Raw genomic sequence first — 68,236 nt, 5'->3', positions numbered from 1 at the left:
GAGTTAGCTTGGCTCCTTAAGAGGGTTAAGGCTTTGAGCGTAAAGGCAAAGCGTATATGTAATCCACTTTATGTAAAGAAATTTGTTTCTAGTCAATTCTCTAATGAAATTGAATTAGAATCAATGCCTTTCCTTTGCATTCATTCATCTGCATTGCATTTTTATCATATGCATTAAAGTTTCAAAAAAATAATATAAAATAGCTCTAATTAATGACAGTTACCCTGGAATCAACGAAGATCTGTCAACTAGATATCATTACGGTACTCACCGGAAAACCAAAGAATGGATCAAAGGCTAGAGAAATTAGAGCAATTGCAAGAACAGATGCAAGCTCAGATGCAAGAAAAACTAGCCAAACTGCAGCAAGATATGGAAGCATCCAAAGAGAATTATTGAATCAATTAAAACAGTTAACGGCTGGGGGGCACGATAAGGGGAAGAGCCCCACGGTAAATTCTGGGGATGATCACGAAGACCCTCCTACCTCCAGGTTTACCCAACTAATGTCTAGACGCAACCAGGGGTGACCCACAGAGGGTACCTGTCACCATTAGATCCCAATACCAAGTTGGTGCCCCAGCGTCAATGAACTTCCCAACAGGTTCGGGTTCTAATCCCGGGGATAATCTTATTAATCCCGTGGTTCCGGATCTTGACGACGCAGTAGAAATAGAGAAGACAAGAGTAGGCCTGCCAAAATAATTAGAAGATCGTTGTAAATGGTTAGAAGAGAAGTTTCAAGCCATAGAAAATGTCGATTATCGAGGAATGGACGCTAAAGATTTGAGCCTGGTACCTGATCTGGTGCTCCCTCCTAAATTTAAAATGCCGGAGTTTAAGAAGTACAACGGGACCAGTTGCCCCGAAGCCCATATCACTATGTTCTCTAGAAGAATGACCAGATACATCAACAATGACCCATTGTTGATTCATTGCTTCCAGGACAGTTTGATTGGGTCAGCGGCTAGATGGTACAACCAATTAAGTCGGGCCAACATTCATTCATGGAAAGATTTGGCGCAAGCCTTTATGAAGCAGTATAGACACGTGATGGATATAGCGCCCGATCGAATTGTATTGCAAAACATGGAAAAGAAGCCTAATGAGAGTTTCCGGTAATATGCTCAGAGATGGAGGGAAGTGGCTGCACAAGTTCAACCACCACTTTTAGAGAAATAGATAACTATGCTTTTTATCAATACTCTAAAGGCTCCATTTCTCGGCCACATGTTAGACAGTGCCACTAAAAGCTTTTCAGACATAGTGATGTCTGGAGAAATGATAGAGAATGCCATAAGATGCGGCAAGATAGAAGCAGGAGAAAGTACTAAAAGGTCAGCTCCAAGGAAGAAGAAGTACGAGATAAACAATACAAGCATGTTTAACAAGGACCATTCTAAAACAATCACGGTGGGACAAGCCAGAGTAGTAACCACTAATCGGTAAGGTTCTTCGAAATAGGAATCTAATCCAAGGCCAAATGTAAAGAGACTTCAATTCACACCCATCCCAGTGACGTATAGGGAATTGTACCAGAACTTATTCGATGCACATGTGGTATCTCCATATTACCTGAAACCAATGCAACCCCCATACCCTAAGTGGTATGACGTAAACGCCCAATGCGAGTATCACGCGGGGACCAAGGGGCATTCAATTGAAAACTGCACTGCATTCAAGAAGTTAGTTGAAAAACTTATCAATTTGGGGATCGTAAAGATTGGTAACTCATCAGGACCAAATGTAGCAGAGAATCCGTTACCCAATCATGATAATAAAGGGGTGAATGCGATAATTGAGTATGGAGGAAGGAGAGTCAAAGCCAACATAACAGAGATAAAGTCCCCCCTTGAATGGGTTTGGAAACAAATGATGAAAAGAGGTCTCATCAAGCAAGGTTCAATAGAAAGGCTTGAAGGAGCAAGGAAGTTTGTGTGTTCCATGCAGAAGAAAGCCATGACATCCAAGAATGCACCGAGTTCAGAATCATAGTGCAAAACTTAATGGATAACAAAGAGTTGGAGTTTTATGAAGAGATTAAGGGATTAGAAGAAGGAGAGGTTTATGCTGCAGAAGAAGGATCTACGGGGAAAGCCCAAAAGGCTAATCACCCGGTGGTGATTATTGCAAACCAATGAGCAGAGAATCTGGAATACAAATAGCACCAAAGTCATAATCCAAAAACCTGTATCCTTTCCCTACAAGGATAGCAAAAAGGTTCCTTGGAATTACGACTGCAATGTAACAATCCCAGGAGAAGAGAGCTTGGTAAATGCTTCAGAAGAGGATGAAGGATTCTATACACGAAGTGGAAAATGCTATGATCCGGCAAACGCAAGAGTGGAATCTAGAAAAGGAAAAGCCTTAGCAGTTGAATTGGGAAAAGCAAAAGCAGATAAAATTGAGACGCGTGTCAATCAGCCGGTAACTGAAAATGAGGCTAAAGAATTTCTAAAATTCTTAAAACATAGTGAGTACAGCGTGGTAGAAAAATTATATAAGCAACCGGCTCGTATCTCGATGCTTGAATTGCTTCTAAGTTCAGAGGTACATCGTAATGCGTTGATTAAGGTGCTAAATGAAACTTATGTCGCTAGCGATATCTCAGTGAATAAGTTGGACCGTTTGGTTAACAATATCAGTGCCGACAATTTCATTTTCTTTAATGATGATGAAATACTGCCAGGGGGAAGAGGAGCCACCAAAGTATTACATATCACTGCTCGTTGCGGGGAGTATACGTTAGCGGGAGTGCTAATTGATAATGGATCAGCCTTGAATGTTTTACCCCTATCTACCTTAAATAGGTTACCGGTGGATAGTTCCCACATGAAATCATGCCAGAATATAGTGAGAGCATTTGATGGTACCGAAAAGAAGGTGATGGGAAGAATAGAAATACCTCTCTTGATTGGCCCGAATACATACCAAGTGGATTTCTTAGTGATGGACATCAAACCTTCGTATAATTGCTTGCTGGGGAGACCATGGATTCATTCAGCAGGGGCGGTGCCTTCATCATTGCACCAGAAGTTTAAATTAGTGACAGAAGGCTGGTTAATTACGATCGACGCTGAGGAAGACATCATTGTATTGGTAACCAGTGACGTATCATATTTGGGAACAAATGATGAGGCGCTCGAATGTTCCTTTTGATCCTTAAAATTCGTAAATGCGACCTCTGTTATTGAGGGAAAGAGGATCCCAATGCCCAGTGTGTCTAGAGCCACGAAGATGGGATTACAAATGACAATTGGGAAAGGAGCTGTGCTTGGAAGAGGACTGGGAAGAAGCCTTCAAGGAAGAATAGAGACACCAGTAGTGAAGGACAAACAGGACCGCTTTGGTTTAGGATTTAAACCAAATGCTAAGCAAAGAAGGAAAGAGTTAGAGAAAAGACAAGAGAGGAGGAAAGCGCGTTTGAACGGAGAAGAAGTTGATTGGGAACCTATAGCTTTCCCCCACATATCTAGGACCTTCGTATCGGGAGGAACCATGTATTCTGGACTGAGGACTCCGAGAAGGAAGACCACAGAGGAAATGTTAGGAAACCTGAACATCAATGCCATATTTGAAGATGAATCTGAAGAAGGAAGTACCTCAGGCATCTATCTCTTTGAACCTGGGAGTGTTTTAAACAATTGGACTGCAGAAGAAATGCCTGAAGTTTTTAGAGCTTTGCCAGAGTAATATTCAAAACATACTAATTGTTCTAAGCCTAGAGAAATGAAAACCTTTTGTGAACTAAAATAGACTTATATTTGAACATTGTGACTTCAATGAAATAAATCTTCGCATTTTCTTTTTGAGTATATATTCTTTTAAAATTCTTTTCATTCTTTCGTATGAATAGTCATCTTGAATGCTTATATTCCAAATCATTCTTTCATTCATGGCCATACTAAATAAGAATCCTTAAATTCATACATTCCCTGTACATTCTTTGGTACTTATAACAGGTTCCAAGATATCGATGACATGAGTGACTCTACTATGAACTTAGAGAACCCTTTTGAACGAGATATGTGTTTAGAGGAATCTCAAGATTTTGAAGATAACATAGATTGCAACCTGTCTCCGGACTTGTTGAGGATGGTAGAGCAGGAAGGGAAACAAATCTTACCTCACAAAGAGACTATAGAGACGGTGATCTTGGAAGAAGGAAAGGTGGTGAAGATTGGCACATGCATAGCTGAAGAAGTAAAACAAGACCTCATTGAATTGCTTCGAGAGTTTAAAGATGTCTTCGCATGGTCGTATCAGGACATGCCTGGCTTAAATACGGATATTGTAGTTCACCATCTTCCTATAAAAGAAGATTACAAGCCGGTTCAGCAAAAATTACGAAGAATGAGGCCTGATGTTGTATTGAAAATAAAAGAGGAGGTGCAAAAGCAATTCGATGCTGGATTCCTGCAAGTGGTCAAATATTATGAGTGGGTAGCCAATATTGTACCTGTCCCTAAGAAAGATGGGAAGGTACGAATGTGTGTAGATTATAGAGATTTAAATAAGGCTAGCCCAAAAGATAACTTTCCCTTGCCGCATATCGACGCCTTGGTAGACAACACGGCAGGCCATTCACTATTTTCTTTTATGGATGGTTTCTCTGGATATAACAAAATTAAGATGCACCCCGAAGATATGAAGAAAACTACATTCATAACCTTATGAGGGACTTTTTGTTATAAAGTGATGCCATTTGGGTTGAAAAATGCAGGGGCAACGTATCAGAGGGCCATGGTAACACTGTTCCATGATATGATGCACAAGGAGTTAGAAGTCTATGTTGATGACATGATTGCAAAATCTAAAACAGAAAAGGAACATGTGCAGGTCCTTAAAAAATTATTTATGCGGTTGAAAAAATTTCAGCTAAAACTAAATCCAACAAAATGCACATTTGGGGTCAGATCAGGAAAATTGCTTGGGTTCGTGGTCAGTGAGAGAGGAATTGAGATTGACCCTGACAAAGTAAGAGCAATACAAGAATTATCCCCACCACGTACTCAAAAGGAGGTTCGAGGTTTTCTAGGAAAGCTGAACTATATCGCTTGGTTCATCTCATAGCTAACCGAGAAATGCGACCCCATATTTCGCCTCCTCAAGAAACATAATCCAGGTGTATGGGATGATGAATGTCAAAAAACTTTTGAAAATGTCGAACATTACTTATCCAATGCCCCAGTGCTAATACCACCCTGCCCAAACAAACCGCTCATACTATATTTGGCAGTATTTGAAAATTCCATGGGATGCGTGCTTGGTCAACATGATGAATCAGGATGAAAGGAAAGAGCAATCTACTATCTCAGTAAGAAGTTCACCGAATGCGAAGCAAGATATTCGCCAATTGAGAAATTATGTTGTGCCTTAATCTGGACAACTCGGAGACTGAGACAGTACATGTTGTACCATACGACCTGGTTAATCTCCAAATTGGACCCTCTGAAGTACTTGATGGAGTCAACCGCTTTGAATGGAAGAATGACCCGATGGCAAATTCTTCTATCTGAATTTGACATAGTTTATGTAAACCAGAAGGCGGTCAAAGGGAGCGCAATAGCGGAATTCCTAGCAAGTAGAGCTTTGGAAGATTATGAGCCATTGAACTTCGATTTCCCAAATGAGGATTTGATGTATGTTGCGACTGTAGAAAGAGATTTCCAAGAAGGTGGTCCTTGGAAGTTGAGTTTTGACGGAGCTTCAAATGCTATAGGCAACGAAATTGGGGCAGTACTCGTATCTCCTAGTGGAGATTATTATCCTTTCACTAGCAAATTGGACTTTGATTACACAAATAACATGACTGAGTATGAAGCTTGCGTTATGGGCATCCGGGCAGCCATAGAGCGGAAAATTAAAGTGCTAGAGGTATACGGGGACTCTGCATTAGTAATTTACCAGCTCAAAGGGGAATGGGAAACAAGAGACCCGAAGTTAGTCCGCTATTGAAAATTGGTTCTAAAATTGATTGAGGAATTCGATAGTGTTACCTTTAGCTATCTCCCTCGAGATGAGAACCAAATGGCAGATGCTTTGGCCACTTTAGCCTCATGTTTAAAGTGAACAAATTAGAGGATATGAAGCCTATCCAGATCAGCATCTATGAGGCTCTAGCCCATTGTTGCAACATTGACAATGAAGAGGAAAAGGATGATCACCCTTGGTACCATGACATATTGCGATATGTGAAAAGTCGTGAGTACCCTGACCATGCGACGGAAAATGATAAGAAGACATTAAGGAGGTTAGCCATTGACTATGTCCTAGATGGGGAAATTTTGTATAAAAGGGAAAAGATCAAGTACTGTTGAGATGTGTGGATGCTGTCGAGGCAAAGGAAATTTTGGAAGAAGTGCATGAAGGTATCTGCGGAACGCATGCCAACGGCTTCACGATGGCCAGACAAATTATGAGATTTGGGTACTATTGGTCTACCATGGAGGGGGATTGCATTAATTATGCCAAAAGGTGCCATAAATGTCAAATTTATAGTGACAAAATGCACGCACCACCTTCACCCCTTCATGTTATGGTTTCTCCATGGCCTTTCTCCATGTGGGGAATGGACGTTATCGGGCCAATATCTCCAAAAGCTTCTAATGGGCATCGTTTTATCTTTGTGGTTATTGATTACTTCACTAAATGGGTGGAGGCTGCTTCGTATGCAAATGTCACGAAGTCGGAAGTTAGCAAGTTTCTGAAAAAAGAGATCATATGTCGATACGGGATGCCTGAAAGGATCATATCTGATAATGCGTTGAACTTAAACAATAACTTAATAGCGGAATTTTGTAGTCAGTTCAAGATCAGACACCACAATTCGTCACCGTACCGTCCAAAAATGAATGGTGCCGTGGAAGCAGCTAACAAAAACATCAAGAAAATTATAGGAAAAATGACTGAAACCTACAAAGATTGGCACGAGAAATTACCTTTTGCTCTCCTGGCATATCGTACTTCTGTTAGGACCTCTACTGGGGCAACACCGTTTTCTTTAGTCTATGGGATGGAAGCAGTTTTACCCATAGAAGTTGAAATTCCTTCCCTCCGAGTATTAGCTGAACTAAAGTTGGATGAGGCTAAATGGATTCAATCTCGATATGACCAGCTAAACTTGGTAGAAGAAAAGAGGTTAAAAGCTATTCGTCATGGTCAGATGTATCAGAAATGAATGATGCGAGCCTATAACAAAAAAGTTCACCCCAGAGAATTTTACGAGGGGGACCTGGTTTTGGAAAAGATTCTTCCTCTACAAAAGGATTTTAGAGGAAAATGGATGCCAAATTGGGAAGGTCCTTATGTGGTAAAAAAAGGCCTTTTCAGGAGGATCTTTAATCTTGAGCGAGATGGATGGTAAAAGCCTGCCAAATCCTGTAAATTCAGACTCAGTCAAGAAATATTTCACTTAAAAAAAAGGGCATTTAAAAAAAAAGGGGAGAGGCCAAGGTGAAAACCCGTAAAGGGCGCCTTGAGACCAAAGGGGATTTGAGTTGAAAACCTGAAAAAGACGGCTCAAATTTTGAAGAAACGTGAGGTGAACGGAACAGCTCAAATTTTGATCAGGGTCTGAAGCATGTGGTGGTCTTACTATACCTGAATCACAAGAAGGAATAGGTGACATCTTGGGGTATCGACAGAATACTGTAGATTCCCTAAACACATATTAAATGGCCTTTAGAAAACTTATGCAGGGAAGCTCGTGCAGCGATATCTAGGGCACCTGTTGTCATCTTTTATTTTGAATCTTGGCAAATTTGTTGTCTTGATTAATGTATTCATTTCAAGCTTTGCTCCCCAATAAAATTTCATTTTGTCTATTGTCTTATTTCATTTTTATCTTAGCAAAATTTGATATCTTGATTAACCCATTTGTTTCGAGATTTGTTCTCAATAACATTTGTTTGTTCGTTGTGATAATCTTTTTCGAAAAAAACATTTAGAATAACTATTAATGAACTGAATGTTCAAGCAAATGGAGTTTTGCATATTACTCTAGAAATTTCTAAATAATGAAGGAACCTAAAACAGGACTGTTGTTTAAAGCACACCAAATTCAAAGTGCCTACAAGGGAAAAGTCTAAGTCAGGACTATCCTTTCAAACTTTGTTGTCCAAACAATGATTGAACAAAATGAGGAGATGTCATGCTGGTGACAAGGCTTCAATGATTACCGAATGATAAGAAGAGGTTCTTCAGAAAAGGAAATTTTGCAATTATACATAAACTTTTGGTACGACGCCCTAGAAATGGTGTAAGTAGCCAAGGAAATTCAGATCCTGTAACTCCTAATTTACAGGAGGAAGAAGATGGTTTTCAATTTTATGTCCCAAATTACGATGGGCTTAACCTTGAAAATCACAATGAGTTGAACTTTGAAGAATACAGTGGGGGCAATCCGACCAAGTAAGAGATGAACATTACCAACCGGAGAAGATAGTATTCGGGCGCGTTGGCAATAAGGACTTATTGAGCAAGGAGCAATAACAACTCAAACATTGAAAGATCATTTTGCATTCATGCATATGCATTTAGCCAGGGTATTTTGATTCATTTTTATCATAACCACTAGGCATAAATAGGTTCATAGAGGTCATGTTCCCCAAAGAACAGATCAATGAGGATGGTAGGTCTTGCTTTCCTGAGTTGACAGAAGCAGATCGAAGTAACCATAGATTGCAATTTAAAAGATCGAAGCTACAACGGCGAATCTTACTTCCAGGCGATGCAGCGGAACAGATTGAAGCTACAACGGCGAGTCTCACTTCCCCATTGCAATTTAAAAGATCGAAGCCACAACGGCGAATCTTACTTCCAAGCGATGCAGCGGAACAGATTGAAGCTACAACGGCGAGTCTCACTTCCCCATTGCAATAAATCGAAGCCACAATGGCGAATCTTACTTCCAGGCGATGCAGCGGAACAGATTGAAGCTACAACAGCGAGTCTCACTTCCCCGACATTGCAATTAAAAGATTGAAGCCATAACGGCGAATCTCATTTCCTTGCGGTGTAGTGGAACAGATTGAAGCTACGATGGCGAATCTCGCTTCCCCAACATTGCAGTCAACTAGATTGAAGCTACAACAGTGAATCTCACATCATTGGCGATACAGTGGAACAGATTGAAGCTACAATGGCGAACCTTGTTTTCCCGGCATTGCAGCCAGAAGATTGAAGCCGCAACGGCGAATCTTATTTCCTCAACGGGACCGGGTAAAAATTGGTCTTTCTTAGTCTTTACTCTGTTATCGTTACATGACAACGAGCAAAGAGGGGCAGCTGTACAAGCCCAATTTTTAAAAACCCGGGCCCAATTACAATACAAAACTCGAATAGCCCAACAACCCAAATTTAGCCCCTAACAGACCTAACCCAGCAAAACCAAGCCCAAATTTACCCATTTACACCCAAACCCGAAGCCCAATAGCCAGGCCCAATTTCCCTAAAAAATATCTAACTAGGGTTTCATTTTCTGAAACCCTAGATGCCGCCAGCTACCCACCCTTCCTCTGACCAGCGCCGCAAGCCACCAACTGCTGCGCCGCACCTACTGCCGCCTACTTCAAATGCCTGCAAAGAGGAAAGAAGGGACAATCATAGCAATGGAAATGATGACACAATCGGTTATAAAAACCCAACAATATGTAATTTCAAGAGGGTTTTTTTTAACAACTTCTGAAACACAAAAAAACAGTTAATAAAAGAAACAAGCAGATTAAAAGCAAGGTGGATTACAGTGCATGTACTCTTTTTATTTTCTGTTTTGCGTTTCTTGTTATTTTCATTTTATTTTATTTTATTTTTTTATTTTACAAATCTTTAAACAAAATAAAAGGGGAAACGGAGAAAGATACCTTACCTGAATCACTCCGCCAGTGTCGTCGCCGGAGTCCTCCTTTGGGTCACCAAAATCGGGCGAGGAAGGCGACGATTTGTTTTTTCGCGACCCCAAAAGCATGACGACTTGGTCTTCTGTCGGTCCACGAAGCAGGGCTTTAAAAAACCCGATGCTTGGGCTTCCGACCACCGCTCACGGCGGGATCGATGGTGGCCCTTTGGCCGAACCGAGACCAAAAAGGGGGGTGGCTGAGTCCTTTTTTTGTTTCTTTGAATTTTTTGTTAAAGAGGCTGAAAGAATGAAATTTTAGAAGAAAAAATTGTTTTAAATGGACAGAACGAAACGATGTCATTTTGTCTGAGTGTTTTAGCGCCAAAACAGCGCCATTTTACACAACCCGAGGTCGACCCGACCCATTACCAGGAGGATCCGCGTGTTTTCAATGGAAGGGCTAATTGCACTTTTAGCCCTTCCACTTTTTGATGATTTCGCAATCAGTTTTTTTATATTTTTAAATTTACCCCGTTAGTTTATTTTGGATTTCAATTTAGCCCTCCATGAAACTACGCCGTTTTAAAGGAGAAGGACAAATTGCCTTTTTAGTCCCTTCCCTTTAATTTATTTGCGATTTGTCCCCAAATGTTGTTTTTTTGTGTTCAATTTAGCCCTCTGTTTATATCTTGGTTATTTTATTATTAAAACTAATAACTTATTATTATTATTATGATTATTATTATTATTATTATTATCTATGTCTTGTTAATTTCAAATTTTACTATATATATATGTGCGCATACATACATATTTATAATATATATATATAAATACTTATATGATATATATATACTTTACACTTCATATATATGTACGCATATGCATATATTTCTCAATTTATACCTATATATACATACTTATGTTTTTTATGCTTTATAATTTATATATATATATACATAGATATGCATATTTGTTTTTTTATATATGTATATACGTTCATATAATTTATAATTTATAATTTAAATATATAGATGCACATACATAAATATTTCTTTTTTATAATCGTATTGTTATCGTTTTTTTATTTGATATTTATTTATTCATTTATTGAAGTGTTCATTATTTTTATGAAATGCTTTAGATTTTTTATTCATTTATTATTTCATGTATTTTGATTTGTTTATTATGTATTTTATTTGTTGCTCATCTTAGTTGTGCTTGTATTATTTTACTTACATTATCATCATTATTCTATTACACCCATTTTTTATTTAGATTCCAAAAAAAAGAAATTTTAAAAATAAGTAATATTCGGTATTTTAGATCTTCGAGAGAATCAAGCCCTAACGCATTGGGTTCCGATTTTCTTTGTTGGATCTAAATAATCGAGATTACTTTTTTTTAAAATGAATAAAAGCTCATTATCGAGAATTCAATATGTCGTGTCCTAACGCATTGGATGTGACACGTTGCTTTTCTCGGGATGAGGATTTTCTTAAAAATAACAAAGGCAATATTCAATGTTTGGAAAGTTGAGACATTGTGCCCTAACGTGTTGGGCTGCAATTTTCTCATCTGACTTGGACAATTGAATACCCCTTTTAAATTTTATCATATGAGTTTTTTTTAGACAAGTAACTTTTTATATAAGTCTCTTAAAACAAAGGATCGTATTTTAAATCTCTTTAAAATTTTCAATTCTCGACATTAAGACATTAAGTAATCAACTAGGTACCAATTTTGGGCGTATCGAGGGTGCTAATCCTTCCTCGTGCGTAACCGACTCCCGTACCCGTTTTTCTGAATTTCGTGGACCAAACTTGTTGTTTTAATAAAACCAAACCGTTTATTAAAAACAACCATTTTTCGAGGTGATCCAATCACACCTCATTAAAAAGGATTTGTGGCGACTCCCGTTTTTTTCGTTTTCGTCAAAACCCAAGTCAACCCCGTTTTCATCCAAAAAAATGGTGTCAACAAGCAAAATATCGCAGATAAAATCTTCCACTGGGCTGTGAATACACAACAAAATATCAAAGATAAAATTTTCTACTAGGCTATAGATGCACAACATATTTGCAGGTAAAAGCTGTCGATTGGTTGTGGATGTACATCATATTTGTAGTTAAAGGATAAATACTGCCATCAGGCTATGGGTGCACAGCAAATTTACAGATAAGCTGCTAATCTTCCTTCGTACATATCGTCCCACCCCATGCAATGAAATATGCCATGCTTTGTAATTGAATAATTCAACACTAGCTGTAAAACATGTATAACGTGTACTCAATTCATCACTAACAGTAGTCATGTTTAACATATACTTAATTCGTTATTAATGGTAGACATGCTTATCATGTTTTTAGTAGAGCGGTAACAATATCAACAATTCATTAGTTTCACTTTAACAGAAAGTATATAATATTCACATTTCATGAGATGTAACAATAACACTTTAAGCATTAAATCACAGAATCCAGAGTTAACACGTAATCAGGGATTTAATTGAGCAAATAAAAACTCTAAAAACAAATCAGAGAATATACAAGGACTAAACTGAACATAACGTAAATTTTTGGGCAAAACTGTAAAATTTTCAAAACAGGGGTCACATGACTATGTGGCCAGGCCATGTGAGATGCTATAAGTCGTGTGGAAGGGTTATATGGTCGTGTGACCAGGCCATGCAACAGGTTGTGACCGTGTGACAAATGTAAAAATAACCTATAGGGGAGACACGACCGTGTAGAAGGGTTTAGGCCATGTGGTTCACAAACTACACTAGGGTTTTTAGGACACATGGCTGTGTGGTAGGCCTTGTGGTACACTCGTGTGGCCTTATTCCTAGACACGTTTTGCCCCGATTCACTTATAAAAGAACACAAACCTTTTATCAGAAGCCTGAACGACGTCTCTCACAATCAAATCTGATTCAATGCACCTAAAATGGGTCCTTCAAATGACATTTATACAAGAATTAATGATTGATTTCAAGATTAATCAAGATTTTATCGAAAGATTTGGCAAGAACCGTAAAAGATTGATTGGATCGAATGAAAGATTAGTTCCAATTAGAAACATTACAAAAATTCGGGATCTAAACTTTGGAATAGATGTACTTGCCATTTCTTGGTAAAGATCAGGGTGCTATTGATGGATATTACGAAATTAGTAGAAAAATGTTTGAACGAAGGTTGATTTGATTCGAGAAGAAAAATAGTCAATAACTCAAAAATAGAAGTATGATATAATTATGAGAGAAAATGAAAGGAAAAAAAGGGAGAAATAAATAGAGGAAAATAGAGGATGAAGAGGAGTTTTACTAAAATTATGAAAAAGATAGATATTCTAGTTAAAATAGGAGTAGGAAGGACTAAATAGCTAGGGTTTGTAAACCTTAGGGGCAGAAAGGGTAATTTACCTAAAATTTAGGCCGAAAACAAGAAGAAAAAAAGAGAGGGAACAATTGTCGATATGGAGTGGCTTGAACTCAAACAAACAAGGGGGAAACTAGTATGTTAACCATTAGACCTAAGACTTATTCCTTATAAAGTTTTTACTTAAAATAATATTTATTTTAATGAGACTTTTATCTTAGGTTGCTAAAAATTAAAAGAAAAAAAATGAGAGAGGTGTGGCGTGAACCTAAGATTTCTAAAGAGTGTACTAGCAACTTGACCATCAAGCTTACTCAATTTCTTGGTTATTAATTTCAATTAACCCCCTATATTTTGGGACATGACATTTTTTTATCATTAAAACGTGGGTTTGACTAACATTATTTAATATTTAATTAGTGTTATTAAATTGGATTGAACCAGCCGATCAAATTGAGAAATAAGGGTCGAATTAATCTCTGAGTGAATCACTTAAAAAAATTAAGACAAAAACCGACACTTGAATTGATTTTATAAATTTTAAATATTTATAAAATTTTAAATTTAATTATTATTGAAACAACTATCAAACTAATTAAATGGAAAATTAATGATTGTATCAACTAAACTATCATTTCAATCATTATTAAAATATTAACTTTAACAAAATGTTGTTGGGTCACTTTCATTAAAGAAAATGAGACTAAGGGTGAGTTTGGATGGACGGTACTTTTACCTGTGGTTAGTGTAAAAATAGCGGTGGCGTTGAGATTAAATACTGTAGCGATATTATAGCGTGAGACAAAAAGTAAGCTAAACGCACCGCACCCCACCGCCCATCCAAACCCACCCTAAGTAATTTAATAGTGTTAGATTATGTATTTAATTATATAATGGTCGGAGAATTGTACTTTTTCTTGGTGTGGTGGTGCCGTTGAGAACTTAAGAAAGCCCCCAATATTTATTTATTAATTTAAGGTAATATTCTTGTATTGTACTTAGACCTGATCATGGGTTGGGTTACTCATTCAGATTCGTTCGAAAAGTAGAAGGGTTTGGACAAAATATAGGCCCGTTTTTTTAAATAGGTTGAGCCTCGAGTAAGATCTTTTAGCATAGGCCCAGCCTAGCTTGACACAAATCAGCTATTTTGCTGTTGTTTCGTTATTATATTTTTACTATTTTGTTGTTACTGGTTGGATATTGTATAACTCTTATTTTATTGTTAATTTTGCTACTATTTTAGAGGCATTTGTTTGCTAAGTTGCAACTATATATCTTAGTGTTTTTAGTGTATTTGATTTATTATATTTTTAATTTATTTTTATATAAAATAATAATAATAATAACTAATATGGGCGAACCAGGTCGAGCTTAGCATTTTTAATTTGGGTTGGGCTTCGATAGAATTTTAGACCCAATTTCAGGCTGAACCCAAGTCTAGAAAACGAACCTAAAATTTTGCATCGACCCGACTCGACCCATGATCATTTCTAATTGTTCTGTACGAGAGTTTGTGTCCAATCTAAATATGTTAACTTTGATTAGAATTCAAAAGTACGAATTGGCGAATTAATCTTTTTTATTATTAAATGAATCAATTTAGTGTTTATACTATTAAAAAGAATCAAATAAGTCTAAATTTGAACAGAGTTAAACATTTTTTTATAACTTTTTATTATAGTTCTATTTCAAGCAAAAGACCTTATTTACAAAACTATAAAAATATTAACTCCAAATTAAAATATAAAGATTGAATCCATAACTTTTGTAAAACAAGGACTAATGGCAGAATTTAACCTTCTTATTTTTATCCTATACTTACACTAAATATAAAACTAACATGATTTTAAACTCTTTTATACATTTTTCTACTATTATTATGTAAAGAAAAGTGGAGAGAAAAAGAGTCTTACTAACCACTTTCCTATCTACTTTATGAAAGAGTACCAAATCGTCCGTAAAAAACAAGTGTGTGATAAATGCCCCAAATCTATCATATGATTTCTCAAAGCCCACCTAAGGAGCCATCCACCCGATTTGCCCCTTTTGTCTGCCCACAATGAAAAACCACATTTTTTTATACAACTTTTAAAATTTTAATCCTCATCCAAACCGTAGGTATTAAATTTGTTTAGTGAAATTTTGTTTTTACTCATTGTGTTATGTGTAAGTTATGAATTTAGTCTATATTTTTCAACTTGATCATTTTTATTCTCTATATTTTTTGAATTTAAAAATTTCAGTCACGACTCGAACAATATCGGTTAAATATATGTATCTTAATATTAAATATGTCTCACTATTACACCCAATACTTATTAATTTTTTTAAAATTTATTTCAAATCTCAGTGTTAAGTCCCTTTTGTAAAATTTAATGTTTTTGACCGTGCGTAATTTAATAAGATGCTCATTTGTGACACTAAATAGTACAATCTTTTCCATTTTATAGCACGTTGCCAATTCTCATATTATCTGTCAAATATGTCACCATTACCTCACCATCATCATTTTATTTGCGGTTTGAAAAACAAATTAGATACTATGGAATATGTAAATTGGTCTTTTTTTTTTATTAAAATTTTTATCTATTTGTATTGTTAAAAATTGACATAGTTGGCGAAATAATCAGGAAGTGACATGTAGTGTGTCACGTGTACCTCATGCTGGTGTATAATGACCAATTTTTAACAGAATGATTAGTTTGTTATTTGATCTAATATACATAAATTAATTTATCTATTTTTAGTAGAAAGAGCAAAATTCAATCTGACTTCTAGTATAAGAGCCTTCTTGATATTTTTACCTTATAATATATCATTCAATTAATTCTATTTATCAAATTAAAAACTTTATTAATTGAATAATGACAATATATATATTATTTTTTAAAAATTGAAAAATTATTAATTTAATTCAAACTAAAATTTTATTTAAATCTAAACTCACAAATTACTCAAAAAAAAACAGTAAAAAGTAATAACTCAAAAATATTATATATAGAGATAGTTTTGTTTTGTATTAAGATTCTTGATAATATCTATCCAATAGTGTAAAAAATTTATTGGTCAATTGTATTCTTTGATGTTAAATTCTAATTCCAAATCTGAAAATCACATGCAAGTAGGTGACAGTGAGTGAAGTGAAATTAGAATATGAGGTTTTTGTCTTAATTGTGATATTTGTTTATCACGTGAAATATGCACTTATAATTAAAATTACATAAGAAATATTTTATAAAGAAAAATCACTCTGACGAGAATAAAAAACCACGAGTAAAGATAATTTTATTAAAACGATAAAAACGAATAGTACAACATATGGAGATAAAACTAAACTCGAAACCCGAAATAAGAACCCTCAAAACATAAACACAAATTATTTGAAAGCTTGTAAAAGCTAATACCTAAATGTGTAATGAGTTATTTTTCTAGGGTGAAAAAATGACATATTTATAAGCTAAATTTGTAGGTCAAATAATATTAAATAACCTACACTAATCAAAGTTTAAATAGTAAACTAAAAACAAAGTTTAATTGGGAAAACAAAAGTCTAAAAATACGAGGCATAACTCCACATAAGCCAAAAATATTTTAGGGTTAGGATTGTGAAAAGAAAATTGATTTAGAATTGTTTTTGAAAAAGGTTATGAAAAATGTTTCGATAGAGTATGATTTTTTAATATCAAGTAAATTATTATTGTTAAAAGGTTTTGTAAAAAAAAATTAAATTTTTTATTTTAGTTTTGATGTTGGAAAGTAAAATATATATTCAAATTCATTAATATCATTATATTTAAAATGTAATTTTTATATAATGTTTGTAAACATTAATTTGAATGTATAAATAAAATTTTAGATAATAAAATCAAATATAAAGATGAAAAAATATTTGGTACACTGTCAATGGAGTTTTTAGACTCTACAAATAGGATTAGGGGTTAACAAATGTCCTATAAAAGTATAGTAAAATATTAAAAAATAATATATTTTTAGAAAATAGACATGTGACAATTTTTTAAGGTTACTTGTGAAATGAAAAAATACACTATCACCAATATACCAAATACGAACTTTATAAACATAACTCTTACAAATTAAAATATATAAAACTATATGTTTTATATAAATTTTTAAAAAATAATTACATAACATTAAAAATAATAAATTTAAACCCCATGTGTTGGTCTGATGGTATGGTGTTCACCACCCCAGATGTTACTTGAGTTTGAGTCGCACTAGTTGCATTATTGTTAAGGCTTTGCTCTTTTCTTATAATTCAAAAAAAAATTACATAACTCAGAACAAAAATAAACAAAAACTTAAAAGAAATCCAAAAGACCAAGCAAGTGATATAAATAACAACTTGAATGAAAGTGTTAGGTACTCTTATTTACTTACAAAATTTGGCCCCATATTCCATGGACCAATAAGCATCCCAATTAATACACTTAATCCCTTTTAACACTTAGGGGATGTTTGGTTGAAGGTAATGGTTATGCCATTACCTGGCTATTACAAGCCTATTCTGCAGGCCTACTTAAACAGATGTTTGGTTCAAGGGAATACCCTATTACGGGTGTATTCTATTACGGGCTTAAGCAGAGATATTTGTTTATTTCTATTCCCTTCCCTCTTCACCGTTTACCCATTCGTTGCCATATGAACCCTATTTTACTCTCACCAAATTCTCATATCAAAAACACTCAAACGACAACCATTTCTTGCTTCCTTCGACTCCGGCATTCCTCCCCTTCATCTAAGGTCAGGTAAACATTTTTCCTTCTACTGTTCCTTTCATTTTCCTGTTTATCTTTTTTTCTTACCCAAGTTGCATCCCGAGTGGGGGCATTAAGTTGGCTTGGGACGAGAGAGAATCGAACAACCAGTCGGCTTGAGAAGGGGATGAGTGGGCCCTTGCTAGCTCAGCGTGTGAGAGGGAGGTGAAATTTTAGACCTGGTCTGAAATAGAAACACTCTGCAAGGAGGTTGAACCGTAAGACGTTACGGTAGTAGGCTAATCCTTGGCTTAAGAAGCTGAAAGGAAAAAGCGGTGTTGGCTTGTCAGAGCAGCAAATGACCCTGGCGGATTAAATTGAGTCAGTACCTCTTCTGGCACTGCTGGCTCGCTCTCACTCTCACCTCCAACCTTTTTCTTTAGAACAGCGTTATTTAATTTTTCTTTCTTAGTCCTAGAAAAGATAAAAATTTTAACCTAAATATGGTATAATTTGATTCTTTCTGAGTTAGTACCTATCTCATAAAACATGTAGACTTTGAGCTTTATTGCCATTGATTGCCTGTTAAAAATTTTGAAAAGAAAATTGAACTGCATTTGAAACCTTACAGTTCATTTTTTTCCAAGCTTAATTAATTAAATTTATGTAAATTGAATTCTTATGAAGTTTTTTACCGCAAGTAAGCAAAAAAATTCTTTCAAAGTTAGTCAACTATTTAAATCATTATATTTGGACTATATAACAGAACAAGCCTATTTCTACAAACTATTACTGTGCTCCTCGGTAAAGCATATGTGCATCTTGAATGTTGTACCTTATTTTGCTAGTGGATGTATATGTGCTTTGGTTTCATGTGGAAATGCAATAAGATGCTTTATTTATTTTTACAGTTTCTGTTGATAGAGGAAAACCATACTCACTTGAATCTTCATTTGATTTGTCATACAAGCCAGAAAGACACCATCAATGGAATCTGTTGATTCTTCTGGTGAAGAAGAGTAAGTTACTCATTACATTTATAGCTTTCTGCTTTATTATTTGGATTTCTTTTAACTAGTATCTCTGCATTTGAAAACTTACTCAGGCTTTGTGCTTTTGCAATTCTTGCTTAGCACAAGCATGAATCTTAGTCCATCTTAATCATTTGATAGTCAATTGTTTGTATGATCTGACTCTGAGGTTGTAGCTAATGTGGGCTGGTTTTTTTAATCATTGCTAACTTGTATTGATAACATTTGCATGAGGATGAACCATCTTACCATATTGACTTCATATATATATTATGCATATATGTGTGCTCAAATCATTGGTGATTGCTTACTACAGTGAGTCAATGATATTATATTTAATTTAAATCTAATTTGATCTAGTATGCTTCGTTCATTTATAATTTCAAAGTTTCAATTTTTTTAATATCGAATTGGCACAATGAAACTCGAATATTTAATATTTAAGTTTGTAGTTGTAACTTTTTACTGGTTTTCTTTGTTATTAGTCTGTCCCTACATTTTGAAGGCAACGATAATTGAGTTTCTATTTTCTAAGGTTGTATAGTAATTCTCCTTAAAAACTAATGAAAGCATGATCATATTTTGTACCTATCTTCATCTGTTTTATGCAATTTAAATTAAGGGTATTTTTCATAATGTTGATAGTTGATTGGACAGAGACATTATAACTTGATCACCAGTCCATCGTAAGATTTTTGTATTTAGTTGCAGGCAATCATTCATTACCCTCATTTTCCACTGGTTTTCATCTATTTTGATTGATTCAAAAGTTGCAAATTTTATCTGGCATTTACATGGTTGCTAAGGACATTTTCTTGGAATGATTAGTTCTTTATCCATTTCTATTCTCATTTTCCAGGTTTCATCTATTTGATTTCTTCAGAAGCTGATAATGTTCATGTTTCTCTTCTGACAACTTTTTTTTTCACTGTTTCTCGATGCCATGTTCAGTTGTAAGTAGTGCATGTTGTATCTTATCATGATTTATTGAATTATTGTGGTTTTGAACTTGTAACATTGTGTTTCTCATTCTTCCTTGTTTGGTTGCTCATAAAATTGAGGGAAAATGGGTATTTAACTGCTTGATAGAACTTGTAACATTGTGTTTCTCATTCTAGTCTAGTCATCTATGCAAGCCTTTTTCTCATTCTAGTTTAGTCATATGCCAGATGAGTATGCTTTAATTGTTCAACCATATGTAATATTATGTGTCATTTTTAGTTTTATTGGTTTCATGTTTTCCATTCAATTTACCTTTGGTTTTTTTGTTTAGTTTATTTTTATTTGGATTTTAGTTGGAACCATTATGTGTTAAATGTGTATCCTTTTGAAATAATGGAATGGTTTGTGTTTTAGCTAAATGAGTGGTTGAAGGTAGCAACAAGAAGGGGAAAAATATCACTCAAGGGTGTGCTAAGGTAGCAACAAGACAATATATACATGTTAAACTACATTTACAATTCGGATTTGATCTTTTTACTTTAAACAAGAACATTTTGGTTATATTTAATTTTCGATATGTTTTTATTTTTGATATGTTTCATTTAAAACTATTTTAATCTTTTAATATATTTTAAACTATTTTTATTTTTGATATCTTTAATTTATGTTATATTTAATTTTGGTCTTCAAATAATGTTTTATACTACTTATATTGTTTGATTAAAAATTATAATTAAACAATGTTTTATATTACTTATATTGTTTGATTAAAAATTATAATTAACACTACAAAAATTATCTCAACAAATGAAACAAAAAAAAAAGTAAAATGCTACAAACAAATCATATTATGGTAAGAATGTAATGTATATGGAGTTTTATATTTTATTTAAATACAAATAATAATCGAATAATTTAAAATACATAATTTTTAAGATATTTAACACACTACATACTTATAATCGAATTGAGTTAATACAAAATAAAGAAATTAAGACCTTATTTTCTTTTCTCATAAAAATTATTAAATTCATATTATTTTTTTCCTTTTACTAATTTTAACTATTCAAACAAAATAATATATATTTTTCTATTCACAATTATTAATTCAAATAAAACATTAGTTAATTACAATGTGAGGATGAATACAAACTTTTTAGAAGGTAAATTAAAGATCGAATATTTTAAAAATTTTCATATAATATATGTATATTTCTGTAGAACTGGAAACTATGTTATTTGGATGTGGATGTTTTAAATGGGTATTTTTAAAAAAAAATTTATTAAACGTCAATTATCAATTAATCAAATCCACAAAAACACATTCTTTTCTTTTCTTTTTTTTTCTTTTTTGGGTGATTGATAAAGAAATGAATTTCAAGTTTTTTACTTGCAAAGATAGTTGTAATTTCTATTTTGTGCTTTGTAAAGATTCTTAATATGTATTGTTTATTTTTCTTTGATAGTGTGTTATTGCTTCCTCTTCTTCTTTGGCTTGTTTGATTTCTTCCTTCACCCACATTTGAGCATCTTGTATTCACTGAATCACTGTAAGTTCTTTGACAATTAAATTCTTTGATTTTATTTTACTATTATTGAAATTAGTATTGGAGAAATGTGACCCTTTTACTACGATTTGAAAATATGTAACACTTTAATATCTTGCAGTAATGACTCGTCTGCCTTTAATAGTACAAAGTGTGAGGCGTAAAAGAATTGGTCTTGCATTGACAATATGGTTGCAAATGTGTACAGTTATGAGTTGGTTCTTAGTTACATTGGGTGCCTTCCATATCCTACATACTTATAGACTAAGGATTAGATCCTATATTTTAGATTTTTATGCAAAACGAGATTATGTGAAAAGACTTGTATATGCTAGTGACGAGACTTGTATTGAATAAGTTAGGATGAATAGAATTACCTTTTTTAAACTATGTGAAATGTTACAAACTTTAGGGGAATTGAAGTCGTCAAGGAACATGTTTGTTGATGAGTAAGTGACAATGTTTTTACATATCATTTCTCATCACCTTAAAAATCGAGTTATCAAGCATCATTTTAATAGGTCCGGGGAAACCGTTAGCAGATTATTTCACAATGTTTTAAACGCTGTCATACGCTTGCAAGATGTGTTATTTAAAAAGGCAGAGCCAATTACAACTAATTCTACAGATCCAAGGTGGAAATGGTTCAAGGTATTGGAGTGAGTTCTATATATAACTTGTACATAATTTAGTTGATTTAGATTTACATATAGTATCCTAACTCAAGGTTTTATACATGTGATGTAGAATTGCTTAGGTGCTTTAGATGGAACTCGCATCAAGATTAGGGTTCGAACAGTTGATAAACCTAGATATCGAACGCGAAAATGTGACATAGCAACAAATATGTTAGGTGTTTGTACACCTGATATGCGTTTTGTTTATGTTCTTCCTGGTTAGGAAGGTTCTGTTGCTGATAGACGAGTTCTTCGAGATGCCATTAGTAGGAGACATGGACTAAAAGTTTCTCATGGTAAAGTGCAAAATTAGAGGACTTTGAATTAATCTTTAAGATCATACTTTTTTGGGAAATTAATCATGACAAATAGTTTTTTTTATAGGTTGTTATTATCTAGTTGATGCTGGATACACAAATTGTGAGGGATTTCTTGCACCTTTTAGAGGACAAAGATATCATTTGAATGAGTGGCGTCACGGTTACCAACCAAGTACTCCGAAAGAATTTTTCAATATGAAACATGCTTCAGCACGTAATGTTATTGAAAGATGCTTTGGGTTATTAAAACTTAGATGGGGAATACTTAGGAGTCCATCATTCTATCCTGTGAGGGTGCACAACAGAATCATTATTGCATGTTGTTTGCTCCATAATTTTATTCGAACCTATATGAGTCTTGATCCTATTGAAGCGGAGTTGGGAGAAGGATTACCTAGTAATGTGATAGATGACGATGAACCGAATATCGTAAACATTCATCCATTGGATGCATGAGCTACTTGGAGGATGGAACTAGCCAACCAAATGTTCGATGAATGGCAAGCATCTAGAAATTAGTTAGGTTTAGGGTAAAAATAGTAAACGTTAATTTGTTTATGTTTTTTCATGTATCTAGTTTATGAAACTTCGGTTATGTTTGAATTATTTTTTGTATTGCACTAGACTTATTGAATTATAATTTATTTTCTTTTGATTCATCATGTGTTATAATTTTATAAAGTGTTGACCTTTTGATTCATAATATTGAACTTAATTTTAATTTATTTTTTTCTTAAGATAGTTATGTCAGGTTTTTCACAATCAAGTGTTTTTTCCTAAAATTCTCGAGGAACCAAAAGGAAATGGGTTCCAAAAGAAGATGCTGCGTTGGTTGCCTGTATGGTCGACTTGCACAATGTTGGAACCTTTAATGTTGATACGGGATTCAAAGTCGATTATTTAAATGAGTTGGAAAAAATGTTAGAAAAAGTTCTACCTAATGCCATGTTGAAGGCTAAACCTAATCTTGAATCGAGGATTAGGACATTGAAAAGGGATTGGTCAATCGTTTATGACATGCTTAGTGGAAAAAACAATAGCAGTTTTGGTTGGGATGATCATAGGCAGCTTGTTGTTGCTGAAGATGCGGTGTGGAACTCATATATAAATGTAAGAATTATTTCAAGTATTTATTATCTTATTTTGACCAAACTTATATCTAATATGAATTCCTCATTTTTTTAAAGTTATAAAGAAGTCGATCAATTCAAACATTGTAGTTTCCCTTATCATGACCAACTTACTACCATTTACGCAAAAGATCGAGCCATTGGGAAAGATGCTTAAACAGCCGCTGATATTTTGAAGAAATAAATGTTGAGGATGTAGCTACTACAAATACTCATGAAGAAAGAAATGATTTCTATGGGTGCGAAGCTGATGTTTCTTTGGATGACATGGATGTTTCAGCTACACAACCGCAACCAACTAGAAACCAAGGTGATTCTACATTTTCAAAGAAGAAAAGAAAGATTTCTGATGCAAGTGATTATATTTCTTCTACTTCATTTCATGATGCTGCCACTTTATTAGCGAAAAACATACGGACCGTTGGCGTTGAAATCAGTAGGAGTATTGCCTCCGAAGTGCTAATTCAACAAAAGTCAGAAATGACCATTCAAGAAAGAGCTCTAACATTATATCCAACATTATGTGAAGTAGAAGGTTTAACTGAAGATGAGCGCTATCGAGCATTGAGCAAAATTTTAGATCATCCAATGCAAATGCTCATTTTCTTTAGTTTACCTTTTTCTGTGCGATTGGAATGGGTCAGAAGATATCTTATTGACCATTAAAAATCATGGTTGTGTTGATGATATTTTGGTAACTTTTTGTATTTGTAATATTTGGATGGTATAATGACATGATAGAATGTCATTACAATGTTGTAACTTTTAGATGTTGTAAAATTTTATAACATATGGATTATGACATATAAACTAATGAAATCATATAACTTTTTGTTAATATATGAATATTATGTTTGGATGTGAAATATAATTCTCAAGTTATTTATTACTTCTAATATTTTATTTTTTATTGTAGAATAATTAAATTATTTAATTCACTTATGATATTTTAGCACATTAAATATGTATTGCAGTTTAAAAATAATAAAGTAGATTATATATTATTTTTATAGTATTATATATTATGATTTTTTAATTCATATAATAATAATTATATTAAGAATTTTATTAAATTATATATTATTTTATTAAATTATATTTAATAATAATTATGTTAAAATATGATTAAATTATTTATTATTTTTATTAAATTATTTTTAATAATAATCTTCTTAAAATTTAATAATAATAACAATAATCATCTACCTAAAAAAAATTCTGCTAAGGGTATTCTAGTCATTTTAGTTTTTTCCTTATGCTATTACAACATCATTCCATTCAACCAAACACAAGAATACTATTACAGTTCTATTCCATTCCATTCAACCAAACAATTGAATTACTGATTACAACTTTATTCCATTACAGCTCTATTCAATTACAACTCTATTTAATTATAGCTTTATTCCATTACAGTGAACCAAACGTACCCTTAATTGGGGTCGAAAATGAGTAGGCAGAAGTCTTGACCACAAAAAAGTATAACAATAAAATTATACTTTGAGTCATCAAAAATTTATTATTATTTTATGTTCTTTTTAAGCATTTTTTCTACTTCACTCCTACACTTCATCAAATTGAAAATTAAGAGTTAAAAAAAATAAAAATAATTATTTAATACATATATGCAAGAGACTTCATTTGTGTTAAAGAACAATACCATAAGTTTTTGAATTTTTTTTCTAAATTTGAAATTTAATTTTTATATTTTATTTATAGGAATTCAGTCTTTTTACTTTTTAAATTTTAAAATTCGAGTCAATTTGTTAATACTGTTAATGTCATTTTATTAAATTCAGGTCTATTACAACGTTATTTTTTTAATTACATGACCTATTAAATGAGTATTTTTCATATTTCAAAATATCGCATCAATAAATTTAATGAAAAATGTTAACAATGTTAACAATTGGACTTGAATTTTAAAATCTGAAAATCCTAAAAATAAAGTACAAAAATTTTAAAAAATAACACATGTCAAATACTTCACTAATCTTATTAGAATTTAAAAAAAAAAAATTAAATATGCCATAAGTCTTTGTACTCTTTCCAAATTTGAATTTAGTCCTTATACTTTTATTTTTAAGAATTTGATCTTTCTACTTTTTAAATTTCAAAATTTAAGTCCAATTGTTAAAGCTGATAATTTTCTGTTAAATTTGTTGTTGGCGTGACAAGTTGAAATAAAAAAGCACTCACTCAATAGCCATATAACTAAAAAATTAATGTTGTAATGAATATGAATTTAACAAAATAATTTTGGCATTGTTAATAATTGAAATTTTAAAATTAAAAAAAAACAGAGAATATGAATTTAACAAAATAATTTTAACAGTTTTAATACTTGAAATTAAATTTTAAAAACCGAAAAAGCAAAGAGATGAATTCTTAAAAATAGTTAATCTTCAAAATAAACAAAGTTCCTAGAAAATGTGAGAAAGAAAAAGAGAGAAGGATGAATTAATTGATAAGCTTACCTTTGCTAAATCGACGTGCCATAAGAACCACAAAACTTAAAAGCATATATATGGTATAATGCTTTGTAATAAGTACATAAACAGCAAAGAACACAAGAGGTTGTTGAAACATTAATGGCGGTGTTTTTTGTTTTTTACTACACAAAGTGGGATCCCTACACATCAAAGACATGCTAGGAAGTGTTGTTGTGTTTGGGTTTCTCCGTCAAGCCACGATGAATCGCCGGCGAAAGTCCATCCACAAGAATTCCATTGACAACCGCCGTTATTCATTAATTCAGGCAATTCTATTTCACCCCAGAAATCATCACTACCGTCTTCGGATGATTCTGGAATTTTCTTCGACGAAGATACTACTAAATGTGCCGCTTTCGCGGCGGCGGCTTGGATGTCACGAGCAGTGGACGTCAAGGGTATGGGTAAATCGTCTACTTCGTCGGGGAAGTTCAGTTGAGCTTTACGTCCTCTCAAACAAAACGCCGCTACGTCGTAAGCTTTAGCGGCCATTTCCGGCACCGGGAATGAGCCTAACCAAATGCGTGACTTCTTGCGGGGCTCTCTAATCTCCGACACCCATTTGCCCCACCGTCGTTTACGAACGCCACGGTATACTGGATGCCGAGTTCCGCCGCCTCCTTTCGTGTCGTGTTTCATGGCGGATTCCGGTGAGGCGGTGGAGGCGTTTAAGTCATCCTCCGTATACGGTGGTTGTTCCATTACGTGAGAACCGTTTTATTGCAAGTGTTGAGACTAGCATTTATATTTGCAATTAAACGTTACAACGGTTGGTTGAAATTACGTAAGTACCCATACAGGTCAATTGTCAAAACAAATAAAGCATCCTATTGTGAGAACATACAAAGCTCACGCGCCACTTGTTTTGTGTTAGGAGGATTGTGATAGCCATTGCTTTTGCCCTACGTTGGAAAATTTTAAAAAATTGAACTTTGATTTTCACCTTATGCAATTAAGGACGGATGCAAAGATGAATCATAAATATTTGAGGGTTAAAATGCAAGCTTATCATTATATTATTTTGTAATTTCATTAATTTCAAAAGAGGCATATTTACCATATTAGGGCCAAAATAACCTTCTTTTCTACCCCTAGCTCTTTAAATAACATTTTACCTTAAACTTAGATATATTTTGATTATCGGCTTGATCGTTATGGTTATTTGTATATATTCATTGTGATTGCATTTGTAACTTCAGAAAATAAATTTGTAAACTAAATTAATAGATTTATTAATCTTTTAAAGGTTAAATTCTAGTTTTTATCTTTCTACGACACTCAAATTTGAGATATAATCTTTATACTTTTAATTTTTTATGATTTTGGTCCGTTTTTGTTTTTATAATTTCATTAGTTAATCTAAATAATTAATATTCGACATGAATTTTTATTTACAAACACTTATTTTAACTCATCATGATAACATGAATATTTTTATGTTGGAAGGTGTGTTAATTCATATTATTATTTTAACTGAAGTAATTAATAATTTTATTAACTAATAATATTATAAAAAATATGATAAATTAAAATAAATGAATTAACTTCTATAAAATTAAAAATTTCACTACTAATATAAAAACAAATTCATAATTTTATTTTTTAACGGAAAAAGTAACTTTATTTTGTTTATTTATTAATTCAGTGTGGGTTTGGATAGACGTTTACCTCTAGTGTAGTGCGCTTAATTTACTTTTTGTCTCACGCTATAGTATCGTTACAATATCTAATTTCACCACTATCGCTATTTTTACAGTAATCACAGGTAAACGCACCGCTTATCCAAATCCACCCTCAAACTATTTTATTTTGAATAAGCGATAGATATTTGACAGAAAAGCACCTACATGTTTTTAGTTAAAGACATCCAAACCAAAGTGTTTTTAAAGCATATCATTCTTACCCAATTTCATCAGTTTATTTCAATTCTAATTAAATAAATTACTAAAATTTTATAAAAATAAAAAAATTAGTTCAACCGACTTTATTTTAATTCGGTTCAATCAATTTCAAGTGATTCACTCAAGAGCCAATTCAAAATAGGTTCAATTATTTATTCGGATTATTATACTATCTGATTTCCAATCCAATCAATAACAATGGTACTGATACTAAAGGATTCATTTTTTTTCTAAGAGGCTTGTAATATCGATTGGTGTCGTTAAGTTGTAATTAAATATGTTATTATTATTATTTCTTTTAAAGCTTCCAACTTAAAACTTTACGTAAGAGATTTCAAATCATTACAACGTCTAGCAAAGGGTAGTGTTTATGGTGATGAACAGTGTTGTCTACTGTCTCCTACCAAGAGTGGTGGAGCATTAAGATTTTGACCTGAAAATGACCAAGTCACCCTTTCACAAAGTGAAAGTGGGATTTTGGAAAAAATAATAATATTATTTTGGCTTTTGCCTTTCGGTAGTGTAAGGTTGGGGATGGTTCACCCATTCACATGGTGCAACCGGTAACACGAGATTTTTGTGACTTAACTTTTCCCTTTTCTTTTTCAAGTGTTTTTCTCTTTTAATTCTTTAATTTGGTAGAGCTTTTATGGGTTATTTTATGTAAATTATGATTCCCTTTCCACAGATAATTTTGAAAACATTAAATTTATTAATTTTCAACAAAGCCAAGACAAATTAACAAAAAGTTAAATAAAAAATTTAAATTTTTATTATAAATATTAACTGAACTCTAATTAAGAAATAAAAATATATTTAAATAATTAATTAGAACCGGAGAAATTCGAGTTGGGTGAAATTTCAATTTAGGATATCAAAATTTTTGAAGCGGTTTAAACAGATATATATTCTAAAAATAGGTGAATATATTTAAGAGGTCCTTTTATTATATAGACTTCATTAAATTAGTCCCTCTGGGTCAATTTATTCTCTATATTATTTAAGAAATCAAATAAGGTTAAATTGGAATAAATTTAACATTTATTGTTTAACAGAATTAATTTTTTAAATTTTTTATTGTTTTATAAATGAAATTTTTTTGTTTGAAATTGAATTGTAATTGAAAAGAAGCTAATTTTTAAGATTTTTTATACAATAAATGATAACTCTATTACCATTTGAATAATAAACAAATTAAGTTCATACATAAGATACTTTTTAACTTCTAAAAAAATTGTGATCAATATTTGATAATTTGACTGCAAAATCGGCCCCCAATGACCAATGAACCACAAAAGCCCCCAAAAATCCAAAAACACAACAAAACCAAGAGAATAAATGAATAATAGAAAGAAAGAAAGAAAGAGAGAGAGAGAGAAGAAAGTAAATAAATAAACAAACAAATTAAATGAGCAGGGATTAAATAGATAAAAGTTCAATTTTTTTATGGTGAGTTTGGATGGACGGTGCATTTATCTATGGTTAGTGTAAAAATAGTAGTGGTTGTGAGATTAAATACTGTAGTGATACTGCAGCGTGAGACAAAAAAATAAACTAAATGCACCATATCGTACCCCACTGCCCATCCAAACTTACACTTAAAGTTTGAATAAAAAAAGTGTTGGAAGAGTCTGTATAGGTAACCGTAAAAATGATGAAATTCACATTTAGTCCTTTTAGAATTAAAATGTTGCATATTAATATAATAGTAAATCTTCATCTTGGCATCCCCATATAATTCAATTTTGCACCCTCCCAATTAAAATTTCTTTCCTGCCCCTTAAAACTTGCCAATCCAATTTTTTTGATTTCTCAATATATCTATCGGAGCGATGCATTCTGTAGGTTAGGGATAGATGCTGGCCATAAGTTTTAAAGTTGTTCCATACTCAGTAACATAGATGCTGGCCATAAGTTTTAAAGTTGTTTCATACTTAGTAACATAAGTTTTAAAGTTGTTCCATACCTAGTAACTATATTTAAATTCAAACACATATCTCATCACTGATTTTAATCTTACTGTTGCAGCGCTCAATTTCACTATTACAGTAACTACTCTCATCACTTTCATTGTTCTTAATCTCATTGGAGTCAATTACACTACTCATCTGAATGAACTCTTAAAATTTAACTCGACTATGGAATACCGATTTAACTATTTTTTTTGTTTGAAATAGACCACAAAATCTATTTAGTTTTCTGCTAAAAAGGTAACATCACATTTGGGAAGCCAAATACCAACAAAATCTTATCTACAAATTCCTATCAATAAACAAACAATTAAAAGATTAGCATTGATGATGGGTTTTACGCATCCTTTCTTTCCCTAATTAATTAATTTGTCTTTACATTTTTTCTATTCTATTGGGAAGTAGGAAGTTATTCACAACTTTCCCCTTTAAATAAATAAAATTTTCCCTTATAATTAGTTGTAAAGTTTTAAACCTCTTAAAATTGGGTGAACCAAACAAGCTATGTCATAGGAAAATATAGGACTTTGCATCAAATAAATTGTGGTGTTTTAGACCATAGAGTTAAATAGGCATTTGCAATAAAGGATGGGGCTCAAAACAGCTGTTTCCCAAAGTTGATTAACATCTTTGATTTTGGGGTCCCCTTCAATTTCCTTCCCTTTTTTGTCCTCTTTGAAGAAATTGTCCTTTATATATATATAATAAAAATTAAATACCATTTATGTGGTAAACTAATTAGGGTTAACTGCTCCAGATATCCTTGAATTATGATCCAGATTTCAAATTGATTTGTGAACATCAAAACATTTTAATTGAATCTTAAAAGTGTCAGTATCATATCAATTAGGTCATTTTGTTAGCAGAGCTGTCAATTTAGGTGTTGGTCACTAGGTCGAATCTAACGTGGATTAAATTATAAACATACGTTTACCTACTGGATGGATACATTCGATGATGGGTCTAATGTATTTTAAAAAGAAAAAGAAACAGCCCTCCTAAATTTCATTAAGATTGTCTTTTTTCTTTTAACATGTTAAATCCAAGTTGTTCATGCAGTAAGTATACATTTGACCTGGATTTACATTTAATGTCTAAATTGGTGGCTAGATTGACAGAAGGACTTAATCAATACATTATTATACATTGAGGATTCTAATAGAATAATTTGAAGTTTAGGAACAAAATTGAAATCTGAGTGATTGTTTTGGGATGTTTCGAGAACTAACCCAAAATTAAATTGGTTAATTCAAAGTTCATTTCTTCATGCATTGAAAGATTTCCCATTTTGGCAAACAAAAGCCAAGAGGCAAGTCCCGTGAATCCAACAACAATGTCACCAAAGTGACTAAAGAAATTATTAGGTTTTGGGTTCATTGTACATATTATGTCAAGAAAAAGGTTACTAAATACCTTAATCGAAAGTTAAAACAATCAATCATGGGTTAAAACACACCCTTTATATATATACACATAAAAAAATTGACAAAGCCTATGTGATTGTGGAATTTACATGTAATAGAGATAAAATCCAACCTAGTGAGAATCCAATCTTTTAAAAAGAGAAACAACCATTTGAATTAAATTCTCGTACCCTTATAGCTAGGAGGCAAAGTGTTTCATTCTATTTACCTATTATATAGACTTGTGAATTGGGAAGTACACATTAGTTTTAGGTCAGGTTGAGTTAGATTAGATTGATTCAAGTTTTATAAATTTCGAGTCGTTTTGAATTTAGATGATTTTACGTTTACAAATTCTTTATTGAGTGAATCATTTTAAATTTGGATCAATTCGAATCACTTATTCAAATTATTTTTAATTTGGATTGTCAATCTTTTATGATCAAATTAGGCTAGGTTGAATTCAAATTCGAGTTAAATGAATTGAATTTTCAAATTGGATTTGGAATCGACAAGCCTGCTATTATTATTTATTAACTCATTTATTACACGGTTGATAATTATAATCAAATGATTTTTTTTTGAAACAATACAATATTAAAAGTAGGAGATGAGGATAATAATGTTTAAATCTTTGTCATTTAGATACTCGATGAAAATTCTAACGATTGCTCTAAACAATGTTGACCTTGATCAAATGATTTAATACATAAATTGCTCGTTTATAATAATTTTACTCCATTATTGTCACGAAATCTAGAGAATTGAAGTATTGCGTGTCAAACAATAACAACGATAGAATAATATTAAGTCTCTGAATTTGATAATTTTTTTTTCATATTAGTCTCGGAATTTGGTAGTTTTTCCAATTTCGCCCATAAACTTGGATACTTTTAAGTGAGATGATGTGGCACTCTAAGATTGAGCCATGTTATCACTTAAATATTTTTAAAAAATAAAAAAAATTAGATTTTGTATACTTTTTAAAATTTTCAAGTGACGATGTGACACAATCTCAGAGTGCCGTGTAATCACACCTTAACAAAATCCAAATTCAAGGTCCAAATTAGAAAAAAGCTGCCAAATTCCAAGATTAATGTGGACTAAAACTTATTATGAAATCAAATTAAGAAAATTACCAAATTTAAAGACTAAATGTTACTTTATCTCTTGATTTAACTTTTTAACACACAACTCTCAGCGACATTATTAATTAGGTATAAAAGGAATTAATGCAAAATAAGAGTTAAAAAATTAAAAAAGTTTAGTGATCCGATTATGATAATCAATTTGTACTTACCTTCATGACATAATTTATTGGGTGTTCTGTTGTTTGCACAACAAAAAATTGAATGCAGAATCTAGAAGAGGGTCCATTGATGGGTTGTATTGAAAGGTATATATGATACTATACATAACCATAAATTATGCAACAAAAAATTAGATGATATTTAAGTCTAACTACTGCACCACCATTGGCAACCGAGACTGTCTATACAAATTAAATGTATAGCGGTCAATTTTCATTTAGGATGAAACATGTGTGCCTCATTAATATTATAATATAATATAATGTATTTTTTAAAAATATCTCCAAGTTATGTCAGGTTTTAATGGGGTGAAGTTAGAAATTTACTTTAGAAAGATCAAAGATGGATTATAAATTTTGAGATCAAAGTATAATATTATCACCATATTAATTTATAATTTCATAAATTTTAAAAGATTAAATGGTAAATTTACTATTTTGGGGAGGGTTGCCTGCTTCATTGTCTATGCCCCTGGTTAGGTCATACCCATAAATGAGAGGCAGCCTCTTCCAAGGTTGTTTTCTTCCTCCACAAAATTCAAATTAAAAATTTTATGAAAGAAACATTAAACTTTTTATCACTTGATCCAATATACATCGGTATATAACGAATTACTCATCTTGCTTTATATCATTATATTATAACTTGGGAAGTTCAAACATGTACAACACGAATCTCTACACATTTCTGATTTTTTTTACCAAGTAGGCCGTGATTTAATTATAATTAAAATTTTGGATAAAATGTAATTTATCAATATATTAATATATAAATTTATAAATTTAAAGGGTCAACTGATAAATTTATCAATTTTGTCGACCAAGGCGGCTGTTTTTACCCATTGTTTGTGCCCCTAGCTGTCAGACCTGTAATGAGAGATAAGGTCTTCCAAAATTATTTTATTCCTTCACAAAACTCAAATTCGAAATTAAAAACAAAACACATTATTGTTTTTATTACTCAACTCAATATACATCGTTACATTACAAATTACTCATCTTGCTTTAGAGAAGGGATTGTATAAAATTATGATTCCATGTCATCTCTATCAATTTCTAATAGGAGAATGACAAATCAAGTTTTTCCTCTTGATTTTTAGTATTTTAGTTGGATTTGAATTTTTTCAGGAGGAAAAGACAGAAAATCAAGAGGAAAATTATGATTTGTCATTCTCTTATTAGAAAAGAATCGAAATGACGTGAAATTACAATTTTACACCATTATTTTTCACTTGGTTTATATCATTGTATTATAACTTGGGAATTTTAAACATGTAAAACATGAATCCCTACACATTCTGGTTCTTTTTTTCTCGCTAGTCAGTGGATTGCAAAATAATTATAATTAGATGTTGGTGAGCGTGAAATGATTTAAAAAACAGAAGAAAGTGTTGGATATAATTGTAAGATATACATTATATGTTTAAGAAAGAACGTAAGATTTGAACTTTAAAAGCAACATTGTTAAGAATACAATAACAAATTCTAAACTTAAACCATAAAATCAACATGAAAAATACAAAAGAAAATATTTAGAGAGCACAACTAGGGGTGAGCAAAATCCGATTCTATTCGAAAAACTCGATAAAAAATTTAAATTTTGAATTAAATAGTTCGAGTTATTTGAGTTAATCAAGTTTTTCGGATCAACTCGAATAAAAAATTAAGTTTTGTGGTTTAACTCGAATATGAATTACAAAATTCAAGTTATCCGAAAATCCGAATAAGAAAAGGCAAAACTAGTCATTTTGATAAATGTTTATCTTTTCTAAAATTACAACTCAAAACCATTAAGTTAAAAGGCAAAACTATGCCGTTTTGATAAATATTTACTGATTAAGTTAAAAGGCAGAGCCATTATATTATTTATGTAGCTAAATAATATTGTATTTCGTCTACTAGTTAAATAATTAGTTCATGTAAACACAACATTGAGTATAAATAATAGGATTTGTTAACTCGACTCGACTTGACTCAAAATTTTTTAACTCGATTCGATTTAATTTAAAAAAAATTTTAAATTGAATTCAGTTGTTAAAATAAAATTAATCAACTCAATTAATTTAATTTTTTTTTACTTAATTAGACTCAACTCGATCGAATACGTACTCTTATTTACATACATGCAAATCTAAACACAAAACATATGATTGATAATCCTCCTCTTAAAGCTAACGTGGTACTGACATGCAAAGAAACATTGAATCTCACCAATCACCTCGAGATCCGTTTGTGATGAAGGTGGTCGGTATTGTATTTATATCCATTGAATTTGATATGTTTCGTGTCAAATTTTTGTGTGTTTCGAACTTTTGTGTATTTAGTTTATTTCAGTGAGTATCGATCCATTCTCATTGATATAAGCTTTATGCAGATGTAGATGCTATGTTATTGATGACATGAGCAAACGAACCCATGTGGTGCTTTGTTATAAGTTAGAGATTGTGATTCATTTAAACCGTACTATACAACATGCCTTTAAGTATCAAAATGAACTAAAAAATAATTTAGCTACCAAAATAAAATAAAAAATAATGAGGATAAGATTAAAATATATATAGCTTAATTCTACTATCTATACATTATAAGGGGCGACGATAAGGGGGTTGATAGGGACCCGACCATCATAAAATATAAAATTCAATTTTTGACCTTTAAATTGATAAAGTTTTAAATTAGTATATGGTAAAATTATATTTTACCCTCCTAAAAATATAAAATCTTGACTTAATCCTTTAAAAAATCATAAAACTATAAGCCACAGACAGAGGTGTTTGCAGTCCTTCAAACAGTTTAGGGTTTATAAAATAGTTTACTTTTTCTCAATAAAAATATTGCAACGCTTCAATTTTCTTTTTCCTATTTTCAGTTCATTAATCTTTCACTTTCACACTATCAAACACATCAATTTTTCTGCCCTTTTTGCAGCAAATATCAAACACATCTTTAGAGATAATGGTAACGTGAAGGTTTGTTTTATAGCAAAAACTGCAAATGTACAAATTAAAACAACATGTTGATTGTCTCATCTGGATTTGTCCTTTTTCTTACTGTCACTGAAAATTTCGCACCATGATTCACGACATTATTTTTCTGTTCATACAACATCGTCAACTGGTTCCCTACACCACCAAGTCAAAGCCCATTATATTTATATATGATCAAGATTTTCTTCATGTTTGTTTTATAATTTATGAAGATTAAATATTTTGAAATTTGTAACCGTTCTTCTCAACAATATTATTTTTACGATTCGAACTTGAATTCTCCTTTTAAAAATATAATATATCTTATCATTATATTCAGCATTCAATAATATCTAGCCATGCATTTCAACCTTACTCTTTTTAGCTTTAGAAATGACATCCAAAGCAACAAACAAATCTTCCAGTAGATTCCCACTTTATAATTATCCACGTTTTTAGATACTTGCAATTTCCATAATTCATTGGCCATTGACGGGTATGACTTAGGGTTTGAATGAGATATATGGTCGCAATTTATTCGAGTTTGGTTGAGAAAAAAAATTAATTATTGACGGGATGAAGTTAGAAACTTTTTAGAAGGGTTGAATTTGAATTATAAATTTTGAGAGAGTTAAAAATTTAATTTTATCATAATGTTAGTGTAAAATTTTATAATTTTTAAGAGATTTGTTTTTGGAGAGGGTATAATTGAATTTTTAATTGTCGGAGGGGTCAAAATAGAATTTTACCATTAAATTAACTTAAAACTTTGCAATTACTCAAGAGATAATAGAGGTAAATTTTCATTTTTTGAAGGCTAGGACCTACTTGCCTCCTCTAGATTCAGGGGAGTAGCTAGGGGGCTAGCAGGGGCTAGAGGTGCTCATGGGCTGGGTCGGGCCTAGAAAAAATTTCGGCCCGCATCCTAGGCCCGGGCCCGGCCCAGTCCGAAATATGGGCTTGAGATTTTGTCCAGGCCCGGTCCGGAAAAAATTCCTAAGCCCGAGCCCGGCCCGGCCCAACTTATTTTTAATAAAACACTAAAAATTTATTTTAAAAATAAAAATTATTTTAAAAAAATTATTTTAAAAAAATTTTAAAATTTTAAAATTAAAAATATATATTTATTATATTCAGGCCAAGCCGGGCCAAAAAAGTGGTGCCCAAGGCCCGGCCCGTTTTCTAAACGGGCCTCATTTTTTGCTCAAGCTCATATTTCGGGCCTATATTTTTACCCAAACCTTCCTATATTTCGGGCGGGCCGTCGGGCCGGGCCGGGCCGGGCCACCCGGCCTATGAGCACCTCTAGCAGGGGCTTGGCCCCCCTAAAATAAAAAATTTTTCATTTAGACTTCTTAAATTTTTTAAAATTTTAAATTAGTGATTTTAAAATTGCACTTTAGTCTCCCTAAAAACATTAAAATTTGATTTAATCCTTTAACAATTATAAATATATAGGCTATTAAAATTAGGGGTGTGAAAATTTTGGGTAAAACTGATTTAATCGACATAAACGGAATTAATAAGGTTAATCAATCAGTTAACCGAATATTTTCGGTCGGGGGTCGATTAATAATTTTTTAGAAGTTCGGTTAACGGTTAATTCGGTTCGAAATCAGTTACCTAACCAGAAATTTATTTTTTTATATACATTTTACATATATTAAAATCGGTTAATTTGGTTAATTCGGTTAATTTTTGATATGTTTTATACTTGTTTTAACCCAAAAAAATAAAAAAAAACATGTAAATTTCGGTTAACCGACTGAATTAACCGAAAAAGTTTAGTTCGGTTAATTTCTTTTGAAAAAATTTTGGTTCGGTTAAATGGTGAAATTGCATTTTTACTATTGTAATAATTACAATTTAATTTCGCCCTCCTAAAAGAAATTCTGGCTTGACCCCTGTCTAACTCTGCTCATGATTATTGAGTCAAGCTCGAGCTATTGGTCAAACCGAATTCAAGGGACTAACTAAAGTTTTTTTTATTTTCAAATGTATTGCTATATTTTGAAATTATATTTTACGCGAAGTGATTCTCAAATTATGATATATTAATTAAGTGTTGAGCTTCTCAAAAATAGACTAGATTCAAAATTACAATACCAAAAAAAATAAGTATATATATATAAAGAGTTTAAATATGAATGTACTCAAACATGAATTCAAATAAACTTGATCGATTTTGAATATAAAAATTAATAAAGGAGTTAAATTGAAATTCGAGTCCGGAGCTTACCGTTGTTGGATTAGGAATGGTTGGTGCAAATCAAGCAAGGAGATCATGCATGTGGCTATATATATATATATATATTGATGTCTTTTCGACTCGTTGCTTTTAGGGTTATGGTATTTGGAATCAACCGACAACCATGGTGTTTCCGGTTTCCAATTAGAAAACAATAATTCGTAGTAAATTTTTTTAGATTTAATATATATGGAGCCACTTTATGAATTTAACTCATACTTAAATTTAAAAATTATAATTTTATTTTATTTTTTTTAGTTACCTGATTAATATTGTTAAAATATATTGACGTAACATTAACAACAAATATCATGGTGATACTTGACAACTTTTTTTTTGTAACGTGTCAAAATGTGAGTTTGCCATTGTATAGACCTTATTTTGCCCGGGTCCATATAATAACATAAATTAACCCATGGCCCAAATCAAACCCAAATTGACCCAAATTGAAACCTAGCCCAACAAGCCCAAAAACGCCTAAAATATTTCAGCAGAAAACCCTAATCCCCAACCCTAGGGCGTCGCAGCCCTTGCTGCTCCCATGTGCTGCCATACGCCTTTTCTGCCACCGCTTGTCAGCCTTGCACCAAAAAAGCAAGTTGACCTCGCCCCATAACCTGCAAGAAGGATGAAAATAGCAGCCAAGAACAGTAGAGGCCGCGTAATAGTAGTGAAAAATAAAAGAAAAAAATTTTGTATTTCGGCTTTAAAAAGCCCAAAAATCAAACAATGTAAGGGGGGACTCTGATGAAAACGGTTGAAAAATACAAAAAAAATATTGCTGAATCAATAAAAATCAAAATTTTTGGAAGAAAGGGGTTCATTTTTCCTCTATTTAATTCGGTCTCCTGATTTATTTATTTATTTATTTTGTTTTTTAGCATATGTATATAAGATTATATATATATATATATATAAAAAGAGAAAGGATAAGGAGAATCTTTACCTGCGCCGCACCGGAGAAGGAGAAGCCAAACGATTTCCTTCCGATTCTAGGGCTCGTGGCCACCTTTCAAAGGATTCAGTCTTGAATCCAGGTTCTAGGAGTGACAAGCTTTAAGCGGGGCTAAGAAAGGCCCAATTTTTGCACCTCTGGCCACCACGTACGGCGGAGCTACGGCGGAGGTGCGCCGGAGCCCTCGATTGGAGACTTAGGCCGGAGAGGGGAGATTGAGAGAGGCCCTCTGTTTTTTTTTTAAAAAGGGGAAGAAGAATGATTTAAAAAAAAACTAATTTATATAGAGCTACTAAACGGCGTCGTTTAGGGCTGGTTCTGATAACCCTAAAACGACATCGTTTCCCCTTAAGTATCCGCGTGTCGACCCGACCCGCAGGACAGATCCGCGCGTTTTAACTTTAATGGTCTATTTGTGTGATTGGTCCCCCCGCTTTCGCGGAGCGTTTAATATTATCCTTTTCTTCTTTTGATTTTGGCCACAAACTTTTTCCTCTGGTTCAATTCGGTCCATAGACCATGCGCAGATGTTGTCCCTTGGAACGACGCCGTTCGAGTAACGTGGGAATATTTCCCTTCGGCCCCTTCATTTTTACGTGCGGCACAATGGGACCCTAATCGTTTTTATTTTCTTTAAATTTTGGATCTTTACTTTTATTTCTTTCTCGATTTAGTCCTTTTTTGCTATTTTATTATTTTATTAATTAATTCGGTTATTTTTTTGTTTATTTATTTCTCACTATTATATTATTATATTAGGCTATTATTTGTGTATCATTGCTGTTATTATATTTCTATTATCTTTATTATTTAAGTTTAAATATCTTTTAATTTTGTATTATTATTATCATTATTATTATTATTATTATTACTATTATTTACTCATTTGTGCCATTTAATTTTAGATTTAATTATATATATGCATATACATCTTTGACTTAAATATATCCTTATTTATATTTTTATTTATACTTTATAATATATATATACGTACATTTTTATAATATATATATACATATACATGTACACATTTTTATAATCTATTTATATATGTACATACGCATGCTCATAGTTTTTTTTTAAATTTATATACACATCTATCTATATATCAATATGCATATGTTACTTTCATAAATATATATACATACATATATGTCTTTTTATAATTCTATTCATTCTCTTTATTTATTTATTTATTTACGTTTACATCATTATTTTAAAAGAATATTTTAACTTTACTTGCTTATTATATTTGTTATTTCGCATGTTATTAGTTTGTCCTTTTTTATATTCATTCATTTTTGTTGCAATTGCTCGTATTATTTTTATACCAACGTATTTAATATTGTTTTATACGCGTATTAACACCGAGTTTCATTTCTACCATTTCAAGTTAGACTCGATGCACAAATTACGATTTTGAATAAGCAAAATTTCATGTTTAGATTCGAGAAGGTTGTACCCTAACTTACTGGGTTTCGATTTTCACAATAAATCTAAATATACGAATATTTTCAAATTCGAGTTTTAAACGATCTCGAGAATTAAAAAGATCGTGTCCTAACTTACTGGGCATGATCCCTCTTTTAAATCCGAGATAGCTAAATATATTTTAAATAAGTAAATTTTTGGCATCCATTCATGCATCGGGAGTTCAAGACATTGTGTTCTAACTTACTGGATATAATTATCTTTCTCGATTAACGTAAAATATGCCCTTTTCTCGAAAATTTTCCATTTCAATAAAGGATCGTATTTTAAATCTCTTCAAAATTTTTAATTTTCGACACTAAGACATTAATTAATCAACTAGGTATCAATTTTGGGCATTACGAGGGTGCTAATCCTTCCTCGTACGTAACCGACTCCCGAACCCGTTTTTCTGAATTTCGTAGATCAAAATCATTGTTTTAATAAAATCAAATCGCTTATTAAAAACAACCACTTTTCGAGGTGACCCGATCACACCTCATCAAAAAGGATTGGTGACGGCTCCCATTTTTGTTTTTATTTTTAAAATCCAAGTCGATCTCGTTTTATAAAAAAAATGGTGTCAACAGCCATGTATCAGCATGTTATTGGTCGTCAATATCACGTCGGCATCACAATATTAATTACCTAAAAAAAGTATCCAATTAGCTTATGATTTCCTAATTTATGAACCAATTATTTAACAGAAAAAAAAAATTAAGAACTAATTAAGTCCAAAAAAAAGTTTAAATACTAAATAGTTACATATTCAGGAACTTCCTCGTATGTTAATTTTTTAAAATAAATTATTTTGTAAGATATTATTCAAATGGGAACATATTTAATTATTGTTTATCTCAAATTGGCGGCATTAGTAAAATTATACATATCTAAGGAGCAAAGGTATCCTATACTTTGGCTTTCTTTAGGGGTGATTAAAAAAATAATTTATCGAGTTTTGATCCGTCTCGACTCTATAAAAAAGTTTAATTTTTTCTGTAAAAGTATTAAGGAGGTCCTTATATTAGGAGTTAGATTACATTTTTCCCTCTCTATTAAAAAAGAGAGTAAATTAGTCCTTCCATGTTAGATTAAAGAGGAAACTGGTCTTTCTATTAAAATTTTCTTGGTAAAAAGACCTCTCCAATCCCTACCATTTTTTAAAATTTAGCAATTGGTCCCTCTTAAAAAATCAGAGCAATTTAATACTTATCAATTTTGAAACTGAGCAATTAAGGACAATTAGTCTCGACGTTAATGCTTTCCATCAATTGTACCCAATTTTGATTGGTATAATAATAAATTTAGCCCTTAATATTTACATGTTTTGTCATTTTGGTTTTAATTTTGAAAAATTCAACAAACTTAACCTCAACATTTATGCATTTACACAAATGTTATAGGCTAAATTTGTTAAATCTGGACCACATTGATAGAATATCTAAAATTAGAGCTAAATTTGTTATCGTACCATTGAAAATTGCGTGCAATTGACAAAAAATATTAACGTCGAGACTAATTTTCCTTAATTGCTCACTTTCAAAATTGACAGGAACTAAATTGCTTCAATTTTTTAGGGTGAACAAAACTCGATTCGAATCAAATTTTTTTTCGAATTTTGAGTTAATCGAATCCAGTTATTCGAGTCAACTTTAATAACTCGATTCAAGTTTCAAGTCCGAGTCGAGTTTAATTTCACAATTCGAATAATTCAAATAATAGATAGGTGTAAATACCCTTTTGGTCCCTGACAACTTTAAAAATAAGCAAATTGGTCTCTCTCACAACAAAAATTACAAAATAATTTAAAATAGTTTTTAAGATTCAAAATATTTATAAAAATTTAGTATATATATAAAAATTTAAAATTTAAAAAAAAGTTTAAAATAATAATTTTGGGACTTAATTATTGATTCAAATTTATCATACTAAAGTATCTTATTTTTATTATTATTTTGCTTTGAAAATTTTTTCAAATATATATGATTTGAAATTTATGTGTTTTAACATGGAATTATTTATACTGTAACAATATTTTTATTTGATATGTTTAATTTTTTTAATTTAACTCGAACAATTTTAGTCGATTCGACTCGACTCGAATTTCGTTTCAAAAAAAATTCAAATTGAGTTTGGATGACAAAATAGGACTCGTGAACTCAATTAACTCAGAAAAACTTCACTTGACTCGATCGAACGTTCACCACTAATTTTTTTAGAGGGACCAATTTTCTCAACATCAAATTTTGTCCATTTTTACTGTTAAAAATTGATCTATGTACATCAACATTAGGCACATGTAGCACACCTCGAATTACTATTTGATTATTTCATCAGCCACGTCAGTTTTTAACCATACAAATTGATGAATTTTTTAACAAAAAAGATTAATTTACTCTTTGATCTAACATATAATAACTGATTTTACTATTTGTTAAATAAAAATGACAAAATACAATCTAACTTTTAATAAAGAGGCCTCTCTGATGCTTTTAATTAGGCGAGTTAACTTTAGGTGAATTTCATTGTCCTAACTGTGTATATTTATTAAAGTATACTCTCTTTCAATGATGTAACTACTTTTAATTATAATTTCTTAATTTTATAACAAGTTACAACACATATTTTAATTTTATGAATATTTACAACATATTTAATTACAAATTTTTTTAATTTTATAAGATTTATAATGTACATTTGGTTTAGTTTTGTAAAATTTATTTAATTATGATACATTATTTAAAACTTTAAGACGAGTTAAAATAGAATAGGGAAAGTTATTTATGAATTTAAATCGAAGTTATGAATGAAATTATCAAGTAACGTGTATACTATTTAATTCAAAATAAATCCTAATTTATTCATCCCAAAACATGTGGAATTTGAAACTAGAGGGTGGAGTTATTATTGAGGACACGTTGGCATGGTTTTATCTGTCACGTTGTTGTCTGGGACACGTGGGAGACAAGGACCTGACTTGCAACTCCCTTCAATCACGTGCCTTTTTTTAAAGGAAAATTAGGAGTGGAGACTATTTTATCAAAATAATCCTAAAAAATTTTATATTTACAAAAATAATTCAGGTTTTAAAATATTTACTCAAATAACCCGAAATAAACAGTAAAATGGGGTTGTGGCTTATTAATGGCCGGCACCACCTGGCATTTTAGACCCATGATTGTCTGATAATTGTGTCATACTTAAAAAAAAAAGATTTTTTTGGTTCTGGTCTGTCAATGGCTGAAACCCATGTATTTTTTTTAAATCGTATATTACTGGTATACAAAAAACCGGAAAAAAAAGGAAAAAAAATTCGGGTGTTGGTCTGTCAATGGCCGGCACCAGAATACGAAAAAAGTAAAAAAAAAATTTTTTTGAGGGGTGGCCTGGCAATGGCCGGCACCTCCTTTCTACAATATATATATTTTTTTTACATTTGGTGTGTCAATGGCCGGCACCAGTATACGGAAAAAACAAAAAAAATTGGGTGGCCTGGCAATGACTGGCACACCCTTTATACAAAAAAACAATTACTTTTGTTGTGTCAATGGCCGACACCAATATATGAAAAGAGTAAAAAAAAATTGGGGGCCGGCACCCCCTTTATACAATTTTTTTTACTTTTTTCGTATACTGGTGTCAGCCATTGACACACCAAAAGTAATTTTTATTTTACTTTTTTCGTATACTGGTGCCAGCCATTGACACACCAAAAGTAATTTTTTTTTGTATAAAGGGGGTGCCAGCCATTGCCTGGCCACCCCTAATTTTTTTTTACTTTTTTCGTATATTGGTGCCAGCCATTAACACACCAAAAGTAATTTTTTTTGTATAAAGGGGGTGACAGCCATTGTCTGGCCACCCCCTCAAATTTTTTTTTTACTTTTTTCGTATACTGGTGTCGGCCATTGACACACCAAAAGTAGAAAAAAAATTTTGTATAAAGGGGGTGCCAACCATTGACAAGCCACCAAATTTTTTTTTTACTTTTTTTGTATACTAGTGCTAGACATTGACAAATCAAAAGTAAAAAAAAGTGTATAAAGGGGTGCCGGCCATTGCCAGGCCACCCCCTAAATTTTTTTTTTAACTTTTTTCGCATACTGGTGTCGGCCATTGACACATCAAAAGTAAAAAGATAATTTTTTATTGTAGAAAGGGGATGCTGGCCATTGTCAGGCCACCCCCAAATAAATTTTTTATTGTAGAAAAGGGGTGCCGGCCATTGACAGATCAACACTTAAAATTTTTTTTCGTATAAAGGGGGTGCCAGCTATTGACAGGCCAGCACCAAAAAAAAGTTTTTTTTTCCTTTTTCTCCGATTTTCTGTATACCAGTAATATATGATTTAAAAAATATACACGGGTTCTGGCCATTGACAAGCCAGAACTAAAAAATTCATTTTTTTAATTTTGACACAATTATCAGACAATTATGGGTCCAAAATACCAGGTGGTGCCGGCCATTGACAGGCCACAACCCCATTTTAATGTTCTTTTCGGGTTATTTTGGTGAATGTTTTAAAACTTGAGTTATTTTTGTAAATATAAATTTTTTTTGAATTATTTTGGTAAAATAGCTAGGAGTGGACAGTCAAGAACATTGCCACGTGGCTGGAAAAGAAGAAGCCATGAAAATCCCTTGTTCATCATATATCAAGTTTCAAATGGGTAAGTTTAGTAAAATGTTCCCTAACTATAGTTTAGAGTATAAATTGATCCTAATCTTTAAAATATTCAAATTAGGTCTTTAAAGTATCGGTTTTGTATTAATTAAGTCATTCTAATAGCACAGTCAACAATTGAGTGGTAAAGCTTGATTGGCCAACATTTGAGAAAGGAGAAGCCATTAAAATCCCTCTGTCAAAACCGTTTTTTTGAAAACAAAAATTTAGTTGTTGACTTTTAAAACTAAAACTGGAGTCGCCACCAATCCTTTATTAAGGTGTGATCGGCTCACCTTAAAAATTATTTTGGCCTACGAATTTTGAGAAAAAGAGTTCGGGAGTCAGTTACGCATGAGGAAGGGTTAGCACCCTCGTAACGCCCAAAATCGGTACCAAATTGATTATTTGATGCCTTAGTGTCAAGGGCTAAAAAAGATTTTTAAAACAACTCAAATTATGAAATCTGAAAAGAATAATCAATTGTTCAAGTCATGTAAAGAAATCGAGTCCCAATACGTTAGGGTACAATTTCTCAAAATCCCCGAACTTTGAATATCACTTTTATCTTATGCGAAAATCTTCATTTTGAGAAAGTAATATGTCACGCCCAATACATTAGGACACAACAAGTTAAGTTCCTGAAAATGATTTTTATACTCATGTATTTTGAATAAAGAATATTCTCGGTTATTTAAAATTATCAAAGAAAATCGGAACCCAATACGTTGGGCTTAATTTCCTTGAAAATCTCAAACTTTGAATATTGCTTTGATTTAAAAAAACTTTGAATCAAGGGAAAATGATTTTGATATATTGATGAAACCAAAATATATTTCCCAAATGATATGTTAAAAAGTTAATGTACAATATAAAACAAATACTTCAATATAAAATATACATGTATGAATATTTACAAAATATATAAATTCAAGCACAACATACAAGTAAATTTGAAAATATGTGTGTGCGTATATTTAACACACATATACAAGTATAAATATAAAAAGAAGGAATGAAATATACCAAAAAAACTAATAAAAAAATGCATGTATATGTATTTGAAAATCGTGAAAATAAAATAAAAATAGAAAAAGTATGTATATGTGTATATATTTACAAAATAAAAAATGTATAAGTGTATGTATTGGTAAATCATAAAAATACGTATATGTATATTAAATACTTATATATGTACAATATGTATATAAAATAATGGAGTATATAAAATAATAAGGAAATATTTATAATAATTTAAAAATATAAAAAAAGTGTACGTACATATTATGGAAATGCATGTATGTTTTTGAATTATAACTGTGTTGTGTATAAAAATAAGTGTATATATGTGTATATAAAAACTATGCAAATAGAATAATAATAAAAATAAATATATAAAACATGCGTCCGTATATGTATAGAAAATACAATAATAATGATAATAATAATAATAATAATAATAAATGGGGATTAAATCAAAATTAAACAGAATTTTAGGGTCGAAATTAAAAATAAAAAAAACAAAAAAGGGCTAAATCAAATTGCGCATGAAAGGGGGAGGACCAAAGAAATAAATATCCTCGCGCTTGGCCAAATGGCGTCGTTTTGCTAAAGTAATTTAAAACAGTTTTTTCCTTTTAAAAAACCATTTGCAGCAGAAAAGAAAAAAAACAAATCTCTACTAGGGTTTTTCGACCCAGCTCTCCATGCCGCCGGTCTAGGCCGATCCACGGCCTCCGTCGTCCCAGCCTCCGATCTTGACGGAGATGGGATGAACCGCGACAAAGCCAGGTAAGATCCCCTCTTTTTTTAAAGAAAAACAATAGAGAAAAAGGAAAAAAAATCGAGAAAAGAAATTGAAAGAAAGGAAAAAAATAAAAATGAAAGACCATTTCAAGATCTTATTTTTCTGCTCTCTTTTATTATCATTTACAACGAACAGAAGATAAATGCAATAGGAGTAAATTGGAAACACAGATTCACCTTCAACTCTCTTTGTATTTTTCAGTATCTCTGTGTGTTTTTGCATATATCCCCCTTTTCAGTATACAAATTTGGCTTTATATAGCCCGATAAAATGCTTTATTTTTATAATATTTTCTTCTTGGACTCTTAGTCCGTGTTTGCAATTATCGTGGGGAGTGGTTGGTTCCGAAACGTGTGCCGATTGGCATCTTACTGGCGATGCTAGAGACTGCTGGGGGGCTGAATGTTGCAGCGCCAAACCTGTTGCTACATGCTTAGGGTTTCGGTGTTTTGGGGGTTTAGGTTAGTTGCTTGGGTAATTGGGCTTAGGTTAGTAATTGGGCTTTGTAAAAACTGGGCCGTTTATTTTGTTTTTTTGTTTTGGTTCTGCATGCGGGCCCGGGTAAATTAGGCTTATTACAGCTGCCCCTCTTTGCTTGTTGTCGTGTAACGGGAACAGAGCAAAGACTAAAAGCCCCAATTGTGCCCGGTCTTACTAAGCCTCGACTTCTTCAAATAGCCTCATTCCTTCCTACTGCATCTTCAGAGGTATAGGAACTAGTACTTCAATCCACTCCACTGCAATGTCGGGGAGATAGGATTCACACTTTTTAGCTTCTCAAAAGAACAAAATTTGGTATCTTCAATCTACCCCACTGCAGCTTCATGGAGATAAGACTTGTATCTTCAATCTTCTTTGCTATCAATACAGGAAAAAAGATTTGCTATCTTTGATCTACTTCATGTCAATACATGAAGACAAGATCCATTATCTTCGATTTACTTCATGTCAAAACATGAAGACAAGATCCATTATCTTCGATTTACTTCATGTCAATACATGAAGACAAGATCCAATATCTTCGATCTACTTCATGTCAATACATGAAGACAAGATCCACTATCTCTAATTTACTTCATGTCAATACATGAAGACAAGATCCATTGTCTTCGATCTACTTCATGTCAATACATGAAGACAAGATCCACTATTTCTGATCTATTTCATGTCAATACATGAAGACAAGATCCATTATCTTCGATCTACTTCATGTCAATACATGAAGATAAGATCCACTATCTCTGATCTACTTCATGTCAATACATGAAGACAAGATCCATTATCCTCGATCTATTTCATGTCAATACATGAAGACAAGATCTGCTACTTTTCAACCTGCTCCACTGTTGCTCAGGGAGATAAGGCTTTATAATTTCACCGATCTGTTCTCTGTGGAGCATGACCTGTATGATTCATTTCATGAACCTAATTATGCCTAATGACTGGGATGATTAAAATGAATCAAATGCTCCTAGCTAGACGTATATGAATGACATTTGAATGCTATGTCATGAAAATGATTCATTAATGTTGAAATTATTATTGCCCATTATTCCTTAAGGCCTCTTTTGTGACGACAACGCTTCGACAAAACTCGAAAACTCTTAATCCAGGCTCTTCCTTCCTAGATATCTCCTCCCTTTTAACCCGGCAAGGTCTAAACAATAGTCCTGCTTCAGGTTCCTAAGCTATTTAAAGATTTCTAGAGTAATATGAAAAACTTTCTTTGCGAAATTTTATTAGTCCATTAATCATTATTCTAATGCAACATGCTTGCAAAAAGATCATGGATAAGAATAGAGTTGGTTCTGAGCATAGCTCGAAATGAATAAATTGTCAAGGATAATAAAGATGGATAACAAAGAAATTGATTTAGGAATGCGTATCTTGGTCATCTCCTTATCGCAGCATAAGGACACAGTACTTTGTCGATGCCCCAAAATGTCGCCTACCCTTTCCTATTGATCCAGATATAACAAGACCACTGCATGCCCCATTCTGATTAGTATTTGAGTTGCTCCGATAATCTCATGCCCCATTCTGATCAATATTTGAGCCGCCCTTTTCGGGTTTTCAACTCAAATCCCCTTTGGTTTAAGGTGCCATTTGCAGGTTTTCACCTTAGCCTCTCCATTTTACTTTTTCCATTTTTCATTTTTCATTTTCAATTTCATCATTTTTTACGACTCAAAGTGCCCTTTGCGGGTTTTTACCTTGGTCATCTCCTTCTTTAAGTGGAGTATTTCTTGATTGAATCTGAGTTTACAAGACTTTGCAGGTTTATCATCCATCTCGCTTAAAATCAAAGCTCCTCTATAACATAGGTTCTTCCCAACTTGGCATTCGTTGCCCTCCAAAATATTTTTTGTAGAGGGAGGATCTTCAACATTTGGTCACCCTCGTGGAATTCTCTAGGATGAACCTTTTGTTATAGGCTCGCATCATTCGTTTCTGGTACATCTGACCATGATGAATAGCTTTTAGCCTTTTTTCCTTCTGATCAGATTGGATCCATTTTGCTTCATCCAACTTGCTCAGCCAATACCCGGAGAGAAAGAATTTCGATTTCAATAGAATTTTGATTTCAATAGAATAAGAAATCGTGATAAATTAAAGAGAGAGGCATTGCTCCGATAGAGTTTTTACTGCATCACTCATGATATTAATCTTGAGCATACTGTAAATTTTTGATATCGTGCTGGTGTTCAGATTGCAATGACAGTGCTTAACCCGAGCATATATTGGTATGACCATGTGAAGACATCACTAAATTCTTGGGGTAACTCTTCGTCTTTGTGGTCACGTCAATTCCACCCCTTGCCAAGCTCACAATTTCTAATGATTCCTTGCGAGGTAGGATCTGTCTATCATCGTCAACAAGTTTGGAGATAAGCTACAATCTATGTCATCTTCAAAGTCATGAGATCCCTCTAAACACATGTCGCACTCAAAAGGAGATTCTGAGTCTGTAGCAACGTCACTCAAGTCATTGATATCCAGGGACCTATTGTAGGTGCTAAAGAATATACAAAGACTGTATGAATTTATAGATAATATGATTATGAATGAATGAAAGAATGGTTTGGCAGAAAAATAAAAAAAAATGAAAGAATAGTAAAGAATGAAAGAACACTTACTCAAAGATGATTGCAATAATGTATTTCATTAAAATAATAATGTTCAGACATGAGCCTATTTCACAAAGAAGTTCTTATTACTTCTAGGCTAAAAAGCAACAAGTGTGTTCTGAATATTACTCTAACAAACTCTAAATACTATAGGGGTTTCTTCTGCAGTTCAATTGTTTAGAACACCTTCAAGGAAAATATCTAACAATGACCCCTTTTAATGGCATCGATGTGAAAATTTCTCACCATTTCTTCATACATTGCATTTACTCCATTATCAATCATGATTGGGTAGCGGATTTTCTGCACTAGATGAATCACCAAACTTGACAACACCCATGTTGATGAGTCTTTCAACTTGTTTCTTGAAGGCAGTGCAATTCTCTATCAAATGTCCCGTAATTCCTGCATGGTAGTCACATTTTGCGTTCGCATCATAACATTTGGGATACGGAGGTTGTAGAGGCTTCACATGAAAAGGGGAAACAACACGTGCATCAAACAGATTTTGATACAGTTCCCTATACGGTATTGGGATTGGTGTAAACTGGAACTTCTCAGTCTTCATACCGGAATCTTGCCTCAGTAAATTCTATTGATTACCAACCACATTTCTTGGCTGAATCACAGTAGCTGATTTAGAGTAACCCGTGTTGTTCACCTCATTTTCTCTTCTCCTTGGGGTTGACCTCTTGTTACTCTCCTCTGCATCAATTTTCCCGCTTCTTATAGCATTCTCGATCATTTCACCATTCATGACTATGTTAGGAAAGCTTTTTGTGGCGTTCCCTAACATATGTGTAATGAATGGTGCCTTCAGTGTGTTAATGAACAGCATGGTCATTTCCTTTTCTAAGAGCGGTGGCTAAACCTGGACCGCGACTTCCCTCCACCTTTGTGCATACTGCCTGAAACTTTCGTTCGGCTTCTTCTCCATATTTTGAAGGGTGATTAGATTAGGAGCCATGTCTGTCACATGAATGTACTGTTTCATGAATGCTTGTGCCAAATCCCTCCATGTACCAATCGTGGTACGACTCAATTAGTTGTACCATTTAGATGCTGCCCTTGGAAGGCTATCCTGGAAACAATGTATCAATAACTTGTCGTTGTTAACATATCTGGCCATTCGCCTGCAGAACATGGTGATATGAGCTTCTGGGCAGCTTATCCCGTTGTACTTCTCGAATTTCGACATCTTAAACTTATGAGGGAGTACCAAATCTGGAACTAAGTTTAGCTCTTTAGCGTCAATCCCACGATAGCTTTCAGTGACTTCCATCGCCTTGAATTTCTCCCGAAGCCATTTGCACATTTCCTCTAGCTGCTTTGGTAACTCCTCCTTTATTCTTTCCTTTTCAGCCACCTCATCGAAATCAGGAATGGCAGAGTTAGCAGGGTGGTTTCCGTGGTTAGAGCCTAATCGAGCTTGAAAGTTCAAAGCATCGGCCTGGAACTGCTGAGGCCTGATTGTAATAGTAGGTTTGTGCGGATATTCAGCTTGAGTTCGAACATGTGGAGGAGTAAAGCCTGAAGGATAGAGTATTTCATCCTCATTACCCTCTTCGACATCAGCCATGGGACCCTTTCCCTTATCACCTCCTCCAATCAACAGTTTGGTTAGCTTTGCCATCATATTATTTTGGGATTCCTGTATCCTCTCTGACATATCCTGTTGCATCTTGTCCAACCGCTCTTGTACTTGTAATTGAAGTCGGTCTTGTATCTCCTTCTAGTACTGTTCGAGCTTTTCCAATCTCTGATCCATGTTTTTTTTCTTTGCTCGAGTGACGTATCGGTGTTTGGTTGGTTGGTTGGTTTCCAGGTTAACTGAGCAGTAATTTTAATTAATTAGAATCATTTAATGGTCTTTAATGCATATGATGCGATGCATAAGATGAATACAGAAAAGACGTTAATTTCAATTCAATTCCACTTAGAAAACATTACTAGAGAAGAAATTTCTTTACATAAACTAGCTATAAATAAGGCTTTGCCCTAACACTTAGAACTTTAATCTCCCTAAGTAACGATGCCAACTTCTGCCCCTGGTCTGATCCCGATTCGTACTTCACACTTAGTATATCAGCTTGTGTTGCCAAAGTCTGTAGGTGCTCAGCTACCCCTTGAATCTGAACCACAGCTTCTCCCATAATGTGATCCCTTTTTGCAACTTGATCCTGGAGATAGTGAAGCTGATCACTTTGATGATCTTTATTTGCTTCCAGATGTTCAATCCTGGCTTCACAATTCTGTAATGCCATCTCTAATCCTTCTACTGTTCTCTTCATTTGCTCGATCCTGCCCAAGCTTGCTTGCAACTCCATCACAACATTGCGATTTCGATATTGATGAACAACTTTCTCAAGTTCGGCCCCTCTTACTTTTAGTTCATCCCCTTCATTTTGGCTTTCTGCCAAACTCTTCTCAAGAGACTTATTTTGCTTCTGAGCCTCTTGAAATTTCTTTTCCCACCTACCTGCCTTAATTTTTTCTTCTTGAATTTCTTGACGCCACTGCTCTGAGATCTTTCCTAACCCAGCAGTTCTCACTGACAGACGCAGTCTCTTGTAATCTGTTCTCAAGCTATTCAAATCTTCCTCAGCTTTATGCTTTCCTTTTCTTAGGTTTTCGTTTTGCATCCTCTGCACGTCTATATCTAATTTCAGACTCATCTTCTCCTCTTCCATTTGCTCTATCCTTTTTTCGAACTCTAAATTTCTTCTTTTAAAATCCTGCCTTATAATTTTTAGCTCGGAAGGGACAACTCGTACATTCTTTTCTGCAAGTTGATTGTCTCCCCGACTTGGCATAGGTATATTATCATTGATTCTCTTGCCCAGCCATTCGATATATCCAGAAGTCGTTGACGGACCTACTGCCAATCTTTTCATTCGTCGAGTCTGTCTCCAAGCATTAGTCATTTCTCGAATCTTCTTCTTGTAACCATCACATTTATACGAGAATTCACATTGAGCTAGTCATTGGGTTGTAGGTACAAACTGCCTTGACCTATAGTGTATCAGTACCAGTAATGGTGCATAGCCAATAGCTCCCCAAATCCCAAGTAAAGGGACCTAGTCGAAATCTCCACACCTATTTAAGATCTCATCTGGCAGTATCCAAGAAGCTCTCTATTCAATATCCTCCTGTTGAAGATTCTGAAGAATTGTCATCCATTTTTCTTCTGAAATATCATTCTGCCTCGGTATAGCCGCTATTTCTTTCAAAGGTGACTAATTTAAAAAAAAACCCGATAGGAAATCTTATCAACTTTCCAGAAGTGACTATGAAACCATGTTAAGAAGAGCTGCGCACATCCAATGACTCTACCCTCTCCTGCTCTTCAGCATTCATTCAGTGATCTGAAAGTTTCTGCTAAAATTGCTGGAACCGGTGTAATCCCCTTATCAAATTGGTAAAAAAGATTAGTGATTGCTTCATCAACATGTCCCAAGGCTTTGGAAAAGACAACTAAACCGTAGATACTCAAGGCAAAGACATCAACTTTCTTCCTCGTATCTGGGTGTACTAGAATTAAATCTTTCAGGTTCTTCCAAGGAATGCATTTGCTATCTCCCTTTTGTTTGACTCGTGTTGCGACCCATTGCTCACTCATCCCCGTAATGTTCATCAATTTCTTCAAAAAGGTTGGAACATTAGCAGCTCTTGAGTAGGCTTTGTCTACCTGGATCTTCGAACAACGAAGCAATACCGTATATTCCTCCAATGTAGGTACCAAGTCAACTTTTCCAAAGGTGAAATAACTATAAACAGGATTCCAAAATTAGGCTAAGGCACAAAACAGGTGTTTATCCACCTTTACGTCAAGTAAATAAGGTAGATCTCCATAACTAGAGTAAAAGAGTTGCTTGACCTCATCATTCCACTGGTCCCAAATTTCCTTCAATTCCTATAGACTATTCTGAGTCACACTGAGGCGAGTGAAGTTCCACAACTCTGACACATATCCTTCGGCCAAACTATCACATTTCTCCTACTGTGTTGTCTCCGACCAAGTTTGGACAGCCGCATTATCTTCCACTTTATCAAGAAACCCCTTTTCCATAATAAGCTTTCTATCTAGTAACTGAATATGAACTAACGCCCTTTTAGGATGAAATGCTATGCAATCAAAACAAGATAAACCCAAGTCAGTATAACACATAAAGATATAATCCAATTCAAACATGAAATAACAAGAACACTTATTCAGGAATCCACTAGGGTTTAGCATAATACTTAGTTTCTAGAGTATGGGTACCCAAACCAGCAGATTCCTATGGCTGCACAAAATCTCACGAAGACATAGGTACGAATGTATCCCGAAAGCAGTTCACTACGCTGCACGGAGGTGAAAACCTCACGAAGGACTAGTTTTTCGTTGCCACTTAGAGGGGTAAAACTGACCATGCAATGCAAAATGCAACTACAGATCAACCGACTTGGTCCAATCATGCAAACATACCATGATGAAAATGAATGCACAGGGAAATCATGATTTGAAAACAAAGATTGGATTTTTCAATCAAAAGACAAAAATTAATCAATTTTGTGGCTCGACTCTCTAACAGTTCCCCAGCAGAGTCGCCAAGTTGTCGAAACCATTTTTTTGAAAACAAAAATTTAGTTGTCGACATTTAAAACTAAAACTGGAGTCGCCACCGATCCTTTATTAAGGTGTGATCGGCTCACCTTAAAATTTATTTTGGCCTACGAATTTTGAGAAAACGAGTTCGGGAGTCAGTTACGCACGAGGAAGGGTTAGCACCCTCATAACGCCCAAAATCGGTACCAAATTGATTATTTGATGTCTTAGTGTCGAGGGCTAAAAAAGATCTTTAAAACAACTCAAATGATGAAATCTGAAAAGAATAATCAATTGTTCAAGTCATGTAAAGAAATCGAGTCCCAATACGTTAGAGTACAATTTCTCAAAATCCCCGAACTTTGAATATCACTTTTATCTTATGCGAAAATCTTCATTTGAGAAAGTAATATGTCACGCTCAATACATTAGGACACAACAAGTTAAGTTCCTGAAAATGATTTTTATACTCATGTATTTTGAATAAAGAATATTCTCGGTTATTTAAAATTATCAAAGAAAATCGGAACCCAATACGTTGGGCTTAATTTCCTTGAAAATCTCAAACTTTGAATATTGCTTTGATTTAAAAAAACTTTGAATCAAGGGAAAATGATTTTGATATATTGACGAAACCAAAATATATTTCCCAAATGATATGTTAAAAAGTTAATGTACAATATAAAACAAATACTTCAATATAAAATATACATGTATGAGTATTTACAAAATATATAAATTCAAGCACAACATACAAGTAAATTTGAAAATATGTGTGTGCGTATATTTAACACACATATACAAGTATAAATATAAAAAGAAGGAATGAAATATACCAAAAAAACTAATAAAAAATGCATGTATATGTATTTGAAAATCGTGAAAATAAAATAAAAATAGAAAAAGTATGTATATGTGTATATATTTACAAAATAAAAAATGTATAAGTGTATGTATTGGTAAATCATAAAAATACGTATATGTATATTAAAATACTTATATATGTACAATATGTATATAAAATAATGGAGTATATAAAATAATAAGGAAATATTTATAATAATTTAAAAATATAAAAAAAGTGTACGTACATATTATGGAAATGCATGTATGTTTTTGAATTATAACTGTGTTGTGTATAAAAATAAGTGTATATATGTGTATATAAAAACTATGCAAATAGAATAATAATAATAAATATATTAAACATGCGTCCGTATATGTATAGAAAATACAATAATAATGATAATAATAATAATAAATGGGGATTAAATCAAAATTAAACAGAATTTTAGGGTCAAAATTAAAAAAAAAACAAAAAAGGGCTAAATCAAATTGCGCATGAAAGAGGGAGGACCAAAGAAATAAATATCCTCGCGCTTGGCCAAACGGCGTCGTTTTGCTAAAGTAATTTAAAACAGTTTTTTCCTTTGAACAAACCATTTGCAGCAGAAAAGAAAAAAAAACAAATCTCTGCTAGGGTTTTTCGACCCAGCTCTCCATGCCGCCGTCGCTGCCGGTCTAGGCCGATCCACGGCCTCCGTTGTCCCAGCCTTCGATCGTGACGGAGATGGGATGAACCGCGACAAAGCCAGGTAAGATCCCCTCTTTTTTAAAGAAAAATAGTAGAGAAAAGGAAAAAAAATCGAGAAAAGAAATTGAAAGAAAGGAAAATAATAAAAATGGAAGACCATTTCAAGATCTTATTTTTCTGCTCTCTTTTATTATCATTTACAACGAACAGAAGATAAATGCAATAGGAGTAAATTAGAAACACAGTTTCACCTTCAACTTTCTTTGTATTTTTCAGTATCTCTGTGTGTTTTTGCATATATCCCCCTTTTCAGTATACAAATTTGGCTTTATATAGCCCGATAAAATGCTTTATTTTTACAATATTTTCTTCTTGGACTCTTAGTCCGTGTTTGCAATTATCGTGGGAGTGGTTGGTTCCGAAACGTGCGCCGATTGGCGTCTTGCTGGCGATGCTAGAGACTGTTGGGGAGGCTGAATGCTGCGGCGCCAAACCTGCTACTACCTGCTTAGGGTTTCGATGTTTTGGGGGTTTGGGTTAGTTGTTTGGGTAATTGGGCTTAGGTTAGTAATTGGGCTTTGTAAAAGCTGGGCCGTTTATTTTGTTTTTTTGTTTTGATTCTGCATGCGGGCCCGGGTAAATTGGGCTTATTACACCCTCATTCATCATTCTTCACTATTAAAAAGGATAAATATTTTAAAGTGACAGTATTCCATCAATCGACTTCTTCCATAAATATACTTGTTGAATCCCTTTTTTGAAATCGATTTTTATTTTAAAAAACGAATAGGGGAGTCGCCACCAATCCTTTTTAGCTAGATGTGATCGGATCACCTCAAGGTTTTGTCATTTTAATAAAATGTTAATTTTACTAATCTACAAAAATCCAGGAAATGAGTTCGAGAGTCGGTTACATTTGAAGAAGGGTTAGCACCCTCATAACGCCCAAAATTGGTACCTAATTGATTACTTAATGTCTTATTGTCGAAAGTTAAAATTCAAAGAAAATACGATCCCCTTCTTGCATGATTGCAAGTTTAATTGAAATTTATGAAAGAGCCCCCTTTATTTTGAGTCAATCGAGAAATTGATCATGTCCCGTAAGGTAGGGCACGATATCTCGAATCCTCTAGAATAGGGATTCTATTTATTTGATTATTAGCTAAGTCCTATATATTTTTAAAAAATTAAAAGGATGCTCGTTTATCTTGGTTAAAGGAGAAAGTCTTATCTCGTGAGTTAGAGCACTATTTTTTAAATCCCTAAACAAAGAGCATTGCCTCAATGTTTAAAAATTTCCTTTTTTGTAACACCCTTAACTCGTATTCATCGCCGGAACAAGGTTACGAAGCATTATCGGAATATATAGATCAAGTAAATAGATATTTCATTTTATACAGTATTCATGTAAGAAATCAAACTTAAAGTCCCTTATATGAACCCTCGAGGTCCAAAACATGCATTAGAAACGAGTCAAGACTAAATCGGGTACTCAGAGAATTTTTCGCAAAATCTCAAAATTTTTCCTAGGTGCAGGGGTTACACGCCCGTGTGGTCAGGCTATGTGGTTCACACAGCCAAGGGACACACCCGTGTCTTAGGCCGTGTAACTCTCTGACTTGGGTCACACGGCCAAGACACACACCTATGTGCTAGGCCGTGTGTAAATACCTGAGCATTCTGTTTTGAAATTTTAAAGATGCAGGGGACATACAGCCAGGTCACACGCCCCTGTGGATGAAAATAAGCTATTTTTCAAGCCATATTTCTCACCCCATTTTGTCATCCTCCTACACCAACACTTTAACACATTCACAAGCTATTTTAGGTCATTTAACCCAACTCAATCAAGTCCTATACATGATATAGTACCTCATATAATCAAGTATACACACTTACTTAATTTACCAAGTTAACATATATGCATATCTTATCAAATATGCTAACTTAATTCAATCATCAATACGCCAATATAATTTCTATCAATCAACCATTTCAAACACATACCAAACATATCCATCACAAGCCATTCTAATGGCTAATTACAATTAAAGCATTTATATTCGATATGGGCCAATTAACCTATACATGCCATTATAACCAATCCATAATTGATTTACCATATACCGAAATGGGCTGATGGATAGTGTGAGTGATCTCCGCCAAGGTTCCAATCCAATGAGCCTCCGAATTACTATAGAATAGGGGAAAATAAAACAGAGTAAGCATAAAATGCTTAGTAAGTTCATATAACATGGTAATTAACTTACCACTCATTTAAATTCAATATAAACATACAAGGCACATTCAATCAACTTGATCACGATCCCTAACACATATCATCATCACCCTTGTTAGCCATATATTTCATATAAATATCAAGAAACATGTATGGGCCCAACAATAATTAGATTTCCATATACATATACTTTCCACATCATATATTCATATAACATATACAAATCATATCCTTGTATTTCAAGTACATTTTCATAGTAATTCGTCTTGAGTTCAGATTATTTCATGTCAAAACTTTGCCCATTAAATCATTTGAAATGTCAGTGCTACACGGTTAATACACTCAAGGTGTACAAATCTATAATCATGGATGAACATATTCATCAAACAAATTCCATGTTCATATATTATCATCTCGTATTTCTATATATCATGTATCATCATTTTCATGTATTTCAGGTAGATACGTGTATTAATTCATTTCATGGTCATATTTTCTCATGTCAGGATTTTGCCCGTTGAATCATTGAAAACATCGATGGATACATAGGTACTACACTCGAAGTGTACAAATCAGAAATCTGTCAATTCATATTCTGGAGTGCTATTTAAAGTACATAATCGGGAAATCCTCTCTCAAGCCAGATAACATGAAGCTCACAAAGAGCCATTAATCGGGAAGCTCACAAAGAGCCTATCAGGAAGCTTATCTGGGCCATATAACAGGAAGCTCATAAGAGCCATAATCAGGAAGTTCACAAATAAATTTTAATCAGGAAGCTCACGGAGAGCCTTTAATCAAGACCTCCGAATAGCCATATATCGGGAAGTTCAAGCGAGTCATATCAGGACGCTCACAAAGAGCTGCATTTGTGTTTGCAATATATGCAGGATCACAACCGATCATATAACTGGACACTCACAAAGAGCTGCGGTAGTCCGCAATATATGCAGGATCACAACCGATCATATAACAAGACGCTCACAAAGAGTTGCGGTAGTCCGCAATACATGCAAGATCACTACCGATCAGGATGCTCGCAGGAACCATATAAAGGGAAGCTCAAGAGGACTTATAACGGGGTGCTTGTAGGAGCTTTGGTGTGTCCACAACACATGCAGGACCACAACCAATTGGGAAATCCTGTATCCATCGAATTCCATATTCAAACGAGATTTAATATTTATCGGGATTTGTTGGATACATAACCAATTTCATTTATTTGGCATTTATACAATTCACATACACAAAATTCAATTCAAATATATTAATATACATAATTTAGTTACACGAACTTACCTCGACAAATGTTTGTGTCGTAAAATCTACTAATCTTACATTTTCTCTTTTCCTCGTTCTAACTCCGAATTTGGTCTATCCGAATCTATATGAATGAATTTAACATTAATTATGTTCATTTCAATTCAATTCATATCTTAGTCAAAATTATCATTTTGCCCCTAAACTTTTAATTAATGATGATTTCGTCCCTAGGCTCGAAAAATAAAATTCATGCAATTTAATCCTTATTCCAAGCCTAGCCGATTTTTACATCTAAAATTTACAGCCCATGTATTTCATAATTCAGAATTTTTTCATGAATTTTACATCTTTTCAATTTAGTCCCTAAATCATAATTTCATCAAAATTCTGTTTACAAAAGTTGTTTATCTATCAACAACCTTTCATTTTCTATCATAAAACTTCATAATTCATCTATGTTCATCCATGACAAAACCCTAGTACCTTGATAACTTTGCAAATTAATCCTCGAGATAGCTAGATTAAGCTATTACGATCTCAGAAATATAAAAATCATTAAAAATGGGCAAGAATACTTACCTAATCAAGCAAAATAAGTTGGCTTGAGCTTAGGTTTCCATGGCTATGGTTTTCATGCTTTTAATTTGGGAAAGATGATATAAATGATGATTTTTTTAAATTTTTTTATTATTTATCATCTTTTATTATTTCAGTTTCCAATTTTATCCTTTTCTTTATTTTATTTTCCATGGATGAATCATCATCCTTAACCACTAAGCATTTTTAATGGTCTATTTTCCATAGAAGGACCTCAAATTTTGAATTCCATAAATCTTTTTAGCTATTAGAACTCAACTTTTGCACTTTGTGTAATTTGGTCCTTTATCAAATTAAACATGTAATCGGTAAAATTTCTTTACAAAATTTTTATACGACATTATTATCATACTAAAGACCATAAAATAATATAAAAATAATTTTTTTTTCCGAAATTAAATTTGTGGTCCCTAAACCACTGCTTCGATTTTACTAAAAACGTGCTGTTACATTTTTAGGTAGAACGATTATACCCTTTTAAAATGATATGCGTTTTATTTTGTCTAGGCCTAGTAATAAAATGGATAAATATATTTTAACACGGTACTTGGCATGGATGTTTATCAAAATGAAGTAACATAGTAGCAGGTAAAAATGAAATAATGATAACACGATAGATAAATAAATAATGAATAAATAAAATAAAAATTGTGATGCTAGTGAGTAATAATAATGCAAATATAATGAAAGTAAAACATTAATTTATAGTAATAACAACGATATCATGTCAGAGATACTATCATAATATTAATGTGAATAATGAAATAATAATAAGGACAAAAAAATGCACAATAAAAGGAAGTATAAATAACTTAAATTTCAAGTATATAAAAAAGGTAAAGAAATAATAAATAAATAAAAACAGTTCATAAAATGTTGAAATTAAATAAATAAAGGACTGAATCAAAATTTAAATGAAAGTAAAAGCATAAATTGTAATAAAATAAATAGACAAGTAAATAAAGGACTAAAATGAGAAATGAAAAAAATGTCCCAATTGGTAATTATTCCAAACCCTAAGACACGTGTCATTCCTCAGAAGGTCAGGTGACGGAGGACTAAATTGAAAGTAAGCTAAAATTAAATGGTGCAATCAAAAAAAGAAAAAAAATTAGGACCATATTAAAAAAATGTTCAAAGGTGGTAGGGCTAAAGTAGCAAATAAACCATTCCGTGAAAACACGCAGATCCCAAAGGATCCGGGTCGGGTTGGCTGGTCAAGCTTTGAGACGACACCGTTTTGGGACTTATGAACCCTGGCCAAAATGACGTCGTTTAGTCCTGCCTATATAAACAATTTTTTAAAAAAATCATTTCAGCTTAAATTTAAAAAAAAACTTTGAAACTCTTTTTTTTTCCTCTCAACCTTCGCTTAGCCCGACCATTGAGTCGCCGTGGTCCACCGTGGCCATCGGTCATCAGCGACGGCGGTCGTTGCCTCTCGTGGCCGGAAAGGTACCTTTTTAGCCTCTTTTTTGTTAAAAAAACTTTTTAACCTCTTTTGACCCTCAATCTGAAGGCAAAGCCTTCTGTTCGAAAAAAAATATAAAAAAAAACTTTCGGCTATTTTACCTAACCGACGCATGCCGTTCACACCTTGTTATGTCGAAGCCCAAGCCGAACCCTGATGGGTTCTAGGGTTTTTGGTGCCGAAGAAGACCTCCGACGGCAGAGGAAGGCGAAACGACTTAGGTAAAAAAAATTATCTTTTATTTATTATACTTCTTTGAAATAAAAAAATAAAAGGTAAAAAATCACCTTCGTATTTTCTGTAAAAAAAATTACATGCCATTGTTATGGCTTTTGTAGCCGTATATTACAAAATTCTTTCTTTTTCTTTTTTCCTTTTTCTCTGTCATTTCTACTTTCTGTTCTCTGTCCTTTTTCTTGGTAGGTATTTGGGGTAAAGTCAACGGCGCTAGGGAGCCGTGCCTTACCATTTGGGTGAAAGGAGGGGGAGGGACCTCGGGCAGCGTGTCTACGAGGGAGCAACGCTAGAGGCTTTAGGGAAACTAGGGTTTCTGTTTATTTTTTATGTTCTGGGCTTTTAGGGTTTTTTCATTTGGACTATTTGGGCTTGTAATTAGTGGACTTTTATTATCCATTTATTTATTTGTTTGTTTGTTATTTGGGCCGAGCAAAATTGGGTTGTTATAGTTGCCTTTCTTTGCTCATTGTCGTGTAATGGGAATGGATCAAAGACTTTGAGAAAGGGTCAATTTTGTCTGGTCCTGTCGAATCTCGACTTCTTTGGTGCTCATCTTTTTCAAGTGGCTCATTCTTTCCATCCATTGGTTACTCTACTTTACTACATTTGCTTCGCTATAACTTCAAGAAGGCAAGATTTAGTATACGGCTTCATCTTGCTGTATTGCAACTTCACGGGGATAAGATTTGTTGTTGTAACTTCATTCTAACCTACTGCAACTTTAGGGGTATAGGAATTGTAGCTTCAATTTGCTCCACTGCAACTTCAGGGAGATAAGATTTGCAGCTTCGATCTGCTCCACTGCAACTTTAGAGAGATAAGATTCGTAGTTTTAATCTGCTTCACTGTAGCTTCAGGGAGATAAGGTTTGCTATGGTAGATTCAATCCAACCCACTACAACTTCAAGGGTATAGGATTTGTAGTTTTAGCTTCATTCGAACTCACTGCAACTTCAGGGGTATAGGAAATGTAGCTTCATCTTGCTCTACTGCAACTTCATGGAGATAGGATTCGTTGTTGTAGCTTCATTCTAACCCACTGCAACTTCAGGGGTATAGAAATTGTAGCTTCAATCTGCTCCATTACAACTTCAAAGAGATAAGATTCGTAACTTCAACCTGTTCCACTGCAATTTCAAGGACATGAGGTTCGTAGCTTTAATCTACTCCACTGCAACTTCAGGGAGATAAGATTTGTTATGGTGACTTCAATCCGACCCACTACAACTTCGGGGGTATAAGATTTATGGTTTCACTGATCTGTTACACCATTCTCTGAGGAACATGACCTGTAGAATCTATTTTATAGGCCTATATTTATGCCAATCGATTAGGATGTTATGACCAGAATGAATCAAATGCTCCTAACTAGATGTATATGAACGATATTTAAATAAATGTAAAATGTCATCTTTCGAGAATGGTCCCCTTTTTAGTACTTAAGTTGACAATGCTCTTTGTTCGTCAAGGTTTCATCACTGATGTGTTACCATGCATTCTTGTTCAGCTCTGATATCTTTGATAGAAAACCCAAAGAAGTAATCACAATCTAGAATATTCATTCCCAGATTTTTCAAACCCTTAGATTTGGTTAGTTCTAACTAGTGATCATGTTTCAGGTCTTTATACTATTTAAAAACCTTTCAGACAAATATGTAAAAATTATTTTACTTAAATATTGTTATTCCATTGAACATTATTTCAATGTAAAAATGCTTGAAAAATAAGGTTGTAACAATGGACAAGATTGAAATTTATTGGGAGTAAAGTTCGAAATGGATGGATTAATCAAAATAGCAAATGTTGCTAAAATACAAAGTGAGTAAGATGAAATTAGGTGCCCTAAATATTGCAACGTGAGCTTCTCTACGCAAACTTCTCGAGGACCAGTTTGAGCCTGATATGTGTCTAGAAGATCCAGAGTACCTCGTTAATGCTTCAAGATGCAAACTTTCTCTTCCTTGTTACTTTTGAGAGGACAAGACTACCACATGCCCCATCGTTGATCAAAATTTGAGTTGCTCTTTCAACTCAAAACCCCTTTGGTTTCAAGGCGCCCTTTGCGAGTTTTCGCCTTGCCTCTTCCTTTATTTTTTATTTTTTTAGGTGAAGTATTTCTTGATTGAATCTGAATTCACAGAAATAGGCAGGTTTTTGCCATCCATCTCAGTCAAAGTCAGCGCTCCTCCAGAAAATGCCTTCTTTACCACATAAGGTCATTCTTAGTTTGGCATCCAATTTCCTCTGAAGTCTTTTGGTATGAGAAGGATCTTTTTCAATACCAGGTCTCCCTCATGGAATACTCTAGGATGAACTTTTTTGTCATAAACTCGCATCATTCATTTTTAATACATCAGACCATGGCGGATAGCTTTTAACCTCTTCTCTTCAATCAAGTTCAATTGATCATATCGAGATTGGATCTATTTTGCTTCATCTAACTTCAACTATGAAAAAAATCAGAGAGAAGAAATAACAACTTTAATGGGCAAAATCTCATCCATTCCATAAATTAATGAGAAAGGTATTGCCCCAGTGGAGTTTCTGACAGAGGTTCAATAAGTATAGAGGGCAAATGGTAATTTCTCATTCTAATCTTTATAAGTTTCGGTCATTTTCCCCACGATCTTCTTAATGTTTTTATTGGCTGCCCCCACTGCACCATTCATTTTTAGGCGATATGGTGATGAGTTGTGATGTTTGATCTTGAATTGACTACAGACCTCTGCTATCGTGTTGTTTAAATTTAATGCATTGTCAGATATAATCATTTTTGGCATTCCATATCGACATATGATCTCTTTCTTTAAAAATTTACTAATTGCTGACTTCATAACATTTGTATAAGAAGCGGCTTCTCCCCACTTGGTGAAGTAGTTGATGACCACAAAGATGAATCGATGCCCATTGGAAGCTTTTGGGGAGATTGGCCCAATGACATCCATGCCCCACATAGAGAAAGGCCATGGAAAAGTCTTAACATGAAGGGGTGAAAGAGGCACATGAATTTTGTCTCCATAAATTTGGCATTTATGACACCTCTTAGCATAATTGATACAATTACCTTCCATGGTGGACCAATAATATCCAAATCTCATTATTTGCCCGGCCATTGTGAAACCATTAGCATGTGTTTCGCACACGCCCTCATGGACTTCTTCCAAGATTTTTTTGGGCTCAATGATGTCTACACATCTTAGTGGCACCTGATTCTTTCTTCTCTTGTATAGGATCTCCCTATCTAGGACGTACTCATTGGCTAGCCTTCTTATCGTCCTTTTATCATTCTCGGTTGCCTACTCAGGGTATTCATGGTTCTTTACATATTGCAGTATGTCGTGGTACCAATGGTGATCATCCTTTTCTTCTTCCTCGATGTTGTAACAATGGGATGGAGCCTCATATATACTCATCTGGATAGGTTTCACATCCTATTGTTTGTTCACTTTGACCATGGAAGCTAAGGTAGCCAGGGCGTCAGCCATCTGATTTTCATCTCGCGGGAGGTAGCAGAAGGTGATGTCACCAAACTCTTTAATTAACTCAAGGACCAACCTTCGATAATTGATCAACTTGGGGTCTCTAGTCTCCTGATCACCTTTGAGTTGATAGATCATTAGTGCAGAATCCTCATATACCTTTAGTACCTTGATCTTGCGTTTTATGGCTGCACGGATACCCATAATACATGCTTCGTATTCTACCATGTTATTTGTACAATCAAAATCCAGTTTACTAGTAAAAGGATAATGATCTCTGTCTGGGGATACCAGGACTGTCCCGATTTCATTACCTATTGCTTTTGAGGCCCCATCAAAATTTAGTTTCCAAGGATGTTCTTCTTGAGCACCTTCTTTAGTAGTCGCAACATACATCAGATCTTCGTTTGAGAAATCAAAATTTAAAGGCTCGTAATCCTCTAGAGCTCCGTTAGCTAGGAAGTCCGCTATTGCACTCCCTTTTACTACCTTTTGGTTTACCTAGATTATATCAAATTCGGAGAGCAGAATTTGTCACCGGGCTATTCTTCCATTTAAAGTAGTCGACTCAATCATGTACTTTAGAGGGTCTATTTTTTAGATTAGTCAGGTTGTATGGTACAGCATGTATTGTCTCAGTCTCCGAGTTGTCCAAATTAAGGCTCAACACAACTTCTCAATTGGCGAATATCTTGTCTCACATTCAGTAAATTTCTTACTTTGGCAGTATATGCTCTTTATTTTCTTCCTGACTCATCATGCTGGCCAAACACCCATCCTATAGAATTTCCAAATACTGCCAAGTACAGTATCAGTGGCTTATCTGGACTAGGTGACATCAACACTAGGGCATTGGACAGGTAATGTTTGACATTGTGAAAGGTTTTTTGGCATTCCTCATCTCATACACCTGGATTGTGTTTCTTAAGGAGACGGAATATGGCATTTCTCAGTTAGTTGTGAAATGAACCGGGTGATGTAATTTAATCTCCCTAAGAAGCCCCGAACCTCTTTTTGAGAGCGTAGCGGAGGCAACTCCTGTATAGCCTCGACTTTATCTGGGTCGATCTCAATCCCTTTCTCGCTGACTACAAATCCTAGCAATTTTCCTGATGTGGCCCCGAAGGTACATTTTGTTGGATTCAGCTTTAGTTGGAATTTTCTCAACCCTAAAAACAATATCCACAGGACTTGTTCATGATTTTTTTCTGTTCTGGATTTTGCGATCATAACATCAACATAAACCTTGATTTCTTTATGCATCATATCATGAAACAAAGTTATCATGGCTCTTTGATACGTCGCTCTTGTATTTTTTAGTCCGAATGGCATTACTTTATAGAAAAATGTTCCCCAGATGGTTACAAATGTGGTATTTTCCATGTATTCAAGATGCATCTTTATCTGGTTGTATCCGGAGAAGCCATCCATGAAAAAGAAAAGTGAATAACCTATTGCATTATCCACTAAGGTATCGATGTGAAGTAATGGGAAATTATCCTTTGGGCTGGCTTTGTTTAAATCCTTATAGTCTATACACATTCGTACTTTCCCATCTTTCTTAGGGACGGGGACTATATTGGCTACCCACTCTAAGTATTTAACCACTTGTAGGAAACCAGCGTCGAATTATTTTTTCACCTTTTTTTATTTTTAACAGGACGTCGGGCCTTATCCTTTGAAGTTTCTATTGAATCGGCTTGCATTCTTTCTTTATAAGAGTCGGTACACCACGATATCAGTACTTAGACCAGGCATGTCTTGATATGACCATATGAAGACATATTTGAATTCTTGGAGTAACTAAATGAGGTCTCACTTTGTCTCTGCAGTGATACAAGCTCCGATCTTCACCTCTTTCTTTTCTTGTTCGTCTCCTAAGCTCACAATTTCTATTGATTCTTTGTGATGTAGGATCTATTTCTCATCTTGTTCTACCATTCTTAACAAATTAGGGGATAAGTTACAATATCGATCATCTTCAAAATCCTGAGGTTCCTCTGGACACATATCCTGCTCAAAAGGAGATTCTGAGTCAACAGCAGCGTCGCTCGCATCATTGATATCTAGAGACCTATTATAAGAAGAAAAGAATATCCAAAGAACAAATGAATCTAAGAATAATTATCTGTGTGGTATGAGTATGAATGAAAAAATTAAAAGAATATTTGTCAAATGAGACACAATGATGCATTATTTTATTAAAATAAAAATAGTGGACATATATATTTTTCACAAAAAGAATTCCTATTGCTCCCAGGCTTAGAGCAATAGATGTGTTTTGAACATTACTCTAAATTAGTTTTAAAAATTACAGGGATCTTTTCCGCAGTCCAATTGTTCAGAACACTTTCGGGGATATAAAGACGAATGCCTGATAGGTTTTCTTCCCCAATTCTTTCTTCGAGTATGGCATTGATGCTCAAGTTTCCCAACATTCCTTCCATAATTTCGTTCGGGATAAATAATTTCTCCTGACATGAACATTTTAGATATATAGGGAAAGATTATCGGTTCCCATTTGTCTTCTCCTCCACTTAGTCGTGCTCTTCTCCTTTCTTTCTTTTTTTCCAATTCCTTCTTCTTTTGTCTTGCATTTGGCTTATACCTAAGCCAAAGTGGTCTTGTTTGTCCATCAGCATTGGCGCATCGACTCTTCCTTGAAGATATTTTTCGAGTCCTCTTTCAGGCAAGACTCATTTCCCAACCGTCAATTGTAAGCTCATCCTCGTGGTTTTGGATATTTTTGACACTGGGATCTTGTTTCCTTCAACAATGAAAGTTGCATTAACAAATTCCAGTGATCGAAATGAATATTCTATTACCTCTTCATCCGCTCCTATGTATGGTACGTCACTAGTAACGAATGCAATGATATCCTCTTCAGCGTTTATTGTTACCAATCAACCCTTTGTTTCCAGTTTCAGTTTTT

The 68,236-nt window shown here is 33.3% G+C and overlaps 2 protein-coding genes and 1 long non-coding RNA gene across 12 annotated transcripts; 1 reads left to right on the top strand and 2 right to left on the bottom strand.

Annotated features, from left to right (window-relative positions):
- The first annotated feature begins 17,674 nt into the window (after window positions 1–17,674).
- Window positions 17,675–23,178, top strand: LOC121224123 (uncharacterized). Of its 10 annotated transcripts, XR_005921642.1 has the most exons (8): window positions 17,675–17,987; window positions 18,075–18,317; window positions 18,848–18,955; window positions 19,827–19,920; window positions 20,324–20,385; window positions 21,376–22,107; window positions 22,204–22,429; window positions 22,518–23,144. It is a non-coding gene; the product is annotated as an uncharacterized lncRNA (long non-coding RNA). The 10 variants fall into 10 exon arrangements; XR_005921640.1 differs by lacking the exon at window positions 19,827–19,920 and having other exon boundaries at window positions 17,679–17,987; XR_005921638.1 differs by having other exon boundaries at window positions 17,680–18,317.
- Window positions 23,179–26,039: 2,861 nt separating this feature from the next.
- On the bottom strand, window positions 26,040–27,114 carry LOC121224122 (ethylene-responsive transcription factor ERF023). Its single transcript, XM_041106729.1, has one exon. It carries the CDS (start codon window positions 26,775–26,777, stop codon window positions 26,223–26,225), a length of 555 nt encoding a protein of 184 aa, XP_040962663.1. The 5' UTR covers window positions 26,778–27,114; the 3' UTR covers window positions 26,040–26,222.
- A 24,761-nt stretch (window positions 27,115–51,875) lies between these two features.
- LOC107942815 (protein GRIP-like) lies at window positions 51,876–52,820 on the bottom strand. Its single transcript, XM_016876538.1, has one exon. It carries the CDS (start codon window positions 52,818–52,820, stop codon window positions 51,876–51,878), a length of 945 nt encoding a protein of 314 aa, XP_016732027.1.
- Window positions 52,821–68,236: the final 15,416 nt, after the last annotated feature.

This window comes from Gossypium hirsutum, chromosome D12, assembly GCF_007990345.1.
Source record: "Gossypium hirsutum isolate 1008001.06 chromosome D12, Gossypium_hirsutum_v2.1, whole genome shotgun sequence".
Lineage (NCBI taxonomy): Eukaryota > Viridiplantae > Streptophyta > Magnoliopsida > Malvales > Malvaceae > Gossypium > Gossypium hirsutum.
The sequence above is the reverse complement of the archived record's forward strand: the minus strand, read 5'-3'. Positions and strand labels throughout refer to the sequence as shown.

Excerpts from the sequence above, each read along its gene's own strand:
- LOC121224122 (XM_041106729.1), bottom strand. The coding sequence starts at position 26,777 with ATGGAACAACCACCGTATACGGAGGATGACTTAAACGCCTCCACCGCC.
- LOC107942815 (XM_016876538.1), bottom strand. The coding sequence starts at position 52,820 with ATGACTAATGCTTGGAGACAGACTCGACGAATGAAAAGATTGGCAGTA.